Source organism: Scyliorhinus torazame, unplaced genomic scaffold (assembly GCF_047496885.1).
Source record: "Scyliorhinus torazame isolate Kashiwa2021f unplaced genomic scaffold, sScyTor2.1 scaffold_972, whole genome shotgun sequence".
Lineage (NCBI taxonomy): Eukaryota > Metazoa > Chordata > Chondrichthyes > Carcharhiniformes > Scyliorhinidae > Scyliorhinus > Scyliorhinus torazame.
The window spans coordinates 3205-73537 of record NW_027308699.1 but is presented as its reverse complement, the minus strand read 5'-3'; the positions used below and the strand labels follow the sequence as shown (position 1 = coordinate 73537).

General features: G+C 53.2%; 1 protein-coding gene across 2 annotated transcripts; it reads right to left on the bottom strand.

The window, feature by feature from the left end:
• Window positions 1–24229: 24229 nt before the first annotated feature.
• On the bottom strand, window positions 24230–65913 carry LOC140406882 (uncharacterized). 2 transcript variants are annotated; one of them, XM_072494746.1, is made up of 3 exons: window positions 65809–65913; window positions 39882–40019; window positions 24230–29208 (listed from the first exon to the last, which is right to left on the bottom strand). In XM_072494746.1, the coding sequence occupies exons 2-3, from the start codon at window positions 39979–39981 to the stop codon at window positions 26270–26272; spliced, it is 3039 nt and encodes a 1012-aa protein (XP_072350847.1). In that variant the 5' UTR covers window positions 39982–40019; window positions 65809–65913; the 3' UTR covers window positions 24230–26269. The 2 variants fall into 2 exon arrangements, with proteins under 2 accessions (XP_072350847.1, XP_072350848.1); XM_072494747.1 differs by lacking the exon at window positions 39882–40019 and having other exon boundaries at window positions 65809–65897.
• Window positions 65914–70333: the final 4420 nt, after the last annotated feature.

Genomic DNA, 70333 nt, shown 5'->3' with positions numbered 1-70333 from the left:
CCTCCCTCTCCCTCACTCCCCCCTCCCTCACTCCCCTCCCTCACTCCCCCCTCCCTCACTCCCCCTCCCTCACTCCCTCCCTCCCCCCTCCCCTCCCTCACTCCCCCCTCCCCCCTCCCCTCCCTCACTCCCCCCTCCCTCACTCCCTCTCTCTCACTCCCCTCTCCCTCACTCCCCCCTCCCTCACTCCCCCTCCCCTCCCTCACTCCCCCCTCCCTCACTCCCCCCCTCCCTCACTCCCCCCCCTCCCTCACTCCCTCTCCCTCAGTCCCCCCTCCCTCACTCTCCTCCCTCACTCCCCCTCCCTCACTCCCCCACCCTCACTCCCCCCTCCTCACTCCCCCACCCTCACTCCCCCTACCTCACTCCCCTCCCTCACTACCCCCTCTCTCACTCCCCTCCCTCACCCCCCCTCCCCTCCCTCACTCCCCCCTCCCTCACCCCCCCTCCCTCACTCCCCCCTCCCTCACCCCCCCTCCCTCACTCCCCCCTCCCTCACCCCCCCCTCCCTCACTCCCACCTCCCTCACTCCCCCCTCCCTCACTCCCCCCTCCTCACCCCCCTCCCCTCCCTCACTCCCCCCTCCCTCATCCCCCTCCCTCACTCCCCCTCCCTCACCCCCCCTCACTCCCCTCCCTCATCCCCCTCCCTCACAACCCCTCCCTCACTCCCCCCTCCCTCACTCCCCCCTCCCTCACTTCACTCCCCCTCCCTCACTCCCCCCTCTCTCACCCCTCCTCCCTCACTCCCCCCTCCCTCACTCCCTCTCCCTCACTCCCCTCCCTCACTCCCCCCTCCCTCACCCCCTCCCTCACTCCCTCATCCCCCTCCCTCACTCCCCCCTCTCTCACTCCCCTCCCTCACTCCCCCTCCCTCACTCCCTCTCCGTCACTCCCCTCCCTCACTCCCCCCTCCCTCACCCCCCTCCCTCACTCCCCTCCCTCACTCCCCCCTCCCTCACCCCCCTCCCTCACTCCCCCCTCCCTCACCCCCCTCACCCCCCTCCCCTCCCTCACTCTCCCCTCCTCACTCCCTCTCCCTCACTCCCCTCCCTCACTCCCCCACCTCACTCCCTCTCCCTCACTCCCCCTCCCTCACTCTCCCCTCCCTCTTCCCCTCACCCCCCTCCCTCACTCCCCCCTCCCTCACCCCCCTCCCTCACTCCCCCTCACTCACTCCCCCCTCACTCTCTCCCTCACCCCCTCTCCCTCACTCCTCCCTCAACCCACCAGCCCTCACCCCCCCATCCCTCACCTCCCCTATCTCTCCTCCTCATTGCGTGTGTCTTGTCTCCTCCCCCCCAATCCCCACTTTCCCTCGTTGCTGTTGTCTCCGAACAGATTTTGTAACAGTCTGACGAATGGCCCCCCCATGCTTTGTGAGAGCTCTCGTCCGACCCTCGGATGGTGAACTTATTCCAGCTCACTATTTCCCATACTCTATTATTTAAAGTTCAGATATGAAACTTATGATGGGAGGCACAGTGGTTAGCACTGCTGCTTCACTGCACCAGGGACCCGGGTTTGATTCCCATCTGAGGTGACTGTGTTCACCCCGTGTCTGCGTGGGTTTCCTCCGGTGCTCCGGTTTCCTACCATAGTCCAAAGATGTGCAGGTTGGGTGGATTGGCCGTGTTAAATTGTCCCTTAGAGTCCAAAGATGTACAAGTTAGGTGGATTGGCTGTGTTAAATTGTCGCTTAGTGTCCAAAGATGTGCAGGTTAGGTGGATTGGCTGTGTTAAATTGTCCCTTAGTGTCCAAAGATGTGCAGGTTAGGTGGATTGGCCGTGTTAAATTGTCCCTTAGAGTCCAAAGATGTACAAGTTAGGTGGATTGGCTGTGTTAAATTGTCGCTTAGTGTCCAAAGATGTGCAGGTTAGGTGGATTGGCTGTGTTAAATTGTCCCTTAGTGTCCAAAGATGTGCAGGTTAGGTGGATTGGCCGTGTTAAATTGTCCCTTAGTGTCCAAAGATGTGCAGGTTAGGTGGATTGGCCATGTTAAACTGTCCCTTAGTGTCCAAAGATGTGCAGGTTAGGTGGATTGATCGTGTTAAATTGTCTCTTAGTGTCCAAAGATGTACAGGTTGGGGGATTGGCCGTGTTAAATTGTCCCTTAGTGTCCAAAGATGTGCAGGTTAGGTGGATTGGCCGTGTTAAATTGTCCCTTAGTGTCCAAAGATGTGCAGGTTAGGTGGATTGGCCGTGTTAAATTGTCCCTTCGTGTCCAAAGATGTGCAGGTTAGGTGGATTGGCCGTGTTAAATTGTCCCTTAGAGTCAAAAGGGTCTCAGCTGAGAGCAAAAACCAATGAAATCTGAGTGAGGACATAAACAAGAGATAAGGATTTACTTAAGAATATGATCGTATGATCAATTTTTCAGAAAAATTCCAGAATTCTTGAAGTATCTGTAGAAGTACACTTTGGGCAGCACGGTAGCACAGTGGTTAGCACTGTGGCTTCACAGCACCAGAGTCCCAGGTTCGATTCCCCGCTGGGTCACTGTCTGTGCGGAGTCTGCACGTCCTTCCCGTGTCTGCGTGGGTTTCCTCCTGGTGCTCCGGTTTCCTCCCGCAGTCCAAAGATGTACAGGTTAGGTGGATTGGCCGTGTTAAATTGTCCCTTCGTGTCCAAAGATGTGCAGGTTAGGTGGATTGGCCGTGTTAAATTGTCCCTTAGTGTCCAAAGATGTACAGGTTAGGTGGATTGGCCGTGTTAAATTGTCCCTTAGTGTCCAAAGATGTGCAGGTTAGGTGGATTGGCCATGATAAATTGCCCTTAGTGACCAAAGATGTACAGGTTGGGTGGATTGGCCGTGTTAAATTGTCCCTTAGTGTCCAAAGATGTGCAGGTTAGGTGGATTGGCCGTGTTAAATTGTCCCTTAGTGTCCAAAGATGTGCAGGTTAGGTGGATTGGCCGTGTTAAATTGTCCCTTAGTGTCCAAAGATGTGCAGGTTAGGTGGATTGGCCGTGTTAAATTGTCCCTTAGTGTCCAAAGATGTACAGGTTGGGTGGATTGGCCGTGTTAAATTGTCCCTTAGTGTCCAAAGATGTACAGGTTGGGTGGATTGGCCGTGTTAAATTGTCCCTTAGTGTCCAAAGATGTACAGGTTGGGTGGATTGGCCATGATAAATTGCCCTTAGTGACCAAAAAGGTTAGGAGGGGTTATTGGGTTACGGGGATAGGGTGGAAGTGAGGGCTTAAGTGGGTCGGTACAGACTCGATGGGCCGAATGGCCTCCTTCTGCACTGTATGTTCTATGTTCTAAATGACTTTAATTTGAAAGTATTTTCTTTACCTATTTCTTATGTTAATGTTTGAATGATTTTTCACTGTCTTCTGACAAGTTTATGTGTTATTTTGATCTAAGTTCTGATTCAGTTCTTAGGCAAGTGTATTAAGTAGATTCTTAGTAATAAAGTGTGTTTTGAACACCTCTGTCAACCGGACTGAGTACCTTATTTTCGGAAGAAAAATAAGAGATTTTACAATTTGGCGAGCCAACGCCAGGAGAGTAACGGGAGAAGATACCGAACGCCTAATCGGCGTATCGGCGGTGGGATGACGGATTGGCAGAACGAGGTAAGAGACCTACAGAGTGAAATGGGTGACTTCGTTCCCTCTATTGCGAACCGGACGTGTATGGAGAAAGAAATTAGGCATATCTACAAATCCCTTTTTAACGGAATCGCCGGAATCCGATAGCGATTCTGAAGTAGAAATTATAAGGGAAATGCTTCAGAAACACGAAAGCCCCAAGTGTCAAGAAGCAGGAGGTATACGGCTAGCCCCTTTCAAATCAAAGCGGTATAAATCAGAGTGAGTAGAAACAGTCTCTGTGGAAGGGGAATAGGAGGATCACTCGAGCACAATATGCTCAATGGACGGTCCATAAACCGGCTGATCCAGATGGAATTGACCGGTGGTCTAAAGAATTACCCAATCCGAGAAAAAGGTGGAATGGGATCATGGAAAGTGCTGAAAGATTGCGACAGATTTATAACCTCCTCCCGCAGGACGAAGTTCAGGATCTGACACTAATAACCCCGAAACGAGAAAGTGACCAACTCTTCAGCGAGCTTAAAGGAGCATTAGAGGAGGAAGAGCAGCGAATGGACGATGGCTGGCTCCTAATTAAACAATGGTTGTTAAGATATAACCCGCCAGAAATTGACTGGACAAAGGTTACTGCTTGTCTGCAGAAGAGGTCAGGAAGTGTCAGAATAGGAAGATTGAGGAAAGTATGGATAGAGCACTGAGGAATGGAGTTGCCAGGGGGATTGGAGTCTTGGGACTACAGCACTCGCAAACCGGTAAAGTCTGCATTTATTGCTGGTTTAGGAACAGATGCGTCCAATGCATTGAAATTGGTGCTTCCTGATTGGTCTAGAGCAGCAACATCGTATTCAGCGTTAGGAAATCGATGTGCTCAAATCGATCGAGATTGGGATACTAAGATACACGTTTTCCAAACAGAGGCACAACCTAAAGGAGTATTAGGCCAATCAGTAAACAATGCTTTGTCTAATTCAAATGTTTAACCCAAATCAAAATTTACAAGAGGAAAATGCAATATTTGTGGAAAGGAAGGACATTGGGTTAGGTCATGTCGAGCTAGATTATAAGGACGACATGGCCAGGATGTTGTCTACGGGCCCCAATCGACGCCCCGTATATTACACCATCTGGGGGAATGCATTTCCCAGCACCGTATGTGCCTCCAAATCCTGCTCCCGTTTCCAATTCCACACCTAGACTTTACCCACAATCTCCACCAGCCCAGTCCCAGGAAGCTTCAGCTGCATGGGAAGAATTTAAGAAATTATCACCACAACATAGAGCAGTGTTGCTCATTGTGTCTCTACTTAATTTGCTCTGTTTTATAACCTTTGCTCTAGAGTCGCCAGGTATCTTTATGATACCACCATGAGGTTCAAGTTCAAGTGCTGATCAATAACTCAATACACCAGTTAGCAAGTTTCAAATCAAAACACATTTATTATACACGGTCAATCACTATTCACGTATAAAACTCTACTTACTAGACTATCTCTAACACTAAAAGGCCTATACTTAGCTTTGGAACTGGCCCACCAGTTCAGGAGAACAAATGGCCTTCCGTTCGATTCTGAGTCTGCAGGATTCAAAGCTGGTATAGACTGGTAGCTCGGAGCGCCTATCTCGTAGCGAGCATTGACTGGAGACTTACTTGGTTGGTGCAGCTACTAGGCAGGTCACTGTCAAGGGTTGTTTCGAGCTGCTGAGAGACCCTGCCAAGAAGGACAAATTGAACTTGGGGACTCTATTTTATAGACCCCAGGGGCCGCCCTTTTGGGTGGACCCCCTATCTGGTTCCAAGTGATTGGACTGAGTTCTGATCACTTGGATCGATTTCTCCAATGCTGGATCTGTTCCCTGATCGCTGGGCGGTCCCTAAGTGTTCTTTGGCCTTCCTTTGTCTTGGCTCCTGCTGGCGCCGAGGAGTCTGGCTTGGCTTTGTTTGTCTTAACTGTTTCCAATTGTTCCCGGGGATTGCTCATCAGTATGTAGATGGTTGTTAGTTTCAGTGCTGTCTGGGTTCCTGCAAGTTCTGATTACAGGAAACTTTGCGCCTGCTTGTTTTTCCTGCGTTTGACTGAATTTCCCTGCATTCTTAGCGGATCTCCATTTTAAAGTCGGGAAGTGGCCAACTCAGGTGGCTACAGCAGCACTGTTGGGGGTGTCAAAATATTAGAAACACCCACCATCAGCCCCTCCGCCCCGGCCTCTCTTCATGCTCCATTTGAAAATAGAAGAGATGGATTGTATATATTAATGAGGGTGGGCGGTATAGAAGTGGACTGTCTCTTCGATACGGGAGCAGAGTTTTAGAACATAGAAAAATACAGCACAGAACAGGCCCTTCGGCCCACGATGTTGTGCCGAACCTTTGTCCTAGATTAATCATAGATTATCATAGAATTTACAGTGCAGAAGGAGGCCATTCGGCCCTTTGAGTCTGCACCGGCTCTTGGAAAGAGCACCCTACCCAAGGTCAACACCTCCACCCAACACAAGGGCAATTTTGGACACTAAGGGCAATTTATCATGGCCAATCCACCTAACCTGCACATCTTTGGACTGTGGGAAGAAACCGGAGCACCCGGAGGAAACCCACGCGCACACGGGGAGGATGTGCAGACTCCGCACAGACAGTGACCCAAGCCGGAATTGAACCTGGGACCCTGGAGCTGTGAAGCAATTGTGCTATCCACAATGCTACCGTGCTGCCCTTAAGAACAAATAAATCTACACTATATCATTTTACCGTAATCCATGTACCTATCCAATAGCTGCTTGAAGGTCCCTAATGTTTCTGACTCAACTACTTCCACAGGCAGTGCATTCCATGCCCCCATTACTCTGGGTAAAGAACCTACCTCTGACATCCCCCCTATATCTTCCACCATTCACCTTAAATTTATGCCCCCTTGTAATGGTTTGTTCCACCCGGGGAAAAAGTCTCTGACTGTCTACTCTATCTATTCCCCTGATCATCTTATAAACCTCTATCAAGTCGCCCCTCATCCTTCTCCGTTCTAATGAGAAAAGGCCTAGCACCCTCAACCTTTCCTCATAAGACCTACTCTCCATTCCAGTCAACATCCTGGTAAATCTCCTTTGCACCTTTTCCAAAGCTTCCACATCCTTCCTAAAATGAGGCGACCAGAACTGTACACAGTACTCCAAATGTGGCCTTACCAAAGTTTTGTACAGCTGCATCATCACCTCACGGCTCTTAAATTCAATCCCTCTGTTAATGAACGCGAGCACACCATAGGCCTTCTTCACAGCTCTATCCACTTGAGTGGCAACTTTCAAAGATGTATGAACATAGACCCCAAGATCTCTCTGCTCCTCCACATTGCCAAGAACTCTACCGTTAACCCTGTATTCCTCATTCACATTTGTCCTTCCAAAATGGACAACCTCACACTTTTCAGGGTTAAACTCCATCTGCGACTTCTCAGCCCAGCTCTGCATCCTATCTATGTCTCTTTGCAGCCGACAACAGCACTCCTTACTATCCACAACTCCACCAATCTTCGTATCGTCTGCAAATTTACTGACCCACCCTTCAACTCCCTCATCCAAGTCATTAATGAAAATCACAAACAGCAAAGGACCCAGAACTGATCCCTGCGGTATGCCACTGGTAACTGGGATCCAGGCTGAATATTTGCCATCCACCACCACTCTCTGACTTCTATCGGTTAGCCAGTTCGTTATCCAACTGACCAAATTTCCCATGCCTCCTTACTTTCTGCAGATGCCTACCATGGGGAACCTTATCAAATGCCTTACTAAAATCCATGTACACTACATCCACTGCTTTACCTTCATCCACATGCTTGATCACCTCCTCAAAGAATTCAATAAGACTTGTAAGGCAAGATCTACCCCTCACAAATCCGTGCTGACTATCCCTAATCAAGCAGTGTCTTTCCAGATGCTCAGAAATCCTATCCTTCAGTACCCTTTCCATTACTTTGCTTACCACCGAAGTAAGGCTAACTGGCCTGTAATTCCCAGGGTTATCCCTAGTCCCTTTTTTGAACAGGGGCACGACATTCGCCACTCTCCAATCCCCTGGTACCACCCCTGTTGACAGTGAGGACGAAAAGATCATTGCCAACGGCTCTGCAATTTCATCTCTTGCTTCCGATAGAATCCTTGGATATATCCCGTCAGGCCCGGGGGACTTGTCTATCCTCAAGCTTTTCAAAATGCCCAACACATCTTCCTTCCTAACAAGTATTTCCTCGAGCTTACCAGTCTGTTTCACACTGTCCTCTCAATATGGCCCCTCTCATTTGTAAATACAGAAGAAAAGTACTCGTTCAAGACCTCTCCTATCTCTTCAGACTCAATACACAATCTCCCGCTACTGTCCTTGATCGGACCTACCCTCGCTCTAGTCATTCTCATATTTCTCACATATGTGTAAAAAGCCTTGGGGTTTTCCTTGATCCTACCCACCAAAGATTGTTCATGCCCTCTCTTAGCTCTCCTAATCCCTTTCTTCAGTTCCCTCCTGGCTATCTTGTATCCCTCCAACGCCCTGTCTGAACCTTGTTTCCTTAGCCTTACATAAGTCTCCTTTTTCCTCTTAACAAGACATTCAACCTCTCTTGTCAACCATGGTTCCCTCACTCGACCAACTCTTCCCTGCCTGACAGGGACATACATATCAAGGACACATAGTACCTGTTACATAGAACATAGAACAATACAGCGCAGTACAGGCCCTTCGGCCCACGATGTTGCACCGAAACAAAAGCCATCTAACCTACACTATGCCATTATCATCCATATGTTTATCCAATAAACTTTTAAATGCCCTCAATGTTGGCGAGTTCACTACTGTAGCAGGTAGGGCATTCCACGGCCTCACTACTCTTTGCGTAAAGAACCTACCTCTGACCTCTGTCCTATATCTATTACCCCTCAGTGTAAAGTTATGTCCCCTCGTGCCAGCCATATCCATCCGCGGGAGAAGGCTCTCACTGTCCACCCTATCCAACCCCCTGATCATTTTGTATGCCTCTATTAAGTCTCCTCTTAACCTTCTTCTCTCCAACGAAAACAACCTCAAGTCCATCAGCCTTTTCTCATAAGATTTTCCCTCCATACCAGGCAACATCCTGGTAAATCTCCTCTGCACCCGCTCCAAAGCCTCCACGTCCTTCCTATAATGCGGTGACCAGAACTGTACGCAATACTCCAAATGCGGCCGTACCAGAGTTCTGTACAGCTGCAACATGACCTCCCGACTCCGGAACTCAATCCCTCTACCAATAAAGGCCAACACTCCATAGGCCTTCTTCACAACCCTATCAACCTGGGTGGCAACTTTCACGGATCTATGTACATGGACACCTAGATCCCTCTGCTCATCCACACTTTCAAGAACTTTACCATTAGCCAAATATTCCGCATTCCTGTTATTCCTTCCAAAGTGAATCACCTCACACTTCTCTACATTAAACTCCATTTGCCACCTCTCAGCCCAGCTCTGCAGCTTATCTATATCCCTCTGTAACCTGCTACATCCTTCCACACTATCGACAACACCACCGACTTTAGTATCGTCTGCAAATTTACTCACCCACCCTTCTGCGCCTTCCTCTAGGTCATTGATAAAAATGACAAACAGCAACGGCCCCAGAACAGATCCTTATGGTACTCCACTTGTGACTGTACTCCATTCTGAACATTTCCCATCAACCACCACCCTCTGTCTTCTTTCAGCTAGCCAATTTCTGATCCACATCTCTAAATCACCCTCAATCCCCAGCCTCCGTATTTTTTGCAATAGCCTACCGTGGGGAACCTTATCAAAAGCTTTGCTGAAATCCATATACACCACATCAACTGCTCTACCCTCGTCTACCTGTTCAGTCACCTTCTCAAAGAACTCAATAAGGTTTGTGAGGCATGACCTACCCTTCACAAAGCCATGCTGACTATCCCTGATCATATTATTCCTATCTAGATTATTATAAATCTTGTCTCTTATTATCCCCTCCAAGATTTTACTCACTACAGACGTGAGGCTCACCGGTCTATAGTTGCCGGGGTTGTCTCTGCTCCCCTTTTTGAACAAAGGGACCACATTTGCTGTCCTCCAGTCCTCTGGCACTATTCCTGTAGCCAATGATGACATAAAAATCAAAGCCAAAGGTCCAGCAATCTCTTCCCTGGCCTCCCAGAGAATCCTAGGATAAATCCCATCAGATCCCGGGGACTTATCTATTTTCAGCCTGTCCAGAATTGCCAACACCTCTTCCCTACGTACCTCAATGCCATCTATTCTATTAGCCTGGGGCTCAGCATTCTCCTCTACAACATTACCTTTTTCTTGAGTGAATACTGACGAAAAATATTCATTTAGTATCTCGCCTATCTCTTCAGACTCCACACACAATTTCCCATCCCTGTCCTTGACTGGTCCTACTCTTTCCCTAGTCATTCGCTTATTCCTGACATACCTATGGAAAGCTTTTGGGTTTTCCTTGATCCTTCCTGCCAAATACTTCTCATGTCCCCTCCTTGCTCGTCTTAGCTCTCTCTTTAGATCCTTCCTCGCTACCTTGTAACTATCCATCGCCCCAACCAAAACTTCACACTTCATCTTCACATAGGCCTCCTTCTTCCTCTTAACAAGAGATTCCACTTCCTTGGTAAACCACGGTTCCCTCGCTCGACGCCTTCCTCCCTGTCTGACCGGTACATACTTATCAAGAACACGCAGTAGCTGATCCTTGAACAAGCCCCACTTATCCAGTGTGCCCAACACTTGCAGCCTACTTCTCCACCTTATCCCCCCCAAGTCACGTCTAATGGCATCATAATTGCCCTTCCCCCAGCTATAACTCTTGCCCTGCGGTGTATACGTATCCCTTTCCATCATTAACGTAAACGTCACCGAATTGTGGTCACTGTCCCCAAAGTGCTCTCCTACCTCCAAATCCAACACCTGGCCTGGTTCATTACGCAAAACCAAATCCAACGTGGCCTCACCTCTTGTTGGCCTGTCAACATATTGTTTCAGGAAACCCTCCTGCACACACTGTACAAAAAACGACCCATCTATTGTACTCGAACTATATCTTTTCCAGTCAATATTTGGAAAGTTAAAGTCTCCCATAATAACTACCCTGTTACTTTCGCTCATATCCAGAATCATCTTCGCCATCCTTTCCTCTACATCCCTAGAACTATTAGGAGGCCTATAAAAAACTCCCAACAGGGTGACCTCTCCTCTCCTGTTTCTAACTTCAGCCCATACTACCTCGGAAGAAGAGTCCCCATCTAGCATCCTCTCCGCCACCGTAATACTGCTCTTGACTAGCAGCGCCACACCTCCCCCTCTTTTGCCTCCTTCTCTGAGCTTACTAAAACACCTAAACCCCGGAACCTGCAACATCCATTCCTGTCCCTGCTCTATCCATGTCTCCGAAATGGCCACAACATCGAAGTCCCAGGTACCAACCCACGCTGCCAGTTCCCCTACCTTGTTTCGTATACTCCTGGCATTGAAGTAGACACACTTCAAACCACCTACCTGAACACTGGCCCCCTCCTGCGACGTCAAATCTGTGCTCCTGACCTCTATACTCTCATTCTCCCTTACCCTAAAACTACAATCCAGGTTCCCATGCCCCTGCTGCATTAGTTTAAACCCCCCCAAAGAGCACTAACAAATCTCCCCCCCAGGATATTTGTGCCCCTCAGGTTCAGATGTAGACCATCCTGTCTGTAGAGGTCCCACCTTCCCCAGAAAGAGCCCCAGTTATCCAGAAATCTGAATCCCTCCCGCCTGCACCATCCCTGTAGCCACGTGTTTAAATGCTCTCTCTCCCTATTCCTCATCTCACTATCACGTGGCACGGGCAACAACCCAGAGATAACAACTCTGTTTGTTCTAGTTCTGAGCTTCCATCCTAGCTCCCTGAAAGCCTGCCTGACATCCTTGTCCCCTTTCCTACCTATGTCGTTGGTGCCAATGTGGACCACGACTTGGGGCTGCTCCCCCTCCCCCCTAAGGACCCGGAAAACACTATCCGAGACATCACGTACCCTTGCACCTGGGAGGCAACATACCAAACGTGAGTCTCTCACGCTCCCACAATATCTCCTATCTGTGCCCCTGACTATAGAGTCCCCAATTACTAATGCTCTGCTCCTCTCCCCCCTTCCCTTCTGAGCAACAGGGACAGACTCCGTGCCAGAGGTCCGTACCCCATGGCTTACCCCTCGTCCCCCCCACAAGTATCCAAAGCGGTATACTTGTTTCTCAGGGGAACGACCGCAGGGGATCCCTGCACTGACTGTTTTTTCCCAGTCCCTCTTACAGTTACCCACCTATCTCCAATCTTTGGTGTAACTAATTCCCTGAAGCTGCTATCTATGACCCCCTCTGTCTCCCGAATGATCCGAAGTTCTTCCAACTCCAGCTCCAGTTCCCTAACTCGGTCTTGGAGGAGCTGGAGATGGCAGCACTTCCTGCAGGTAAAATCAGCAGGGACACTAACTGCATCCCTCACCTCAAACATCCTGCAGGAGGAACATTGCACTCCCTTCCCTGCCATTCCTCTAACTTTCTACCAAGATCTGGCTAACAACTAAATTAAATTTTTATAAAAAATAATAATAATATAATAAAATATGGTACTTACCTCAGACCAATGGGTTTTATTATTCGGTTAGAGGAGGAGGGCGGGTGGGAGACACTACACGTGTAGTGTCTCGGGTTTCCTCTCCACCAGAATTTATTGGTGAGGGTCTTCCCAGACGTCCGCGGGTCGACTTCCTGTTCCCTCCTAAAAAACTAATTTAAAAAAAAAGAAAAATTCTCAGCTCCTGCTGAAATTGACTAACCAGCCAGCTCCACTCCCGCCGAAATCGACTGGCCTGCCCCTGCAAAGACAAGTGCTTTTAAAGGTTGACTTACCTCCCAGCAACCTCCTTCCGCAATGCTCCCGCTGAAACTGACTCACCAGCTGTTCTCACGCCGAAATCGACTGGCCTGCCCCTCCCAGCAACCTCCTTCCGCAATGCTCCCGCTGAAACTGACTCACCAGCTGTTCTCCCTCCGAAATCGACTGGCCTGCCCCTGCAAAGCCAAGTGCTTTTAAAGGTTGACTTACCTCCCAGCAACCACTTCCGCACTGCCCCCGCTGAAATTGACTCACCAGCTGTTCTCTCGCCGAAATCGACTGGCCTGCCCCTGCAAAGACAAGTGCTTTTAAAGGTTGACTTACCTCCCAGCAACCTCCTTCCGCAATGCTCCCGCTGAAACTGACTCACCAGCTGTTCTCACGCCGCCGAAATTGTTCTTTGAACAAGTTCCACATTTCACTTGTGTCCTTCCCTGACAGCCTATGTTCCCAACTTATGCACTTCAATTCTTGTCTGACAACATCGTATTTACCCTTCCCCCAATTGTAAACCTTGCCCTGTTGCACGCACCTATCCCTCTCCATTACTAAAGTGAAAGTCACAGAATTGTGGTCACTATCTCCAAAATGCTCCCCCACTAACAAATCTATCACTTGCCCTTGTTCATTACCAAGTACCAAATCCAATATTGCCTCTCCTCTGGTCGGACAATCTACATACTGTGTTAGAAAAGCTTCCTGGACACACTGCACAAACACCACCCCATCCAAACTATTTGATCTAAAGAGTTTCCACTCAATGTTTGGGAAGTTGAAGTCACCCATGACTACTACCCTGTGACTTCTGCACCTTTCCAAAATCTGTTTCCCAATCTGTTCCTCCACATCTCTACTATTGGGGGGCCTATAGAAAACTCCTAACAAGGTGACTGCTCCTTTCCTATTTCTGACTTCAACCCATACTACCTCAGTAGGCAGATACTCCTCAAACTTTCTACAGCTGTTATACTATCTCTAATTAACAATGCCACCCCCCCCCCCACCTCTTTTATCACCTTCCCTAATCTTATTGAAACATCTATAACCAGTGACCTCCAACAACCATTTCTGCCCCTCTTCTATCCAAGTTTCCGTGATGGCCACCACATCGTAGTCCCAAGTACCAATCCATGCCTTAAGTTCACCCACCTTATTCCTGATGCTTCTTGCGTTGAAGTATACACACTTCAATCCATCTCCGTGCCTGCAAGTACTCTCCTTTGTCAGTGTTCCCTTCCCCACTGCCTCACTACACGCTTTGGCGTCCTGAATATCGGCTACCTTAGTTGCTGGACTACAAATCCGGTTCCCATTCCCTGCCAAATTAGTTTAAACCCTCCCGAAGAGTACTAGAAAACCTCCCTCCCAGGATATTGGTGCCCCTCTGGTTCAGATGCAAACCGTCCTGCTTGTACAGGTCCCACCTTCCCCAGAATGCGCTCCAATTATCCAAATACCTGAAGCCCTCCCCCCTACACCATTCCTGCAGCCACGTGTTCAGCTGCACTCTCTCCCTATTCCGAGCCTCGCTATCACGTGGCACCGGCAACAAACCAGAGATGACAACTCTGTCTGTCTTGGCTTTTAACTTCCAGCCTAACTCCCTAAACTTGTTTATTACCTCCACACCCCTTTTCCTACCTACGTCGTTGGTACCAATGTGCACCACGACTTCTGGCTGCTCCCCCTCCCCCTTAAGGATCCTGAAGACACGATCTGAGACATCCCTGGCCCTGGCACCCGGGAGGCAACATGCCTTCCGGGAGTCTCGCTCGCGACCACAGAATCACCTATCTATTCCCCTAACCATTGAATCTCCTACAACTATTGCTTTTCTATTCTCCCCCCTTCCCTTCTGAGCCCCAGAGCCAGACTCAGTGCCAGAGACCTGGCCGCTAGGGCCTTCCCCCGGTAGGTCATCCCCCCCAACAGCATCCAAAACGGTATACTTGTTTTGAAGGGGAACGGCCACGAGGGATCCCTGCACTGTCTGCCTGTTTGTTTTCTTTCCCCTGACTGTAACCCAGCTATTCGTGTCCTGTACCTTGGGTGTGGTTACCTCCCTGTAACTCTTCTCTACCACTCCCTCTGCCTCCCGGATGATCCGAAGTTCATCCAGCTTCAGCTCCAGTTCCCTAACACGGTCTTTGAGGAGCTGGAGTTGGGTGCACCCCGCAGGTATAGTCAGTGGGGACACCGGTGGTATCCCTCACCACCCACATCCTACAGGAGGAGCATGCAACTGGCCTCCATCCCCTCTTACCTTACAGAATATAGCTGCCCTGTGGACCAACTGGATCTCCGCCCTCCGACTCTGCTCCCAGTCAGCTGCACTCTCTGTAAACTCCTGGCTCTCTTCTCACTCTTTGCGGAAATGTAGGAAACAAAATGAAAGGAGCACCTTACTCCCTCCTCACCTAACTCCCTCAGTCACCAAACTCTCACTATAGCACTCAAATGCACCAAATTCAGCACTCCCTCAGTCACCAAACTCTCACTATAGCACTCAAATGCACCCAAATTCAGCACTCAGTGCAAACCGTTTTCCGTTCGAATTTGGAAAAGCATTTGCTCTGGATTACAAACACACTGTGGCTCATGGTGTTGGGGGACATCTACTGACTATTAAAATAATTAAACCTCTATCGATAGAATTTGGTCCTCATGAATTAACTTCTCCAGTTTGGTTAGGTCGAGTGGATCAGGCCATTCTGGGTTTGGATATTCTATCCCAACTGAATTCTTCCCGAAGCTTTGAAAATGGGAAAGGAACATGGGCAATCAGACCATTCAGGAAAGATCAGCTTTACGAACACCTGATTTGGGCGAAAGATAAGAATGATTGTGGATTATTACATATGGAACCAGCATCATTCACTGGTCCCACTGCACCGTGTACCAAACAATACCCCATTAACCCGTCCTCAATTGAAGGGATTTTACACATAGTAAAACAGCTGGAAGAAAGGGGGATGTTAATTAAAACACACAGTTCATCAAACAGTCCAGTTTGGCCTGTAAAATGGTTCATGGCGTCTGACCATTTGCTACCAAACAACAAATCAGTGTATTGATAAGAGAGCCCCTCTGGTGACCGACCCTTCAACTATCTTCAATGCTTTAACACCAGAACGTGAATGGTTTTCAGTTATCGATTTGGCTAATGGCTTCTGGTCAATACCAATAGCACAGGAGGTACAACCTCGGTTTGTCTTTACTATTCAACAGTAATAGTCCTCCTGGACAAGATTACCACAGGGTTTTCACTACAGCCCTACCCTATTCCATCTGGCTTTACAAAACCATCTGAGGGAATTACCTGAGTTGCCCTCGACCATTATCCAGTATGTCGATGACATTTTGTTCGCCACTATTAAGGAACAAGATCATGAGAAAGATTTGCTTGTTCTGCTGAATCCTCTCAGTCGCCATAAACCCAAGATGGCCAAAGCACAAATTGCTCAACGTGAAGTCATCTATTTTGGTCAGAACATTTCAAAAGGCAAAAGAGAACTGACTCAATATGGAACAGAGGCAATTCAAATCGCAAAGAAACCCACCACTTTTGAAGAACTGAGATTAAGCCTGATAAAGGAAGAACCATGTCAGACTCCAGACCTAATTCTACTTACAGATGGGCCCTCTTTCGTAGAAAAGGGTATTCGAATGGCAGGATGGGCAGTCACTGTTATGGCAAAGGGTAGGCTGTCCTCAGAGACATCAGCCCAACAAGCTGAGTTGAGGGGCCGTAGCTGAAGCATGTCAGGTGGCAAAAGATCAGACAGCCAACATCCAAACGGATTCAAGCTATGGCTTTGGAGCGGCTCATAATTTTGGTCAAATATGGAAGAAAAGAGGGTTCCTTGCTGCTATTGGGACAACTATTCCAAACGGAAACAAGGTGCAAAACCTACTCGAAGCTTTAAAGTTGCCAAAAGAAGTAGCCATTTTTGAAATGTAAACGCCCATACCACAGAAGACACCCTAGAGGCACGGGGAAATGCCCTCGCAGACCCAGCAGCAAAAGAAGCTGCCTCACTATGCAATTCTGCAGAAGAAATCTGTCGACTAGGAGTGCACAATCTGTTGCAGGATTTCTGTAAAATGCAGAGAGAGTCCATGGGAAGAAGAATGGACCTGGATGGAAACAGGTATCAATTTCTATGAAGATGGTATTCGGAGAGAAGCTGAAACTAATAAACCCATTGCGCCATGGTGACTAATGCCCTATTTAGCCCAGCAAATCCATTCATGGCGGCACCTAGCTGCTCAACAGATGGTGGCCCCATCAAAGGAGGGTGCGTTTGAGGATTTAAGAAACGTGCTCAGGTAGTAACAGATCATTGCGTCATTTGTCAAAAGAACAATTGGTGACCTATAACATCCATGCCTCAGTTAAAAGCCCCTGCCCGACCGGAACATTCCGGCACAGACAAGTTGATTAGGCAGCACGGTAACACAGTAGTTAGCACAGTTGCTTCACAGCTCCAGGGTCCCAGGTTCGATTCCCCGCTGGGTCACTGTCTGTGCGGAGTCTGCATGTTCTCCCCGTGTGTGCGTGGGTTTCCTCCGGGTGCTCCGGTTTCCTCCCACAGTCCAAAGACGTGCAGGTTAGGTAGATTGGCCATGATAAATTGCCCTTAGTGACCAAAGATGTACAGGTTGGGTGGATTGGCCATGATAAATTGCCCTTAGTGTCCAAAAAAGGTTAGGTGGGTTGTGGGGGTTGGGTGGAGGCGTGGGCTTGGGTGGGGTGCTCTTTCCAAGGGCCGGTGCAGACTCGATGGGCTGAATGGCCTCCTTCTGCACTGTAAATTCTATGATTGTCCCACAGGTCCCCGAGACGACGGTGCCGGCCCATCCTGTCTGCCCCCTCTCCTGACTCCAAAGAGAACCCCTCGGAGGAGAGCTCCGAGGATGCAACTGCTATAATCGTGACACAGCTGTCATCCCCACCCTCCACCAGTGCAGATACACACACCTCGGTGGGAAATGTTAGTGGCTTTGTTAGCACCACACTGCTGCTGATGTACATCTGGTGGAGGCAGGAACCCCCAGGTGAGGCAGCAGTCGGAGGGCTGCTGGCTCCCAGGACCCAGCCGAGTCCCAGCCTGACGCTGAGCCTGTGGATCAGAGTTACCCTGATAGGGACAATAGTGACCTAAAACATCCATGCCTCAGTTAAAAGCCCCTGCCCGACCGGACCATGTCCCGCTTTCTGGTGGGAATGGCCGAGGCGCTGCAGAGCATAGGCCGGTCACTGAGGCCGTGTTCAAGTCACTGAGGAGCTCGCCAAGGGCTTCGACATGATGGTGCGGACTATGGGGACCCACCAGAATGCGATCAGAATGCTAGGCAATGACTCCAATATGCTACAGGCCTGCCCACTCAAGGAAACCCACTTGGCATGTGTCAAGTGCTCGCTTCACCACGATTGCCAATTCCCGATTAGCGATCGCCTTCAGCCGCGCAACCAGAGGCCTCAGTAGTCCGTGGGGGTTATGGGTGATCGGTGTGCCAGATGGGCAGAGACAGGGGTTGTCCCCGGAATGGGGTTGGGATTGGGGGGTTAGCATGGTGGTGCTGGGAGCGATTTCCCCCCCCCAGTGCCTCCCCCACACTCCCCCCCTGCGGAGGGTCCCTCATCCCTCCTGTCGAGGGTTCCCCATCCTCGCCGAGCACTGGGGTGGCAAGCGCAGCGCCCCCGGGCTCTTTGCCTGTGAGCAAAGATGGCTACTCACCTCCTCGGCTCCCCACAGAAGCCCTTCCGCCAGGGTCACATTTTCCAAACGGAGCACGAATCGGTGCCAGCGTGAGCACTTGCTGGGGAGGCCGGTGTTGCTCGTTTTAGCCTTAGTTTATTAGCTCTAATTCTGTCACCTTTGCTCATGAGTCGCCAGGTATCTTTCTGATACCACCACGTGGTTCAGGTTTAAGTAATGATTAATAATGCAGCACACCGCTTAGTAAAAGTTAAATCAATGCTCATTTATTATATACAGCAATAAATACTTATACAATAATCCTACTTCTAGACTACTACCTACCACTAAAGGCCAATACTTAACTTTGGAAATGGCCCACCAGGTCAGGGAAACGAATGGTCTTTCGAATTGGGTCTGAGCCTGCGGGATTCAAAGCTGGCACAAGTCGATAGTCAGGAGCGCCTATCTGGTAGCGATCACTGGAGTAACACTTACAGTTTTCTTGTCGAAGGTTGCGAGCAGGAAGAGAAGGGTCGATCTGAACTTGGCCCCTATTCTTATAGTCCCTAGGGGCTTCCCGCCTCTCGGGGCGGACCTTGACCCTGGTTCCAAGTGATTGGACTTGGTCCCAATCACTTGGTTCGATATGCTCCAATAATGGGGTGATTTCTTGATCGGGGGGTGGTCGTCTACCTTCCTTTGTGTCAGTCCCTGCTGGCGCCGACAGGTCTGGGTCGACTTTATGTTGCTAATGTGTAGTAATTGTTCCCGGGGATGGCTGATTACTATGCAGATGGCTGGGTTGTTGTGATGTTGATGGCTGCAGGTATCGGTCTGGGCCGACTTCCCCAGAGCCGAATACACTGTTTTGCCTGCAGCTGTCCGTTTGAGTCCTGTTGGCTGATTTTCCCATCAGCCTCTTCCGTTCGCCATTTTAGATCGGGGTTTGACCATTCTAATCGGGAATCAGCCATTTTAGGTGGCTACACCGGTGAATGACGGGAGGCTATTGGATGAGGGCTGGCTCTCGTTTATTGTATGGAAATGGGGCTGAAGTGATAATCGGCAGATATTTCTACTACATCTTCGGCAGCAACCCGGCCAGGAGATGCCCTCTGGGGCCGGCTATTAGCCTGGGTGACACCGGGGAACTGCGTCCGCTGCCGGTCACCATCATCGCCAGTGACCCCGAGTGTAACCAGCATCACGAGCAACAAAGCTTGTTCCGGGGAGAAGGTGGCAGGGTGCATCTGGAAATGACCCTCCCCCCCCCCCCCCCCCCCCCGGGGGCCGGAACGTCTCTGGCACCATACAAATGCAGCGTCCAAACTCTTGCTGCATTCGTATAGCGCCTTTCAATTCTCCACAAAGTCCATTATAGCCAATAAAGTACCCTTTTTAAGAGGGCACGTTCATACCGTTTCTTTACTCTTAAAGTAATTGTGGACGAATCAGTGGGAAAATTATTGGAAAGAATTGGGAGACAAATAAATCATCATCGAAAAGGCACAGATTTATTAAGGGACGCATCATCACCTAACTTGATGGATTTTTCTTTTGGAGGAGGTAACAAGTGGGGTGGTGTGTTTGATGTAGTCCACATGGGTTTTAGCAAGGCTCTTGACAAGGTGCCACATGGCAGGCTGGTCAGAAATATTTTTTTTAAAAAGAAACTCAACACCATCCAGGACAAAGCCCACTTGATTGGCACCACAAACATTCACTCCCTCCCCCACCGACGCACAGTGGGAGCCGTGTGTACCATGTACAAGATGCACTGCAGCAACTCACCAAGGTTCCTTAGGCAGCGACTTCCAAACCCACACCCACCTCCATCTAGAAGGACAAGAGCAGCAGATACCTGGGAACCCCCCCCCAACCTGGAGGCTCCCCTCCGAGTCACTCACCACCCCGACTGGGAAATATATCGGCCGTTCCTTCACTGTCGCCGGGGCAACATCCTGGAACTCCCTCCCTAACAGCACAGTGGGTGTACCTACATCTAGGGAACTGCAGCGGTTCTAGAAGGCAGCTCCCCCCACCTTCTGAAGGGCAACAGGGAGGGACAATAAATGCTGGGCCTAACCAGTAACGAGCATTCTGTAAATATATATTCTAAAAACATTTTTAGATCACCTTCAATCTTGGGGTTCTCAGACCCTGGTTCTCTACTAGATTTTATCTTGACAAAATCATTCTCGTAGAGATAATTTAACCAGTATCAGCAGAATCAGATTCACTGCCATTGTCAATTGATATGTGATCAATGCCTTGTCATGAGTGTCCCTTTAAGAAAGGTTTTTGTCTTATCACATGGCTTCTGTGGACTACAGACAAAGAGAAAGAAGTGTTTTGGCCTGTCTCTCTCTATTTTCATTTTAAAAACTGTTCCAGATGTAAACAGATTTGTGACTGCCTGCTTTGGTAACTTAAACGCTATATTCAGGGTAAGCCAGTCTCACTCAAGTGAGAATGCAGAGTGCTGGGCCATGCCCTTGAATAGGGGGTGATGGTTTCATTGGATTTTGTTTTTGAATTGGAACAGTTAAGGGGGAATTCATTCATTATACATGGATTACTGTAGCTGGGTGGTGTCTTTATGTTTGTAATTGATAAAAATTCTTGCTGTGTGTTTATTTTTTATATATGTTTTTAAAAATAAATTTAGAGCACCCAATTCATTTTTTCCAATTAAGGGCAATTCAGCGGGGCCAATCCACCTCCCCGGCACATCTTTGGGTTGTGGGGGCAAAACCCACGCACACACGGGGAGAATGTGCAAACTCCACATGGACAGTAACCCAGAGCCGGGATCGAACCCGGGACCTTGGCGCCGTGAGGTAGCGGTGCAAACCACTGTGCTGCCCTATATATATATATTAACTAGAATAAAGCCTGTTTTGGTGAAAGTATCTAGGAAGCCTGTTGAATCACACCTGAAGGGAACGCTCTTGTGTCCATCCTAGCCAAATTCAACATAAAGGTTGTAGGTAAGGTGGACTTCAGAATATATTTTGGAGTTTCTAAACCCTGGTCCATGACAGTCTGTCACCCTTTCTTTCTTTGAGTCATTTAATGCCCAATGAGATTTCCTAATTCCCACCTGACTCTTATGTGCTGTTTGCAGTATTTCCCTCGGACTCTCCCGTACCAGCCTCCCCGAACAGGCGGCGGAATGTGGTGACTAGGGGCTTTTCACAGTAATTTCATTGAAGCCTACTTGTGACGATAAGTGATTATTATTATTAATCATGGATGAAGCTACAACTTTTACTCCTGCCAAATCATTCCCCAAAAGGCCTATTCCGTCCACTGGTAACTCCTTAATCACCCTGACAACTACTGAACCTGACACTAAATCACACTACAACTGTACTTTGTACAATGGAACTGAAATATAATCTCCACTGATCCCATTCACTAATACCTTAGCTTTTATTGAACTGTCTGGAGGGAAAACCAAATCCTTCTCCGGTAGTACAGTAGCCCTTGTGTCCCTTCAGGTTGTTATGGGTTTCGGTATCTCAGTTGAGGAAAATGGGGTAATCATCCCCTTTGGACACAAACCCTGCATATTTCTCATCTGCCTCATTCCTCACCCTGCTCCCACAGCAGTGTTTACCTCGGGACTCCTCAGTCCAGTGAAAGCTACAGTCTGCACCGCATTCTCCACTTTTATTCCCTTCTCGACTCCCATGGGCTTTCCTTCTAACTTCCAACACACTGAACGAACATGTCCCACCTTGTTACAAGGGTGATACCACGGCTTTGGAGTCTCACTTCCACCCTCAGTACCTTCCTTCCTGGTCTGAGGCGGGGATCTCGGAGCATTCCCAACCATCCATTCTTTACCGTGGCTACTGCTGCCCTCTCACTCTCCCACTTCCTATCCTTTTCCAAAGTATGGGGGTGATGGAACAAAGGTTTAAATTCATGGACTCGCTCAGAATCGTCAGCCATAATTGCTGTCTGTCTGGCAGTCTTCACCTTCTGGTCTTCAACATGGGCTCTTATTATCGAAGGTAGGAAATTCTTAAACTCCTTTCAGAGAATTGAAGTTTGAATTTTTTTTCCCAATTCAGGAGCAACTTAGCGTGCCCAATTCACCTACCCTCCACATCTTTGGGGCTATCGTGCTAATTTCCCGAAGAGAATGATCTCTCTCAGAGCCTCATGGGTAGTTGCAACTCCCAATTCTCGGACTCGTCTATCTAAATTGTTCTGCTTACCCCTTTCGAATTCAACATACGCCTGTGCTCATGTCTCCTTAACTTCTGAAAAGGTTTGCCAATTCATACCTGCCCAGACTAGCCTTTTTTTACCGTGTCATAATCCTGAGACACCCATTCCGACAGGGAAGCATAAATTTCCTGGGCTGGATTATCCGTCGGCGGGATCGTCCGCGGATTTCCCGACAGCGTGGGGGGTGCCCACAATGGGAAACCCCATTGGCCGGCTGGTGAGACGGAGAATCCCGCTGCTGGTGGGGCGCGGCGCTCCAGAAAACCTAAGCGGTGGGACGAAGAATCACGTCCCTGTGTGCGTCCCATCAACTTATTCCGCAGGGGTAATGATCATATTCCCCTTGGACACTCTGTTTGGGTTGCCATTTTCCCAAAAGCCCCAATAAATGTTTCTACCTCATTCTCATCATATTTTGGGAGGGTCTGTATGTTTTGGGAGGGCCTGTATATTTTGGGAGGGCCTGTATATTTTGGGAGGGCCTGTATATTTTGGGATGGCCTGTATGTTTTGGGAGGGCCTGTATGTTTTGGGAGGGCCTGTATGATTTGGGAGGGCCTGTATATTTTGGGTGGGCCTGTATATTTTGGGAGGGCCTGTATATTTTGGGAGGGCCTGTATATTTTGGGATGGCCTGTATATTTTGGGATGGCCTGTATATTTTGGGATGGCCTGTATATTTTGGGAGGGTCTGTATGTTTTGGGCTGGCCTCTATATTTTGGGTGGGCCTGTATATTTTGGGATGGCCTGTATGTTTTGGGTGGGCCTGTATGTTTTGGGAGGGCCTGTATGTTTTGGGAGGGCCTGTGTATTTTGGGTGGGCCTGTATATTTTGGTATGGCCTGTATATTTTGGGATGGCCTGTATGTTTTGGGTGGGCCTGTATGTTTTGGGCGGGCCTGTATGTTTTGGGAGGGCCTGTGTATTTTGGTATGGCCTGTATATTTTGGGAGGGCCTGTATATTTTGGGAAGGCCTGTATATTTTGGGAGGGCCTGTATATTTTGGGAGGGCCTGTATGTTTTGGGAGGGCCTGTATGTTTTGGGAGGGCCTGTATGTTTTGGGAGGGCCTGTATGTTTTGGGAGGGCCTGTATAAATTTAGACTTGTCGCCACTGGATTCGGGGACTAAGCTGCCCTCTACGTTCTGGCAGCTCCCCTCATTTTCAGTGCCTTTAGCTGGAACGCTGCCTCTTCAGCTTCTTCCTCTCTCTCTAATTCCACCCTCCTCATTTCCATCTCCATTCCTCTTTTCCTCCATCTCCATTTCTTTTTCTATTCTCTTTCATTGACTTTCATGCTCAAACTGCAGCTGAATTCTCGCCCGCTCAATTTCCCCACCAGAAAGTCTCCTTGATGCTGTTCTACTTTGTGGCCCCTCTTGCATTCCTGGCATCTCTTTCAAATATGAACGCTGAGCGATCGCGTGTTATCTCCGCTTTACTAACTCTAGCTGGTTACCTCTATTCCTACTTCCCCAGCCAATTCAACCAGCTTGTCTTTTCAAAGGTCTTTTTATAAACCAGAGACAGTCATCCACCTGAAGAAAACCCCTTCGCAGCTTCCAGAGCCATCCTGTTGTATTGTCTGCTGTTTATTTCTTTGAACCGTGACCCAAACTTCACCCTCTACCGTTCCAAAACTGAGCCCTCAAATGATGTGACCACCCTGGGCTTGTGTGCGGTCCATTCCAGCTCCACTTGCCCCGGGGTCACACACAAGTGAATTAACCAATAATTCTCAGAAAAATACCCGACGTCTTCGGCCCTTGGCTGGCCAATAATTACAGTCACCAGGTTCGTAAGTTTGAACAATGTTAGTTTATTTATCGCAAGAACTATAATGGAATATGCAGCAAATAGAACTGGTTAACTTTGATCTAATTGCTAAATCCCTACTTTAACTTGCTCCCCTCCCCCACCCTCTACAAGACAGACAGACAAACGGGACGAAAGGGCAACGAAAATCTGAAGTAAAATGAAAAGAGCGTCTTAGTTTCAGCTGGGTGTTCCCTACACCTCACTCTTCTTCAAACTTTGCTTTCAGTTCAAGGTTTTTACTGCAGATTCATTCAGGTCTCTGTAGTTTCAGGAATACAGCACTAACAGACTTTCTGGAGAGAGAGAGGGGGAGTCCTGGTCTATGGTTGCTGCCAGTAATGGTTTTCCTGCAGATTAATTCATTCAGGTTCTCTGCAGTTCTAAGGATACAGCACCCATAGCCGTCTGGAGGGAAGAGAGAGCGAGAGCGAGTCCTTGTTCTTGTGTTTCCAGGAGTCCGGCTCCTTCCGTCTCTGAAAACAACTCCTCTGGGATAGGATCCAATCACCACCTGTTACGGGCAATGTTCGGACGTTTGGGCCAATTCACTCTCCCCGTCCCACCACCCCCGCCAATCCATCAAATCCATCTCACTCCTGCTGCTGAAAAGTCTGAAGCTCCTGTTCGTTGTCCCTGCTGCTTGACTTAAAGATACATGCCCATTAATCACCCACAGATAAAAATAATAACGGCAAAATAAAAGAAAGGGGAGATATGGGAATAAACAGGAAGAACCCTTACACACCAACGCCTCCGTTTTGGTATGAACCAATTTCTATTAATAACCCCACAGTAAACATATGACAAGAATAACTCAAAGGGTTAATTTATTTGCGCGCACACAAAGCTCGGGAAGGGGTATCACAATGTAGCCCCCCCCCCCCCCCCCACCCAGTGCCTGCATTCAATAAAAGAGAAATAGAGAAAGGAAAGATTTACAGGGCAAAGACCACAGAGAAAATAATTATTGTTGTACTTGAGTCTAGAATCAAAGTCCAAAGGTGTATTCTTTCACAGAGATCAGCAGGCAGAAAACTGATGCTGGATAACTTCATGAAGAGTTAACTCCCACGATGAGATAAGCACGCAGAGATGAACCAATCTTGTAGACGACGGTATAGAAGTTCAAGTAGAGAGAGTGGAAGGTTGCAGGGCTCTTTGTCCTGGCAGATGAGTAGATGCGAGTTGGCCAGGCTCGGCTCTTAAATGCAGGAGGCCTTTGTACATGAATTTAGTCTCTGTAGCCGGCAAGGCCCGTTAGGGTCTCTTCAGAGACAACGAGGCGTAAACTCCCTGGAGAGTGCAAAATAACTCCTTTTGTTCAGGGTCATAGGCATTGCCTCAGCCAAGGATGCTTGTCCAGTTTTTAAAAATTAGCCACGAGGAAATCGAAAGTGTGAGCTTTTAGTCCATTTCCAATATTCACTAATAAATCCACTGGAGAATTCATAACAATTTCATTATCCGGAGGGCACAGTCAGAAGTCTCACAACACCAGGTTAAAGTCCAACAGGTTTGTTTCGAATCACTAGCTTTCGGAGCGCTGCTCCTTCCTCAGGTGAACTAGCTTTCGGAGTGACCTCAGGTGAATCCTGTTCACCTGAGGAAGGAGCATAGCTCCGAAAGCTAGTGATTCGAAACAAACCTGTCGGACTTTAACCTGGTGTTGTGAGACTTCTTACTGTGCCCACCCAGTCCAACGCCGGCATCTCCACATCATGTTTACCCAGAGAGTGGGGAGAATGTGGAACTCTCTCCTAATGGGAGTGGTTGAGGGAAATGGTGTTGATGTATTTAAGGGGAAGTTGGATAAATACACGAGAGTGTAAGGAACAGAAGGGTGTGTTGATGGGGTGGGGAGGGGGGCAAAGAGGGTGTGAGGACGCTTATGCAGAGCAGAATCGATTAGATTAACCCCTCAGTCCGCGTCACTCGATATATTACAGCCAATTGTACACATGTCCCTGTAATTTAACCCCCTCTGGGTCTGAAATACCCTTCTCCCTGTTGTTAATTCCTGTCTACCCCTGAGGCTTCGAGCGGTTCAGCTCCGTCAGGAAGCTCCTGAAGCTGTCGCTGTTCATAGCCCAAAATGTACTCCTCATCCTGACTCGCCACGCCTCGCCTCCAACTGAGGGCCCGTCCTCCGCACTCCCTCCGCCCCTAGCCCCCGACTCCTCTCCCCCCTCGCCTCGCCCCTCAGCTGTGAGCTCCGGGAGGCAGCGGTTGGCAGCGAATAGGCCGGACAGGTTGAAGCAGTAGTGGATCGGGAAGCCCTCTCCGTCTCTGGGGAAGGGAATCTGGGAATTCTGAAGCGCCCTCGCAATGGCAGGAGACTTCTCGTCACAAGACGTGATCAGGAGCTGGAGCTTTGCTCCAGAATTCACAGTCATCAGTCTACTGATTTCACCCTGCAGAGAAACTGCTGACGATTCGACCAGGGCGCACACAAAGTCAGAATTCAGATTGCTGTTTTGGAATTGATCAATCTCATCGGTCATTTTGTGAATTGACATAGGTAGTACGGAAAAGACTTGGTCAGGATTATGAAATATTGCTGGATTTAGAATTATAATGGAGAGAGAGAATGGGACCCGGAACCCCTCCTGGTGATGGATTTTGAATATCATCCCCAGACCGTGGTCCCACTTCCTCAAATCCTCCGTTAACTGGAACCGGAACTCGTCTTCCCAGTCCACTCCCAGGATGTAATTTATCAGACCATCGACAAAATCACTTATTCCCGATACCTCATTCCCAATGAGAGAGATTGATCTGTGATTGGCCGAGGGCCCAGATGTCCCAAAGGTGAACTTTCTGTAAATCGAATCAGCGTCCTCCCTCGCCAGCGGGAGCTGGTACACCGCCGGCCTGCCAGCCCTCACCAGCTTGCTCTCTCGGCGGAGTCTCTCTGCCAACTGAGCTGGGGTCTTCTCCCTCGGAGTCACGGTCATCACCTCCTGACTCGGATCGCTGCGGCCCGCTGCCCCGCAGTCAGCGGTCACTCGGAACCTATAGGGAGTGCCGATGCTCAGACTGTCCAGAGTGTACACACAGCTCGGACCCTCCGTCCTTAGCCCACTCCATGGGCCCTCCTGGCTCTCCCCTCTCTGATACTCAATAAAGTAATGCCCAATGCTCACACCATCACCAACCAGGGCTGGAGGGGCCCAGCTGACGGTTAGAGAAGTGGGCAGAATGTCGGAGAGTGAAACCTGACCAGGTGAAGTGGCAGGAAGGGTGAGGACCCTGTCAGTCGGATCACTGAGCAGGCCTATCCATGGCTTGTACACTGGTGCCAACCTGAACTGGTAGTGTGTGTGTGGATGTAGCCCTGACACGGTGAATGTCTCAGTGCCAGCCAGTGCATCCTGCCAGTGCCAATCCCTGTCCTCCACAGCCCTGTAGCCCACCTTGAACACCAGCACTGGCCCAGTGTAGTCCACAGGGGCCTTGAGCTGGAGAGTTACACTGGAACCACTGACTTCGCAGATCACCGGGATGTCAGGTTTCTGCAGTGTAAGTTCCTTCTTGACCAGAATGCCCTGTTCGTACAGGAAAACCGAGGCTCCAGGACAACTCTTGTCATCCACTGAGGCGATTGCGATCTTACTGATTTCTGAATCACAGGATTTGTAGAAATCTATGAATTGCTGGAACTGACTTGCCGATTCCCTCATCCGATGTGACACAGATTCGACATTGAACCAGGCCTGGCTCGGCTGAATTGTGTCGCCCTGCGATGTACGGCCTGGTTCTGTCCCTGACCGGGGGCTCCTGAGGTGATTGGAGAGCTCCTGGAGATAGGTATCCGTCTCTCCCAATGAGGTGAACGCAAAGCAGACAAGGGATTGGATCATTGGGTCGTTCAACACCTTACCCAACTGTCTGTAGGTCAGAACGTCCACTCCCAACATGGCCAAGTATCCCTGGACCGTGTCTGCTTCCTCCTCCCTCTGCTCCAGCCAAGTGTTCAGACAGGAGTAGCTGAATGGCGATTGGTCTTTCTGTATCAACATGTCCGCCAGGACGGATTCCTCCTTCCCCAGGCCCCGGATGGACGGCAGGATTTCTGACAGCTCTTTCCGAAACACCGTCTGCTTTTCCAGGCAACTTGCCTTGAAGGATTCGACCTTTCCCTGCAACTCGGAGAATGCTCTGTGCGCCGGGCTTTTGATCAGATCGTTGCACCTCATCGCGATGTCCCGGGACTGATCGAAGATCATCTGGCAGCGATTGACCAGCTCGACACTGATCTCCCGCTCGAGCTGGGCCGCCCTCGAGTCCAACCTCTCCAGAGGGTACAACCAGGCTGTCAGGGGCACTGCCTTCTCTCCCTGTTCACCCAGTAACTTGGGCAGCGACGCGTAAAGCTCAACAGCTTCCTGGTAACTCTCAGGGTTTCTGTCGAGGAAGAAATCTCCATGAAACGTGCAGCTGAAGGACTCAACGGTTTTCTTCTCCGCGTCGGAGAGCTTCAAGGAGCCCTTCCCCTCGATCTGGAAAGTGGGGATTTTCTTAACCATGACGTGTAGGGTGCCCTCGACTTCCTGCACATTGTCGCCGGACGAATAGTCTCGGTCAAACACAAGGAAGGCCTGAGCACCGTACAACACGCCCGTGACAACGTGAGTAGCTGCGTCCTGCTCAAAGACACTTTGGTAGGTGATATGCTGGGGGCCCAGTTGGCTCATGGTCAGCTCCTCGAAGCGCGTTGTCGCTCGGTACTGAAGGGTGAGGCGGGCCTGCTCCGTGGATTTTTTCACGTCATTCAGATATTTGGCAGAGCCACTCACCTCCACCAGCCCCCCCAGAAAGCTGGCCGACAGCGAGGCTTCAACGCCCAAGGCAGAAGACTTGTCCTGGATGGAGTCGCTGGAAATCAGCTTAAAGTCGGTGCTGGGTTTCGGCTGCACATCAATGTTTTTCTGCAGTTCAGCCAGATCCCATAACGTGACACCTGCAACAAAAAGATGGACAACAGAATTAATCGTCAGTACTGAGTGAGAGCCGCACTGTAAGAGGGTCAGTACTGAGTGAGAGCTGCACTGTCAGAGGGTCAGTACTGAGGGAGTGCTGCACTGTCAGAGGGTCAGTATTGAGGGAGTGCCGCACTGTAAGAGGGTCAGTACTGAGTGAGAGCTGCACTGTCAGAGGGTCAGTACTGAGGGAGTGCCGCACTGTCAGAGGGTCAGTACTGAGGGAGTGCTGCACTGTCAGAGGGCCAGGACTGAGGGAGTGCTGCACTGTCAGAGGGTCAGTACTGAGGGAGTGCCGCACTGTCAGAGTGTCAGTACTGAGGGAGTGCCGCACTGTCAGAGGGTCAGTACTGAGTGAGAGCTGCACTGTCAGAGGGCCAGGACTGAGGGAGTGCTGCACTGTCAGAGTGTCAGTACTGAGGGAGTGCTGCACTGTCAGAGGGTCAGTACTGAGGGAGTGCCGCACTGTCAGAGGGTCAGTACTGAGGGAGTGCTGCACTGTCAGAGGGTCAGTACTGAGGGAGTGCTGCACTGACAGAGGGTCAGTCCTGAGGGAGTGCCGCACTGACAGAGGGTCAGTACTGAGGGAGTTCCGCACTGTCAGAGGGTCAGTACTGAGGGAGTGCCGCACTGTCAGAGTGTCAGTACTGGGGGAGTGCCGCACTGTCAGAGGGTCAGTGCTGAGGGAGTGCTGCACTGTCAGAGGGTCCGTACTGGGGAGCGCTGCACTGTCAGAGGGTCAGTACTGAGGGAGTGCTGCACTGTCAGAGGGTCAGTATGGGGGAGCGCTGCGCTGTCAGAGGGTCAGTACTGAGGGAGTGCTGCACTGTCAGAGGGCCAGTACTGGGGGAGTGCCGCACTGTCAGAGGGTCAGTGCTGAGGGAGTGCTGCAGTGTCAGAGGGTCCGTACTGGGGGAGCGCTGCACTGTCAGAGGGTCAGTACTGAGGGAGTGCTGCACTGTCAGAGGGTCAGTACTGGGGGAGCGCTGCACTGTCAGAGGGTCAGTACTGAGGGAGCGCTGCACTGTCAGAGGGTCAGTACTGAGGGAGTGCTGCACTGTCAGAGGGTCAGTCCTGAGGGAGTGCGGCATTGTCAGAGGGTCAGTACTGAGGGAGTGCTGCACTGTCAGAGGGTCAGTACTGAGGGAGTGCCGCACTGTCAGAGGGTCAGTACTGAGGGAGCGCCACACTGTCAGAGGGTCAGGACTGAGGGAGTGCCGCACTGTCATAGGGTCAGTACTGAGGGAGCGCTGCACTGTCAGAGGGTCAGTACTGAGGGAGCGCCACACTGTCAGAGGGTCAGTACTGAGGGAGCGCCACACTGTCAGAGGGTCAGGACTGAGGGAGTGCCGCACTGTCAGAGGGTCAGTATGAGGGAGCGCCACACTGTCAGAGGGTCAGTACTGAGGGAGTGCTGCACTGTCAGAGGGTCAGTACTGAGGGAGTGCCGCACTGTCAGAGGGTCAGTACTGAGGGAGTGCCACACTGTCAGAGGGTCAGTACTGAGGGAGTGCCGCACTGTCAGAGGGTCAGTACTGAGGGAGCGCCACACTGTCAGAGGGTCAGTACTGAGGGAGCGCCACACTGTCAGAGGGTCAGGACTGAGGGAGCGCCGCACTGTCAGAGGGTCAGTACTGAGGGAGCACCGCACTGTCAGAGGGTCAGTACTGAGGGAGTGCCGCACTGTCAGAGGGTCAGTACTGAGGGAGTGCCGCACTGTCAGAGGGTCAGTACTGAGGGAGCACCGCACTGTCAGAGGGTCAGTACTGAGGGAGTGCCGCACTGTCAGAGGGTCAGTACTGAGGGAGTGCCGCACTGTCAGAGGGTCAGTACTGAGGGAGTGCCGCACTGTCAGAGGGTCAGTACTGAGGGAGTGCTGCACTGTCAGAGGGCCAGTACTGGGGGAGTGCCGCACTGTCAGAGGGTCAGTGCTGAGGGAGTGCTGCACTGTAAGAGGGCCAGTACTGGGGGAGTGCCGCACTGTCAGAGGGTCAGTGCTGAGGGAGTGCTGCAGTGTCAGAGTGTCAGTACTGAGGGAGTGCTGCACTGTCAGAGGGTCAGTACTGAGGGAGTGCCGCACTGTCAGAGGGTCAGTACTGAGGGAGTGCTGCACTGTCAGAGGGTCAGTACTGAGGGAGTGCTGCACTGACAGAGGGTCAGTCCTGAGGGAGTGCCGCACTGACAGAGGGTCAGTACTGAGGGAGTTCCGCACTGTCAGAGGGTCAGTACTGAGGGAGTGCCGCACTGTCAGAGTGTCAGTACTGAGGGAGTGCTGCACTGTCAGAGGGTCAGTACTGAGGGAGTGCCGCACTGTCAGAGGGTCAGTACTGAGGGAGTGCTGCACTGTCAGAGGGTCAGTACTGAGTGAGTGCTGTACTGTCAGAGGGTCAGTACTGAGGGAGTGCTGCACTGTCAGTGGGTCAGTACTGAGGGAGTGCTGCACTGTCAGAGGGTCAGTACTGAGGGAGTGCTGCACTGTCAGAGGGTCAGTACTGAGGGGGTGCTGCACTGTCAGAGAGTCAGTACTGAGGGAGTGCTGCACTGTCAGGGTCAGTACTGAGGGAGTGCTGCACTGTCAGAGGGACAGTACTGAGGGAGTGCTGCACTGTCAGAGGGTCAGTACTGAGGGAGTGCTGCACTGTCAGAGGGTCAGTACTGAGGGAGCGCCGCACTGTCAGAGGGACAGTACTGAGGGAGTGCTGCACTGCCAGAGGGTCAGTGCTGAGGGAGTGCTGCACTGTCAGAGGGTCAGTACTGAGGGAGTGCTGCACTGTCAGAGGTTCAGTACTGAGGGAGTGCTGCACTGTCAAAGGGTCAGTACTGCGGGAGAGCCGCACTCTCAGGCGGTCAGTACTGAGGGAGTGCCGCACTGTCAGAGGGCCAGGACTGAGGGAGTGCTGCACTGTCAGAGTGTCAGTACTGAGGGAGTGCCGCACTGTCAGAGGGTCAGTACTGAGGGAGTGCCGCACTGTCAGAGGGTCAGTACGGAGGGAGTGCTGCACTGTCAGAGGGTCAGTACTGAGGGAAGGACGCACTGTCAGAGGCTCAGTACGGAGGGAGTGCTGCACTGTCAGGGTCAGTACTGAGGGAGTGCTGCACTGTCAGAGGGTCAGTACTGAGGGAGTGCTGCACTGTCAGAGGGTCAGTATTGAGGGAGAGCCGCACTGTCAGAGGGTCAGTACTGAGGGAGTGCTGCACTGTCAGAGGGTCAGTACTGAGGGAGTGCTGCACTGTCAGAGGGTCAGTACTGGGGAGCGCGGCGCTGTCAGAGGGTCAGTACTGAGGGAGTGCTGCACTGTCAGAGGGTCAGTACTGAGGGAGTACTGCACTGTCAGAGGGTCAGTACTGAGGGAGTGCCGCACTGTCAGAGGGTCAGTACTGAGGGAGTGCTGCACTGTCAGAGGGTCAGTACTGAGGGAGTGCTGCACTGTCAGAGGGTCAGTACTGAGGGAGTGCTGCACTGTCAGAGGGCCAGTACTGGGGGAGCGCTGCGCTGTCAGAGGGTCAGTACTGAGGGAGTGCTGCACTGTCAGAGGGCCAGTACTGGGGGAGTGCCGCACTGTCAGAGGGTCAGTGCTGAGGGAGTGCTGCAGTGTCAGAGGGTCCGTACTGGGGGAGCGCTGCACTGTCAGAGGGTCAGTACTGAGGGAGTGCTGCACTGTCAGAGGGTCAGTACTGGGGGAGCGCTGCACTTTCAGAGGGTCAGTACTGAGGGAGCGCTGCACTGTCAGAGGGTCAGTACTGAGGGAGTGCTGCACTGTCAGAGGGTCAGTCCTGAGGGAGTGCGGCATTGTCAGAGGGTCAGTACTGAGGGAGTGCTGCACTGTCAGAGGGTCAGTACTGAGGGAGTGCCGCACTGTCAGAGGGTCAGTACTGAGGGAGCGCCACACTGTCAGAGGGTCAGGACTGAGGGAGTGCCGCACTGTCATAGGGTCAGTACTGAGGGAGCGCTGCACTGTCAGAGGGTCAGTACTGAGGGAGCGCCACGCTGTCAGAGGGTCAGTACTGAGGGAGCGCCACACTGTCAGAGGGTCAGGACTGAGGGAGTGCCGCACTGTCAGAGGGTCAGTCCTGAGGGAGTGCGGCATTGTCAGAGGGTCAGTACTGAGGGAGTGCTGCACTGTCAGAGGGTCAGTACTGAGGGAGCGCCACGCTGTCAGAGGGTCAGTACTGAGGGAGCGCCACACTGTCAGAGGGTCAGGACTGAGGGAGTGCCGCACTGTCAGAGGGTCAGTATGAGGGAGCGCCACACTGTCAGAGGGTCAGTACTGAGGGAGTGCCGCACTGTCAGAGGGTCAGTACTGAGGGAGCGCCACACTGTCAGAGGGTCAGTACTGAGGGAGCGCCACACTGTCAGAGGGTCAGGACTGAGGGAGCGCCGCACTGTCAGAGGGTCAGTACTGAGGGAGCACCGCACTGTCAGAGGGTCAGTACTGAGGGAGTGCCGCACTGTCAGAGGGTCAGTACTGAGGGAGTGCCGCACTGTCAGAGGGTCAGTACTGAGGGAGTGCTGCATTGTCAGAGGGTCAGTACTGAGGGAGTGCCGCACTGTCAGAGGGTCAGTACTGAGGGAGCACCGCACTGTCAGAGGGTCAGTACTGAGGGAGTGCCGCACTGTCAGAGGGTCAGTACTGAGGGAGTGCCGCACTGTCAGAGGGTCAGTACTGAGGGAGTGCCGCACTGTCAGAGGGTCAGTACTGAGGGAGTGCTGCACTGTCAGAGGGCCAGTACTGGGGGAGTGCCGCACTGTCAGAGGGTCAGTGCTGAGGGAGTGCTGCACTGTCAGAGGGTCCGTACTGGGGGAGCGCTGCACTGTCAGAGGGTCAGTACTGAGGGAGTGCTGCACTGTCAGAGGGTCAGTACTGGGGGAGCGCTGCGCTGTCAGAGGGTCAGTACTGAGGGAGTGCTGCACTGTCAGAGGGTCAGTACTGGGGGAGCGCTGCACTGTCAGAGAGTCAGTACTGAGGGAGTGCCGCACTGTCAGAGGGTCAGTACTGAGGGAGTGCTGCACTGTCAGAGGGCCAGTACTGGGGGAGTGCCGCACTGTCAGAGGGTCAGTGCTGAGGGAGTGCTGCAGTGTCAGAGGGTCCGTACTGGGGGAGCGCTGCACTGTCAGAGGGTCAGTACTGAGGGAGTGCTGCACTGTCAGAGGGTCAGTACTGGGGGAGCGCTGCACTGTCAGAGGGTCAGTACTGAGGGAGCGCTGCACTGTCAGACGGTCAGTACTGAGGGAGTGCTGCACTGTCAGAGGGTCAGTCCTGAGGGAGTGCGGCATTGTCAGAGGGTCAGTACTGAGGGAGTGCTGCACTGTCAGAGGGTCAGTACTGAGGGAGTGCCGCACTGTCACAGGGTCATTACTGAGGGAGCGCCACACTGTCAGAGGGTCAGGACTGAGGGAGTGCCGCACTGTCATAGGGTCAGTACTGAGGGAGCGCTGCACTGTCAGAGGGTCAGGACTGAGGGAGTGCCGCACTGTCAGAGGGTCAGTACTGAGGGAGCGCCACACTGTCAGAGGGTCAGTACTGAGGGAGTGCTGCACTGTCAGAGGGTCAGTACTGAGGGAGTGCCGCACTGTCAGAGGGTCAGTACTGAGGGAGTGCTGCACTGTCAGAGGGTCAGTACTGAGGGAGTGCCGCACTGTCAGAGTGTCAGTACTGAGGGAGCGCCACACTGTCAGAGGGTCAGTACTGAGGGAGCGCCACACTGTCAGAGGGTCAGTACTGAGGGAGTGCCGCACTGTCAGAGGGTCAGTACTGAGGGAGTGCTGCACTGTCAGAGGGTCTGTACTGAGGGAGTGCCGCACTGTCAAAGGGTCAGTACTGAGGGAGCGCCACACTGTCAGAGGGTCAGTACTGAGGGAGCGCCACACTGTCAGAGGGTCAGGACTGAGGGAGTGCCGCACTGTCAGAGGGTCAGTACTGAGGGAGCACCGCACTGTCAGAGGGTCAGTACTGAGGGAGTGCCGCACTGTCAGAGGGTCAGTACTGAGGGAGTGCCGCACTGTCAGAGGGTCAGTACTGAGGGAGTGCTGCATTGTCAGAGGGTCAGTACTGAGGGAGTGCCGCACTGTCAGAGGGTCAGTACTGAGGGAGCACCGCACTGTCAGAGGGTCAGTACTGAGGGAGTGCCGCACTGTCAGAGGGTCAGTACTGAGGGAGTGCCGCACTGTCAGAGGGTCAGTATTGAGGGAGTGCTGCACTGTCAGAGGGTCAGTACTGAGGGAGTGCCGCACTGTCAGAGGGTCAGTACTGAGGGAGTGCCGCACTGTCAGAGGGTCAGTATTGAGGGAGTGCTGCACTGTCAGAGGGTCAGTATTGAGGGAGTGCCGCACTGTCAGAGGGTCAGTACTGAGGGAGTGCTGCACTGTCAGAGGGTCAGTATTGAGGGAGAACAAAGAACAAAGAACAAAGAAATGTACAGCACAGGAACAGGCCCTTCGGCCCTCCAAGCCCGTGCCGACCATACTGCCCGACTAAACTACAATCTTCTACACTTCCTGGGTCCGTATCCTTCTATTCCCATCCTATTCATATATTTGTCAAGATGCCCCTTAAATGTCCCTATCGTCCCTGCCTCCACTACCTCCTCCGGTAGTGAGTTCCAGGCACCCACTACCCTCTGCGTAAAAAACTTGCCTCGTACATCTACTCTAAACTTTGCCCCTCTCACCTTAAACCTATGCCCCCTAGTAATTGACCCCTCTACCCTGGGGAAAAGCCTCTGACTATCCACTCTGTCTATGCCCCTCATAATTTTGTATACCTCTATCAGGTCGCCCCTCAACCTCCTTCGTTCCAGTGAGAACAAACCGAGTTTATTCAATTGCTCCTCATAGCTTATGCCCTCCATACCAGGCAACATTCTGGTAAATCTCTTCTGCACCCTCTCTAAAGCCTCCACATCCTTCTGGTAGTGTGGCGACCAGAATTGAACACTATACTCCAAGTGTGGCCTAACTAAGGTTCTATACAGCTGCAACATGACTTGCCAATTCTTATACTCAATGCCCCGGCCAATGAAGGCAAGCATGCCGTATGCCTTCTTGACTACCTTCTCCACCTGTGTAGCCCCTTTCAGTGATCTGTGGACCTGTACTCCTAGATCTCTTTGACTTTCAATACTCTTGAGGGTTCTACCATTCACTGTATATTCCCTACCTGCATTAGCCCTTCCAAAATGCATTACCTCACATTTGTCCAGGTTAAACTCCATCTGCCATCTCTCCGCCCAAGTCTCCAGACAATCTAAATCCTGCTGTATCCTCAGACAGTCCTCATCGCTATCCGCAATTCCACCAACCTTTGTGTCGTCTGCAAACTTACTAATCAGACCAGTTACATTTTCCTCCAAATCATTTATATATACTACAAAGAGCAAAGGTCCCAGCACTGATCCCTGTGGAACACCACTGGTCACAGCCCTCCAATTAGAAAAGCATCCCTCCATTGCTACCCTCTGCCTTCTATGGCCTAGCCAGTTCTGTATCCACCTTGCCAGTTCACCCCTGATCCCGTGTGACTTCACCTTTTGTACTAGTCTACCATGAGGGACCTTGTCAAAGGCCTTACTGAAGTCCATATAGACAACATCTACTGCCCTACCTGCATCAATCATCTTAGTGACCTCCTCGAAAAACTCGATCAAGTTAGTGAGACACGACGTCCCCTTCACAAAACCGTGCTGCCTCTCACTAATACGTCCATTTGCTTCCAAATGGGAGTAGATCCTGTCTCGAAGAATTCTCTCCAGTAATTTCCCTACCACTGAAGTAAGGCTCACCGGCCTGTAGTTCCCGGGATTATCCCTGCCACCCTTCTTAAACAGAGGAACAACATTGGCTATTCTCCAGTCCTCCGGGACATCCCCTGAAGACAGCGAGGATCCAAAGATTTCTGTCAAGGCCTCAGCAATTTCCTCTCCAGCCTCCTTCAGTATTCTGGGGTAGATCCCATCCGGCCCTGGGGACTTATCTACCTTAATATTTTTTAAGACACCCAACACCTCATCTTTTTGGATCACAATGTGACCCAGGCTATCTACACCCCCTTCTCCAGACTCAACATCTACCAATTCCTTCTCTTTGGTGAATACTGATGCAAAGTATTCATTTAGTACCTCGCCCATTTCCTCTGGCTCCACACATAGATTCCCTTGCCTATCCTTCAGTGGGCCAACCCTTTCCCTGGCTACCCTCTTGCTTTTTATGTAAGTGTAAAAAGCCTTGGGATTTTCCTTAACCCTATTTGCCAATGACTTTTCATGACCCCTTCTAGCCCTCCTGACTCCCTGCTTAAGTTCCTTCCTACTTTCCTTATATGCCACACAGGCTTCGTCTGTTCCCAGCCTTTTAGCCCTGACAAATGCCTCCTTTTTCTTTTTGACGAGGCCTACAATATCATTCGTCATCCAAGGTTCCCGAAAATTGCCGTATTTGTCTTTCTTCCTCACAGGAACATGCCTGTCCTGTATTCCTATCAACTGACACTTGAAAGCCTCCCACATGTCAGATGTTGATTTGCCCTCAAACATCCGCCCCCAATCTATGCTCTTCAGTTCCCGCCTAATATTGTTATAATTAGCCTTCCCCCAATTTAGCACATTCATCCTCGGACCACTCTTATCCTTGTCCACCAGTACTTTAAAACTTACTGAATTGTGGTCACTGTTACCGAAATGCTCCCCTACTGAAACATCTACCACCTGGCCGGGCTCATTCCCCAATACCAGGTCCAGTACCGCCTCTTCCCTAGTTGGACTGTTTACATATTGTTTTAAGAAGCCCTCCTGGATGCTCCTTACAAACTCTGCCCCGTCTAAGCCCCTGGCACTAAGTGAGTCCCAGTCAATATTGGGGAAGTTGAAGTCTCCCATCACCACAACCCTGTTGTTTTTACTCTTTTCCAAAATCTGTCTACCTATCTGCTCCTCTATCTCCCGCTGGCTGTTGGGAGGCCTGTAGTATACCCCCAACATTGTGACTGCACCCTTCTTATTCCTGATCTCTACCCATATAGCCTCACTGCCCTCTGAGGTGTCCTCTCGCTGTATAGCTGTGATACTCTCCTGAACAAGTAGCGCAACTCCGCCTCCCCTTTTACATCCCCCTCTATCCCGCCTGAAACATCTAAATCCTGGAACGTTTAGCTGCCAATCCTGCCCTTCCCTCAACCAGGTCTCTGTAATGGCAACAACATCATAGTTCCAAGTACTAATCCAAGCTCTAAGTTCATCTGCCTTACCCGTAATGCTCCTTGCATTAAAACATATGCACTTCAGGCCACCAGACCCGCTGTGTTCAGCAACTTCTCCCCGTCTGCTCTGCCTCAGAGCCACACTGTCCATATTCCCTAGTTCTCCCTCAACGCTCTCACCTTCTGACCTATTGCTCCCGTGCCCACCCCCCTGCCATACTAGTTTAAACCCTCCCGTGTGACACTAGTCAGTGCTGCACTGTCAGAGGGTCAGTACTGAGGGAGTGCTGCACTGTCAGAGGGTCAGTACTGAGGGAGTGCTGCACTGTCAGTGGGTCAGTACTGAGGGAGTGCCGCACTGTCAGAGGGTCAGTACTGAGGGAGTGCTGCACTGTCAGAGGGTCAGTATTGAGGGAGTGCTGCACTGTCAGAGGGTCAGTACTGAGGGAGTGCCGCACTGTCAGAGGGTCAGTACTGAGGGAGTGCTGCACTGTCAGAGGGTCAGTATTGAGGGAGTGCTGCACTGTCAGAGGGTCAGTACTGAGGGAGTGCCGCACTGTCAGAGGGTCAGTACTGAGGGAGTGCCGCACTGTCAGAGGGTCAGTATTGAGGGAGTGCTGCACTGTCAGAGGGTCAGTACTGAGGGAGTGCCGCACTGTCAGAGGGTCAGTATTGAGGGAGTGCTGCACTGTCAGAGGGTCAGTACTGAGGGAGTGCCGCACTGTCAGTGGGTCAGTACTGAGGGAGTGCCGCACTGTCAGAGGGTCAGTACTGAGGGAGTGCTGCACTGTCAGAGGGTCAGTACTGAGGGAGTGCCGCACTGTCAGAGGGTCAGTACTGAGGGAGTGCTGCACTGTCAGAGGGTCAGTATTGAGGGAGTGCTGCACTGTCAGAGGGTCAGTACTGAGGGAGTGCCGCACTGTCAGAGGGTCAGTACTGAGGGAGTGCCGCACTGTCAGAGGGTCAGTATTGAGGGAGTGCTGCACTGTCAGAGGGTCAGTACTGAGGGAGTGCCGCACTGTCAGAGGGTCAGTATTGAGGGAGTGCTGCACTGTCAGAGGGTCAGTACTGAGGGAGTGCCGCACTGTCAGAGGGTCAGTATTGAGGGAGTGCTGCACTGTCAGAGGGTCAGTACTGAGGGAGTGCTGCACTGTCAGAGGGTCAGTACTGAGGGAGTGCCGCACTGTCAGAGCGTCTGTACTGAGGGAGTGCCGCACTGTCAGAGAGTCAGTACTGAGGGAGTGACGCACTGTCAGAGGGTCAGTACTGAGGGAGTGCCGCACTGTCAGAGAGTCAGTACTGAGGGAGTGCTGCACTGTCAGAGGGTCAGTACTGGGGAGCGCTGCACTGTTGAAGTATTTATATCCGAGATACTATTGGGATTTCTCTCCTGGGCGATGATTGGATAATATATATTTGAACTGAACTGTAATGGGATTAAATCCGTGTCGAGCTGCCCTTACCGGGGATGATGGTGTCGCTGCGTCTATCGTACAGCATCCCAATCCGGAGCGGTCTCCCAAGAGTTGGTATTTGGAAAAGGCCGAGCCCTCCACCAGCCATTGTTCCCGGTTTGTTCTCGCCCTCGACGGGATAGATCTCTGATGTGATGACAAACATGGAATGGTTACAGCACCGAAGGAGGCCATTCTGTCCCACGTTTCCATGCTAGCTCTCTGCAGGCGTTGTCCCTCCTGCTCCTCGCCTTCCTCCCCACAGCCCCGCGGATATTTTCTCCACAGCCCATTCTCCAATTCTCTTTCAGAAGCCTCGATCGAGACTCAGATCCCAGTCACGGTTGCCCAATGAATACATTTTGTCCCCAGCTTGACCTCGCTCCAACCAATCAGCAAGAATCTGACTGTATTTTCCATTCAGTTTGAGGGAGGGAAGAGAGGCTCCATGACTAGTTGGAATGAAAATAAGAACAGCTGTGAGGACATGAAATTGGAGCTCGCTGAAGTGAAGTTGGAAATATACTGAACGGTTGTTCAGTGGCAGACATTTCAAGGGATATTTCAGAATATGCAGAATAGATACATTCCAGGGTCAGTATTGATGGAGTCATGGGCACTCCCTCAGCATCCAGGATGATTCTTCTCCAGTTCGTGCGTTCTGAGGCAAGCGATTCCCACGTGTCATTGGGGATGTTGTATATATTTAGGGGGACATTCAGAGTCCTTGTAGAGCGTCCTCTGCCCTCTTAGACATCGCTTGCCGTTGCAGAGCTTAGATGGATCACTTGTTTCAGGACTCTCGTGTCGGGCCTGCGGTCAATGTGACCCGCATTTCACAGTTGGTCGAGGATGACCAGTGCTTCGATACTGGGGATGTTTATCGCGGGAGACGACACTCACGTTGATACGCCTGTCCTGTCAGTGGATTTGCCGGATGTTACACAGGCAGCGTTGGTGATACCTCTTCAAGGATTTGAGATGTCTGCTATACTGTCAGAGGGTCAGTACTGAGGGAGAGCTGCACTGTCAGAGGGTCAGTACTGAGGGAGTGCTGCACTGTCAGAAGGTCAGTACTGAGGGAGTGCCGCACTGTCAGAGGGTCAGTACTGAGGGAGTGCCGCACTGTCAGAGGGTCTGTACTGAGGGAGTGCCACACTGTCAGAGGGTCAGTACTGAGGGAGTGCTGCACTGTCAGAGGGTCAGTACTGAGAGAGTGCCGCACTGTCAGAGGGTCAGTACTGAGGGAGTGCCGCAGTGTTAGAGGGTCAGTAATGAGGGAGTGCCGCACTGTCAGAGGGTCAGTACTGAGGGGGTGCCGCACTGTCAGAGGGTCAGTACTGAGGGAGTGCCGCACTGTCAGAGGGTCAGTACTGAGGGAGTGCCGCACTGTCAGAGGGTCAGTACTGAGGGAGTGCTGCACTGTCAGAGGGTCAGTACTGAGGGAGTGCTGCACTGTCAGAGGGTCAGTACTGAGGGAGTGCCGCACTGTCAGAGGGTCAGTACTGAGGGAGTGCCGCAGTGTTAGAGGGTCAGTAATGAGGGAGTGCCGCACTGTCAGAGGGTGAGTACTGAGGGGGTGCCGCACTGTCAGAGGGTCAGTACTGAGGGAGTGCCGCACTGTCAGAGGGTCAGTACTGAGGGAGTGCCGCACTGTCAGAGGGTCAGTACTGAGGGAGTGCTGCACTGTCAGAGGGTCAGTACTGAGGGAGTGCTGCACTGTCAGAGGGTCAGTACTGAGTGAGTGACGCACTGTCAGAGGTTCAGTACTGAGTGAGTGCCACACTGTCAGAGGATCAGTACTGGGGGAGCGCTGCACTGTCAGAGGGTCAGTACTGAGGGAGTGCCGCACTGTCAGAGGGTCAGTACTGAGGGAGTGCTGCACTGTCAGAGGGTCAGTACTGAGGGAGTGCTGCACTGTCAGAGAGTCAGTACTGAGGGAGTGCCGCACTGTCAGAGGGTCAGTACTGAGGGAGTGCTGCACTGTCAGAGGGTCAGTACTGAGGGAGTGCTGCACTGTCAGAGAGTCAGTACTGAGGGAGTGCCGCACTGTCAGAGGGTCAGCACTGAGGGAGTGCTGCACTGTCAGAGGATCAGTACTGGGGGAGCGCTGCACTGTCAGAGGGTCAGTACTGAGGGAGTGCTGCACTGTCAGATGGTCAGTACTGAGGGAGTGCTGCACTGTCAGAGGGTCAGTACTGAGTGAGTGACGCACTGTCAGAGGGTCAGTACTGAGTGAGTGCCACACTGTCAGAGGATCAGTACTGGGGGAGCGCTGCACTGTCAGAGGGTCAGTACTGAGGGAGTGCCGCACTGTCAGAGAGTCAGTACTGAGGGAGTGCCGCACTGTCAGAGGGTCAGTACTGAGGGAGTGCTGCACTGTCAGAGGATCAGTACTGGGGGAGCGCTGCACTGTCAGAGGGTCAGTACTGAGGGAGTGCCGCACTGTCAGAGGGTCAGTACTGAGGGAGTGCTGCACTGTCAGAGAGTCAGTACTGAGGGAGTGCCGCACTGTCAGAGGGTCAGTACTGAGGGAGTGCTGCACTGTCAGAGGATCAGTACTGGGGGAGCGCTGCACTGTCAGAGGGTCAGTACTGAGGGAGTGCTGCACTGTCAGATGGTCAGTACTGAGGGAGTGCTGCACTGTTAGAGGGTCAGTACTGAGGGAGTGCTGCACTGTCAGAGGGTCAGTACTGAGGGATTACCGCACTGTCAGAGGGTCAGTACTGAGGGAGTGCCGCACTGTCAGAGGGTCAGTACTGAGGGAGCGCCGCACTGTCAGAGGGTCAGTACTGAGGGAGTGCCGCACTGTCAGAGGGTCAGTACTGAGGGAGTGCCGCACTGTCACAGTGTCAGTACTGAGGGAGTGCCGCACTGGCAGATGGTCAGTACTGAGGGAGCCCCGCACTGTCAGAGGGTCAGTACTGAGGGAGTGCCGCACTGTCAGAGGGTCAGTACTGAGGGAGTGCCGCACTGTCAGAGGGACAGTACTGAGAGAGTGCTGCACTGTCAGAGGGTCAGTACTGAGGGAGCGCTGCACCATCAGAGGGTCAGTACTGAGGGAGTGCCGCACTGTCAGAGGGTCAGTACTGAGGGAGTGCCGCACTGGCAGATGGTCAGTACTGGGGGAGTGCTGCACTGTCAGAGGGTCAGTACTGAGGGAGTGCCGCACTGTCAGAGGGTCAGTACTGAGGGAGTGCTGCACTGTCAGAGGGTCACTACTGACGGAGTGCCGCACTGTCAGAGGGTCAGTACTGAGGGAGTGCTGCACTGTTAGAGGGTCAGTACTGAGGGAGTGCTGCACTGTCAGTGGGTCAGTACTGAGGGAGTGCCACACTGTCAGAGGGTCAGTACTGAGGAAGTGCTGCACTGTCAGAGGGTCACTACTGAGGGAGTGCCGCACTGTCAGAGGGTCAGTACTGAGGGAGTGCTGCACTGTCAGAGGGTCAGTACTGAGGGAGTGCTGCACCGTCAGAGGTTCAGTACTGAGGGAGTGCCACACTGTCAGAGGGTCAGTACTGAGGAAGTGCTGCACTGTCAGAGGGTCAGTACTGAGGGAGTGCCGCACTGTCGGAGGGTCAGTACTGAGGGAGTGCCGCACTGTCAGAGGGTCAGTACTGAGGGAGTGCTGCACTGTCAGAGGGTCAGTACTGAGGGAGTGCTGCACTGTCAGAGGGTCAGTACTGAGTGAGTGACGCACTGTCAGAGGGTCAGTACTGAGTGAGTGCCACACTGTCAGAGGATCAGTACTGGGGGAGCGCTGCACTGTCAGAGGGTCAGTACTGAGGGAGTGCCGCACTGTCAGAGGGTCAGTACTGAGGGAGAGCCGCACTGTCAGAGGGGCAGTACTGAGGGAGTGCCGCACGGTCAGAGGGTCAGTACTGAGGGAGTGCTGCACTGTCAGAGGATCAGTACTGGGGGAGCGCTGCACTGTCAGAGGGTCAGTACTGAGGGAGTGCTGCACTGTCAGATGGTCAGTACTGAGGGAGTGCTGCACTGTTAGAGGGTCAGTACTGAGGGAGTGCAGCACTGTCAGAGGGTCAGTACTGAGGGAGTGCCGCACTGTCAGAGGGTCAGTACTGAGGGAGTGCTGCACTGTCAGAGGGTCAGTACTGAGGGAGTACTGCACTGTCAGAGGGTCAGTACTGAGGGAGTGCTGCGCTGTCAGAGGGTCAGTACTGAGGGAGTGCTGCACTGTCAGAGGGTCAGTACTGAGGGAGTGCCGCACTGTCAGAGGGTCAGTACTGAGGGAGTGCCGCACTGTCAGAGGGTCAGTACTGAGGGAGTGCCGCACTGTCAGAGGGTCTGTACTGAGGGAGTGCTGCACTGGCAGAGGGTCAGTACTGAGGGAGTGCCGCACTGTCAGAGGGTCAGTACTGAGGGAGTGCTGCACTGTCAGAGGGTCAGTACTGAGTGAGTGACGCACTGTCAGAGGGTCAGTACTGAGTGAGTGCCACACTGTCAGAGGATCAGTACTGGGGGAGCGCTGCACTGTCAGAGGGTCAGTACTGAGGGAGTGCCGCACTGTCAGAGGGTCAGTACTGAGGGAGTGCTGCACTGTCAGAGAGTCAGTACTGAGGGAGTGCCGCACTGTCAGAGGGTCAGTACTGAGGGAGTGCCGCACTGTCAGAGGGTCAGTACTGAGGGAGTGCTGCACTGTCAGAGGGTCAGTACTGAGGGAGTGCCGCACTGTCGGAGGGTCAGTACTGAGGGAGTGCTGCACTGTCAGAGGGTCAGTACTGAGGGAGTGCTGCACTGTCAGAGGGTCAGTACTGAGGGAGTGCTGCACTGTCAGAGGGTCAGTACTGAGGGAGTGCCGCACTGTCAGAGGGTCAGTACTGAGGGAGTGCCGCAGTGTTAGAGGGTCAGTAATGAGGGAGTGCCGCACTGTCAGAGGGTGAGTACTGAGGGGGTGCCGCACTGTCAGAGGGTCAGTACTGAGGGAGTGCCGCACTGTCAGAGGGTCAGTACTGAGGAAGTGCCGCACTGTCAGAGGGTCAGTACTGAGGGTGTGCTGCACTGTCAGAGGGTCAGTACTGAGGGAGTGCTGCACTGTCAGAGGGTCAGTACTGAGTGAGTGACGCACTGTCAGAGGGTCAGTACTGAGTGAGTGCCACACTGTCAGAGGATCAGTACTGGGGGAGCGCTGCACTGTCAGAGGGTCAGTACTGAGGGAGTGCCGCACTGTCAGAGGGTCAGTACTGAGGGAGTGCTGCACTGTCAGAGGGTCAGTACTGAGGGAGTGCTGCACTGTCAGAGAGTCAGTACTGAGGGAGTGCCGCACTGTCAGAGGGTCAGTACTGAGGGAGTGCTGCACTGTCAGAGAGTCAGTACTGAGGGAGTGCCGCACTGTCAGAGGATCAGCACTGAGGGAGTGCTGCACTGTCAGAGGATCAGTACTGGGGGAGCGCTGCACTGTCAGAGGGTCAGTACTGAGGGAGTGCTGCACTGTCAGAGGGTCAGTACTGAGGGAGTGCCGCACTGTCAGAGGGCCAGTACTGAGTGAGTGCCACACTGTCAGAGGATCAGTACTGGGGGAGCGCTGCACTGTCAGAGGGTCAGTATTGAGGGAGTGCCGCACTGTCAGAGGGTCAGTACTGAGGGAGTGCTGCACTGTCAGAGAGTCAGTACTGAGGGAGTGCCGCACTGTCAGAGGGTCAGTACTGAGGGAGTGCTGCACTGTCAGAGGATCAGTACTGGGGGAGCGCTGCACTGTCAGAGGGTCAGTACTGAGGGAGTGCTGCACTGTCAGATGGTCAGTACTGAGGGAGTGCTGCACTGTTAGAGGGTCAGTACTGAGGGAGTGCTGCACTGTCAGAGGGTCAGTACTGAGGGATTACCGCACTGTCAGAGGGTCAGTACTGAGGGAGTGCCGCACTGTCAGAGGGTCAGTACTGAGGGAGCGCCGCACTGTCAGAGGGTCAGTACTGAGGGAGTGCCGCACTGTCAGAGGGTCAGTACTGAGGGAGTGCTGCACTGTCACAGTGTCAGTACTGAGGGAGTGCCGCACTGGCAGATGGTCAGTACTGAGGGAGCCCCGCACTGTCAGAGGGTCAGTACTGAGGGAGTGCCGCACTGTCAGAGGGTCAGTACTGAGGGAGTGCCGCACTGTCAGAGGGACAGTACTGAGGGAGCGCCGCACTGTCAGAGGGTCAGTACTGAGGGAGTGCCGCACTGGCAGATGGTCAGTACTGGGGGAGTGCTGCACTGTCAGAGGGTCAGTACTGAGGGAGTGCCGCACTGTCAGGGGGTCAGTACTGAGGGAGTGCTGCACTGTCAGAGGGTCACTACTGACGGAGTGCCGCACTGTCAGAGGGTCAGTACTGAGGGAGTGCTGCACTGTCAGAGGGTCAGTACTGAGGGAGTGCTGCACTGTCAGTGGGTCAGTACTGAGGGAGTGCCACACTGTCAGAGGGTCAGTACTGAGGAAGTGCTGCACTGTCAGAGGGTCACTACTGAGGGAGTGCCGCACTGTCAGAGGGTCAGTACTGAGTGAGTGACGCACTGTCAGAGGGTCAGTACTGAGTGAGTGCCACACTGTCAGAGGATCAGTACTGGGGGAGCGCTGCACTGTCAGAGGGTCAGTACTGAGGGAGTGCCGCACTGTCAGAGGGTCAGTACTGAAGGAGTGCTGCACTGTCAGAGAGTCAGTACTGAGGGAGTGCCGCACTGTCAGAGGGTCAGTACTGAGGGAGTGCAGCACTGTCAGAGGGTCAGTACTGAGGGAGTGCCGCACTGGCAGAGGGTCAGTACTGAGGGAGTGCTGCACTGTCAGAGGGTCAGTACTGAGGGAGTACTGCACTGTCAGAGGGTCAGTACTGAGGGAGTGCTGCGCTGTCAGAGGGTCAGTACTGAGGGAGTGCTGCACTGTCAGAGGGTCAGTACTGAGGGAGTGCCGCAGTGTCAGAGGGTCAGTACTGAGGGAGTGCCGCACTGTCAGAGGGTCAGTACTGAGGGAGTGCCGCACTGTCAGAGGGTCTGTACTGAGGGAGTGCTGCACTGGCAGAGGGTCAGTACTGAGGGAGTGCTGCACGGTCAGAGGGTCAGTAGTGAGGGAGTGCCGCACTGTGAGAGGGTCAGTACTGAGGGAGTGCTGCACTGTCAGAGGGTCAGTACTGAGGGAGTGCCGCACTGTCAGAGGGTCAGTACTGAGGGAGTGCTGCACTGTCAGAGGGTCAGTACTGAGGGAGTGCCGCACTGTCGGAGGGTCAGGACTGAGGGAGTGCTGCACTGTCAGAGGGTCAGTACTGAGGGAGTGCTGCACTGTCAGAGGGTCAGTACTGAGGGAGTGCTGCACTGTCAGAGGGTCAGTACTGAGGGAGTGCCGCACTGTCAGAGGGTCAGTACTGAGGGAGTGCCGCAGTGTTAGAGGGTCAGTAATGAGGGAGTGCCGCACTGTCAGAGGGTGAGTACTGAGGGGGTGCAGCACTGTCAGAGGGTCAGTACTGAGGGAGTGCCGCACTGTCAGAGGGTCAGTACTGAGGGAGTGCTGCACTGTCAGATGGTCAGTACTGAGGGAGTGCTGCACTGTCAGAGGGTCAGTACTGAGTGAGTGACGCACTGTCAGAGGGTCAGTACTGAGTGAGTGCCACACTGTCAGAGGATCAGTACTGGGGGAGCGCTGCACTGTCAGAGGGTCAGTACTGAGGGAGTGCCGCACTGTCAGAGGGTCAGTACTGAGGGAGTGCTGCACTGTCAGAGAGTCAGTACTGAGGGAGTGCCGCACTGTCAGAGGGTCAGTACTGAGGGAGTGCTGCACTGTCAGAGGATCAGTACTGGGGGAGCGCTGCACTGTCAGAGGGTCAGTACTGAGGGAGTGCTGCACTGTCAGATGGTCAGTACTGAGGGAGTGCTGCACTGTTAGAGGGTCAGTACTGAGGGAGTGCTGCACTGTCAGAGGGTCAGTACTGAGGGATTACCGCACTGTCAGAGGGTCAGTACTGAGGGAGTGCCGCACTGTCAGAGGGTCAGTACTGAGGGAGCGCCGCACTGTCAGAGGGTCAGTACTGAGGGAGTGCCGCACTGTCAGAGGGTCAGTACTGAGGGAGTGCCGCACTGTCACAGTGTCAGTACTGAGGGAGTGCCGCACTGGCAGATGGTCAGTACTGAGGGAGCCCCGCACTGTCAGAGGGTCAGTACTGAGGGAGTGCCGCACTGTCAGAGGGTCAGTACTGAGGGAGTGCCGCACTGTCAGAGGGACAGTACTGAGGGAGCGCCGCACTGTCAGAGGGTCAGTACTGAGGGAGTGCCGCACTGGCAGATGGTCAGTACTGGGGGAGTGCTGCACTGTCAGAGGGTCAGTACTGAGGGAGTGCCGCACTGTCAGAGGGTCAGTACTGAGGGAGTGCTGCACTGTCAGAGGGTCACTACTGACGGAGTGCCGCACTGTCAGAGGGTCAGTACTGAGGGAGTGCTGCACTGTCAGAGGGTCAGTACTGAGGGAGTGCTGCACTGTCAGTGGGTCAGTACTGAGGGAGTGCCACACTGTCAGAGGGTCAGTACTGAGGAAGTGCTGCACTGTCAGAGGGTCACTACTGAGGGAGTGCCGCACTGTCAGAGGGTCAGTACTGAGGGAGTGCTGCACTGTCAGAGGGTCAGTACTGAGGGAGTGCTGCACTGTCAGAGGTTCAGTACTGAGGGAGTGCCACACTGTCAGAGGGTCAGTACTGAGGAAGTACTGCACTGTCAGAGGGTCAGTACTGAGGGAGTGCTGCACTGTCAGAGGGCCAGTACTGAGGGAGTGCCGCACTTTCGGAGGGTCAGTACTGAGGGAGTGCCGCACTGTCAGAGGGTCAGTACTGAGGGAGTGCTGCACTGTCAGAGGGTCAGTACTGAGGGAGTGCTGCACTGTCAGAGGGTCAGTACTGAGTGAGTGACGCACTGTCAGAGGGTCAGTACTGAGTGAGTGCCACACTGTCAGAGGATCAGTACTGGGGGAGCGCTGCACTGTCAGAGGGTCAGTACTGAGGGTGTGCCGCACTGTCAGAGGGTCAGTACTGAGGGAGTGCTGCACTGTCAGAGAGTCAGTACTGAGGGAGTGCCGCACTGTCAGAGGGTCAGTACTGAGGGAGTGCTGCACTGTCAGAGGATCAGTACTGGGGGAGCGCTGCACTGTCAGAGGTTCAGTACTGAGGGAGTGCCACACTGTCAGAGGGTCAGTACTGAGGAAGTGCTGCACTGTCAGAGGGTCAGTACTGAGGGAGTGCTGCACTGTCAGAGGGCCAGTACTGAGGGAGTGCCGCACTGTCGGAGGGTCAGTACTGAGGGAGTGCCGCACTGTCAGAGGGTCAGTACTGAGGGAGTGCTGCACTGTCAGAGGGTCAGTACTGAGGGAGTGCTGCACTGTCAGAGGGTCAGTACTGAGTGAGTGACGCACTGTCAGAGGGTCAGTACTGAGTGAGTGCCACACTGTCAGAGGATCAGTACTGGGGGAGCGCTGCACTGTCAGAGGGTCAGTACTGAGGGTGTGCCGCACTGTCAGAGGGTCAGTACTGAGGGAGTGCTGCACTGTCAGAGAGTCAGTACTGAGGGAGTGCCGCACTGTCAGAGGGTCAGTACTGAGGGAGTGCTGCACTGTCAGAGGATCAGTACTGGGGGAGCGCTGCACTGTCAGAGGGTCAGTACTGAGGGAGTGCTGCACTGTCAGAGGGTCAGTACTGAGGGAGTGCCGCACTGTCAGAGGGTCAGTACTGAGGGAGTGCCGCACTGTCAGAGGGTCAGTACTGGGGGAGTGCTGCACTGTCAGATGGTCAGTAATGAGGGAGTGCTGCACTGTTAGAGGGTCAGTACTGAGGGAGTGCAGCACTGTCAGAGGGTCAGTACTGAGGGAGTGCCGCACTGTCAGAGGGTCAGTACTGAGGGAGTGCTGCACTGTCAGAGGGTCAGTACTGAGGGAGTACTGCACTGTCAGAGGGTGAGTACTGAGGGAGTGCTGCGCTGTCAGAGGGTCAGTACTGAGGGAGTGCTGCACTGTCAGAGGGTCAGTACTGAGGGAGTGCCGCACTGTCAGAGGGTCAGTACTGAGGGAGTGCCGCACTGTCAGAGGGTCAGTACTGAGGGAGTGCCGCACTGTCAGAGGGTCTGTACTGAGGGAGTGCTGCACTGGCAGAGGGTCAGTACTGAGGGAGTGCTGCACGGTCAGAGGGTCAGTAGTGAGGGAGTGCTGCACTGGCAGAGGGTCAGTACTGAGGGAGAGCTGCACTGTCAGAGGGTCAGTACTGAGGGAGTGCTGCACTGTCAGAGGGTCAGTACTGAGGGAGTGCCGCACTGTCAGATGGTCAGTACTGAGGGAGTGCTGCACTGTCAGAGGGTCAGTGCTGAGGGAGTGCCGCACTGTCAGAGGGTCAGTACTGAGGGAGTGCTACACTGTCAGAGGGTCAGTACTGAGGGAGTGTTGCACTGTCAGAGGGTCAGTAGTGAGGGAGTGCTGCACTGTCAGAGGGTCAGTACTGAGGGAGTGCCGCACTGTCAGAGGGTCAGTACTGAGGAAGTGCTGCACTGTCAGAGAGTCAGTACTGAGGGAGTGCTGCACTGTCAGAGGGTCAGCACTGAGGGAGTGCTGCACTGTCAGAGGGTCAGTACTGAGGGAGTGCTGCGCTGTCAGAGGGTCAGTACTGAGGGAGTGCCGGACTGTCAGAGGGTCAGTACTGAGTGAGTGCCGCTCTGTCAGAGGGTCAGTACTGAGGGAGTGCTGTACTGTCAGAGGGTCAGTACTGAGGGAGTGCCGGGCTGTCACAGGGTCAGTACTGAGGGAGTGCCGCCCTGTCAGAGGGTCAGTACTGAGGGAGTGCTGCACAGTCAGAGGGTCAGTACTGAGGGAGTGCTGCACTGTCAGCGGGTCAGTACTGAGGGAGTGCTGCACTGTCAGAGGGACAGTACTGAGGGAGCGCCGCACTGTCAGAGGGTCAGTACTGAGGGAGTGCTGCACTGTCAGAGGGTCAGTACTGAGGGAGTGCTGCACTGTCAGAGGGTCAGTACTGAGGGAGTGCCGCACTGTCGGAGGGTCAGTACTGAGGGAGTGCCGCACTGTCAGAGGGTCAGTACTGAGGGAGTGCTGCACTGTCAGAGGGTCAGTACTGAGGGAGCGCCGCACTGTCAGAGGGACAGTACTGAGGGAGCGCCGCACTGTCAGAGGGTCAGTACTGAGGGAGTGCCGCACTGTCAGAGGGTCAGTACTGAGGGAGTGCTGCACTGTCAGACGGTCAGTACTGAGGGAGTGCTGCACTGTCAGAGGGTCAGTACTGAGGGAGTACTGCACTGTCAGAGGGTCAGTACTGAGGGAGTGCCGCACTGTCAGAGGGTCAGTACTGAATGAGAGATGCACTGTCAGAGGGTCAGTACTGAGGGAGTGCTGCACTGTCAGAGCGTTAGTACTGAGGGAGTGCCGCACTGTCAGAGGGTCAGTACTGAGGGAGTGCTGCACTGTCAGAGGGTCAGTACAGAGGGAGTGCCGCACTGTCAGAGGGTCAGTACTGAGGGAAAGCTGCACTGTCAGAGGGTCAGTACTGAGGGAGTGCCGCACTGTCAGAGGGTCAGTACTGAGGGAGTGCTGCACTGTCAGAGGGTCAGTACTGAGGGGGTGCCGCACTGTCAGAGGGTCAGTACTGAGGGAGTGCTGCACTGTCAGAGGGTCAGTACTGAGGGGGTGCCGCACTGTCAGAGGGTCAGTACTGAGGGGGTGCCGCACTGTCAGAGGGTCAGTACTGAGGGAGTGCCGCAGTGTTAGAGGGTCAGTACTGAGGGAGAGCTGCCTGTCAGAGGGTCAGTACTGGGGGAGTGCTGCACTGTCAAAGAGTCAGTAGTGAGGGAGTGCCGCACTGTCAGAGGGTCAGTACTGAGGGAGTGCTGCACTGTCAGAGGGTCAGTACTGAGGGAGTGCCGCACTGTCGGAGGGTCAGTACTGAGGGAGTGCCGCACTGTCAGAGGGTCAGTACTGAGGGAGTGCTGCACTGTCAGAGGGTCAGTACTGAGGGAGCGCCGCACTGTCAGAGGGTCAGTACTGAGGGAGTGCTGCGCTGTCAGAGGGTCAGTACTGAGGGAGTGCTGCGCTGTCAGAGGGTCAGTACTGAGGGAGTGCTGCACTGTCAGAGGGTCAGTACTGAGGGAGAGCCACTCTCAGAGGGTCAGTACTGAGGGAGTGCCGCACTGTCAGAGGGTCAGTACTGAGGGAGTGCCGCACTGTCAGAGGGTCAGTACTGAGGGAGTGCTGCACTGTCAGAGGGTCAGTACTGAGGGAGTGCCGCACTGTCGGAGGGTCAGTACTGAGGGAGTGCTGCACTGTCAGAGGATCAGTACTGGGGGAGCGCTGCACTGTCAGAGGGTCAGTACTGAGGGAGTGCTGCACTGCCAGATGGTCAGTACTGAGTGAGTGCCGCACTGTCAGAGGGTCAGTACTGAGGGAGTGCTGCACTGTTAGAGTGTCAGTACTGAGGGAGTGCCGCACTGTCAGAGGGTCAGTACTGAGGGAGTGCCGCACTGTCAGAGGGTCAGTACTGAGGGAGTGCCGCACTGTCAGAGGGTCTGTACTGAGGGAGTGCTGCACTGGCAGAGGGTCAGTACTGAGGGAGTGCTGCACGGTCAGAGGGTCAGTAGTGAGGGAGTGCTGCACTGGCAGAGGGTCAGTACTGAGGGAGAGCTGCACTGTCAGAGGGTCAGTACTGAGGGAGTGCTGCACTGTCAGAGGGTCAGTACTGAGGGAGTGCCGCACTGTCAGATGGTCAGTACTGAGGGAGTGCTGCACTGTCAGAGGGTCAGTGCTGAGGGAGTGCCGCACTGTCAGAGGGTCAGTACTGAGGGAGTGCTGCACTGTCAGAGGGTCAGTACTGAGGGAATGTTGCACTGTCAGAGGGTCAGTAGTGAGGGAGTGCTGCACTGTCAGAGGGTCAGTACTGAGGGAGTGCCGCACTGTCAGAGAGTCAGTACTGAGGGAGTGCTGCACTGTCAGAGGGTCAGCACTGAGGGAGTGCTGCACTGTCAGAGGGTCAGTACTGAGGGAGTGCTGCGCTGTCAGAGGGTCAGTACTGAGGGAGTGCCGGACTGTCAGAGGGTCAGTACTGAGTGAGTGCCGCTCTGTCAGAGGGTCAGTACTGAGTGAGTGCCGCTCTGTCAGAGGGTCAGTACTGAGGGAGTGCTGCACTGTCAGAGGGTCAGTACTGAGGGAGTGCCGGGCTGTCACAGGGTCAGTACTGAGGGAGTGCCGCCCTGTCAGAGGGTCAGTACTGAGGGAGTGCTGCACTGTCAGAGGGTCAGTACTGAGGGAGTGCTGCATTGTCAGAGGGTCAGTACTGAGGGAGTGCCGCACTGTCAGAGGGTCAGTACTGAGGGAGTGCCGCACTGTCAGAGGGTCAGTACTGAGGGAGTGCTGCACTGTCAGCGGGTCAGTACTGAGGGAGTGCTGCACTGTCAGAGGGACAGTACTGAGGGAGCGCCGCACTGTCAGAGGGTCAGTACTGAGGGAGTGCTGCACTGTCAGAGGGTCAGTACTGAGGGAGTGCTGCACTGTCAGAGGGTCAGTACTGAGGGAGTGCCGCACTGTCGGAGGGTCAGTACTGAGGGAGTGCCGCACTGTCAGAGGGTCAGTACTGAGGGAGTGCTGCACTGTCAGAGGGTCAGTACTGAGGGAGTGCCGCACTGTCAGAGGGTCAGTACTGAGGGAGTGCTGCACTGTCAGAGGGTCAGTACTGAGGGAGTGCCACACTGTCAGAGGGTCAGTACTGAGGGAGTGCCGCACTGTCAGAGGGACAGTACTGAGGGAGCGCCGCATGTCAGAGGGTCAGTACTGAGGGAGTGCCGCACTGTCAGAGGGTCAGTACTGAGGGAGTGCCGCACTGTCAGAGGGTCAGTACTGAGGGAGTGCTGCACTGTCAGAGGGTCAGTACTGAGGGAGTGCAGCACTGTCAGAGGGTCAGTACTGAGGGAGCGCCGCATGTCAGAGGGTCAGTACTGAGGGAGTGCCGCACTGTCAGAGGGTCAGTACTGAGGGAGCGCCGCATGTCAGAGGGTCAGTACTGAGGGAGTGCCGCACTGTCAGAGGGTCAGTACTGAGGGAGTGCCGCACTGTCAGAGGGTCAGTACTGAGGGAGTGCTGCACTGTCAGAGGGTCAGTACTGAGGGAGTGCTGCACTGTCAGACGGTCAGTACTGAGGGAGTGCTGCACTGTCAGAGGGTCAGTACTGAGGGAGTACTGCACTGTCAGAGGGTCAGTACTGAGGGAGTGCCGCACTGTCAGAGGGTCAGTACTGAATGAGAGATGCACTGTCAGAGGGTCAGTACTGAGGGAGTGCTGCACTGTCAGAGGGTTAGTACTGAGGGATTGCCGCACTGTCAGAGGGTCAGTACAGAGGGAGTGCCGCACTGTCAGAGGGTCAGTACTGAGGGAAAGCTGCACTGTCAGAGGGTCAGTACTGAGGGAGCGCCGCACTGTCAGAGGGTCAGTACTGAGGGAGTGCTGCACTGTCAGAGGGTCAGTACTGAGGGGGTGCCGCACTGTCAGAGGGTCAGTGCTGAGGGAGTGCCGCAGTGTTAGAGGGTCAGTACTGAGGGAGAGCTGCCTGTCAGAGGGTCAGTACTGAGGGAGTGCTGCACTATCAAAGAGTCAGTACTGAGGGAGTGCCGCACTGTCAGAGGGTCAGTACTGAGGGAGTGCTGCACTGTCAGAGGGTCAGTACTGAGGGAGTGCCGCACTGTCGGAGGGTCAGTACTGAGGGAGTGCCGCACTGTCAGAGGGTCAGTACTGAGGGAGTGCTGCACTGTCAGAGGGTCAGTACTGAGGGAGCGCCGCACTGTCAGAGGGTCAGTACTGAGGGAGTGCTGCGCTGTCAGAGGGTCAGTACTGAGGGAGTGCTGCGCTGTCAGAGGGTCAGTACTGAGGGATTGCTGCACTGTCAGAGGGTCAGTACTGAGGGAGTGTCGCACTGTCAGAGGGTCAGTACTGAGGGAGTGCTGCACTGTCAGAGGGTCTGTGCTGAGGGAGTGCTGCACTGGCAGAGGGTCAGTACTGAGGGAGTGCTGCACTGTCAGAGGGTCAGTAGTGAGGGAGTGCTGCACTGGCAGAGGGTCAGTACTGAGGGAGTGCTGCACTGTCAGAGGGTCAGTACTGAGGGAGTGCCGCACTGTCAGAGGGTCAGCACTGAGGGAGTGCTGCACTGTCAGAGGGTCAGTACTGAGGGAGTGCCGCACTGTCAGAGGGTCAGTACTGAATGAGAGATGCACTGTCAGAGGGTCAGTACTGAGGGAGTGCTGCACTGTCAGAGGGTTAGTACTGAGGGAGTGCCGCACTGTCAGAGGGTCAGTACTGAGGGAGTGCTGCACTGTCAGAGGGTCAGTACTGAGGGAGTGCCGCACTGTCAGAGGGTCAGTACAGAGGGAGTGCCGCACTGTCAGAGGGTCAGTACTGAGGGAAAGCTGCACTGTCAGAGGGTCAGTACTGAGGGAGCGCCGCACTGTCAGAGGGTCAGTACTGAGGGAGTGCTGCACTGTCAGAGGGTCAGTACTGAGGGGGTGCCGCACTGTCAGAGGGTCAGTGCTGAGGGAGTGCCGCAGTGTTAGAGGGTCAGTACTGAGGGAGAGCTGCCTGTCAGAGGGTCAGTACTGAGGGAGTGCTGCACTATCAAAGAGTCAGTACTGAGGGAGTGCCGCACTGTCAGAGGGTCAGTACTGAGGGAGTGCTGCACTGTCAGAGGGTCAGTACTGAGGGAGTGCCGCACTGTCGGAGGGTCAGTACTGAGGGAGTGCCGCACTGTCAGAGGGTCAGTACTGAGGGAGTGCTGCACTGTCAGAGGGTCAGTACTGAGGGAGCGCCGCACTGTCAGAGGGTCAGTACTGAGGGAGTGCTGCGCTGTCAGAGGGTCAGTACTGAGGGAGTGCTGCGCTGTCAGAGGGTCAGTACTGAGGGAGTGCCGCACTGTCAGAGGGTCAGTACTGAGGGAGTGCCGCAGTGTTAGAGGGTCAGTAATGAGGGAGTGCCGCACTGTCAGAGGGTGAGTACTGAGGGGGTGCAGCACTGTCAGAGGGTCAGTACTGAGGGAGTGCCGCACTGTCAGAGGGTCAGTACTGAGGGAGTGCTGCACTGTCAGATGGTCAGTACTGAGGGAGTGCTGCACTGTCAGAGGGTCAGTACTGAGTGAGTGACGCACTGTCAGAGGGTCAGTACTGAGTGAGTGCCACACTGTCAGAGGATCAGTACTGGGGGAGCGCTGCACTGTCAGAGGGTCAGTACTGAGGGAGTGCCGCACTGTCAGAGGGTCAGTACTGAGGGAGTGCTGCACTGTCAGAGAGTCAGTACTGAGGGAGTGCCGCACTGTCAGAGGGTCAGTACTGAGGGAGTGCTGCACTGTCAGAGGATCAGTACTGGGGGAGCGCTGCACTGTCAGAGGGTCAGTACTGAGGGAGTGCTGCACTGTCAGATGGTCAGTACTGAGGGAGTGCTGCACTGTTAGAGGGTCAGTACTGAGGGAGTGCTGCACTGTCAGAGGGTCAGTACTGAGGGATTACCGCACTGTCAGAGGGTCAGTACTGAGGGAGTGCCGCACTGTCAGAGGGTCAGTACTGAGGGAGCGCCGCACTGTCAGAGGGTCAGTACTGAGGGAGTGCCGCACTGTCAGAGGGTCAGTACTGAGGGAGTGCCGCACTGTCACAGTGTCAGTACTGAGGGAGTGCCGCACTGGCAGATGGTCAGTACTGAGGGAGCCCCGCACTGTCAGAGGGTCAGTACTGAGGGAGTGCCGCACTGTCAGAGGGTCAGTACTGAGGGAGTGCCGCACTGTCAGAGGGACAGTACTGAGGGAGCGCCGCACTGTCAGAGGGTCAGTACTGAGGGAGTGCCGCACTGGCAGATGGTCAGTACTGGGGGAGTGCTGCACTGTCAGAGGGTCAGTACTGAGGGAGTGCCGCACTGTCAGAGGGTCAGTACTGAGGGAGTGCTGCACTGTCAGAGGGTCACTACTGACGGAGTGCCGCACTGTCAGAGGGTCAGTACTGAGGGAGTGCTGCACTGTCAGAGGGTCAGTACTGAGGGAGTGCTGCACTGTCAGTGGGTCAGTACTGAGGGAGTGCCACACTGTCAGAGGGTCAGTACTGAGGAAGTGCTGCACTGTCAGAGGGTCACTACTGAGGGAGTGCCGCACTGTCAGAGGGTCAGTACTGAGGGAGTGCTGCACTGTCAGAGGGTCAGTACTGAGGGAGTGCTGCACTGTCAGAGGTTCAGTACTGAGGGAGTGCCACACTGTCAGAGGGTCAGTACTGAGGAAGTACTGCACTGTCAGAGGGTCAGTACTGAGGGAGTGCTGCACTGTCAGAGGGCCAGTACTGAGGGAGTGCCGCACTTTCGGAGGGTCAGTACTGAGGGAGTGCCGCACTGTCAGAGGGTCAGTACTGAGGGAGTGCTGCACTGTCAGAGGGTCAGTACTGAGGGAGTGCTGCACTGTCAGAGGGTCAGTACTGAGTGAGTGACGCACTGTCAGAGGGTCAGTACTGAGTGAGTGCCACACTGTCAGAGGATCAGTACTGGGGGAGCGCTGCACTGTCAGAGGGTCAGTACTGAGGGTGTGCCGCACTGTCAGAGGGTCAGTACTGAGGGAGTGCTGCACTGTCAGAGAGTCAGTACTGAGGGAGTGCCGCACTGTCAGAGGGTCAGTACTGAGGGAGTGCTGCACTGTCAGAGGATCAGTACTGGGGGAGCGCTGCACTGTCAGAGGTTCAGTACTGAGGGAGTGCCACACTGTCAGAGGGTCAGTACTGAGGAAGTGCTGCACTGTCAGAGGGTCAGTACTGAGGGAGTGCTGCACTGTCAGAGGGCCAGTACTGAGGGAGTGCCGCACTGTCGGAGGGTCAGTACTGAGGGAGTGCCGCACTGTCAGAGGGTCAGTACTGAGGGAGTGCTGCACTGTCAGAGGGTCAGTACTGAGGGAGTGCTGCACTGTCAGAGGGTCAGTACTGAGTGAGTGACGCACTGTCAGAGGGTCAGTACTGAGTGAGTGCCACACTGTCAGAGGATCAGTACTGGGGGAGCGCTGCACTGTCAGAGGGTCAGTACTGAGGGTGTGCCGCACTGTCAGAGGGTCAGTACTGAGGGAGTGCTGCACTGTCAGAGAGTCAGTACTGAGGGAGTGCCGCACTGTCAGAGGGTCAGTACTGAGGGAGTGCTGCACTGTCAGAGGATCAGTACTGGGGGAGCGCTGCACTGTCAGAGGGTCAGTACTGAGGGAGTGCTGCACTGTCAGAGGGTCAGTACTGAGGGAGTGCCGCACTGTCAGAGGGTCAGTACTGAGGGAGTGCCGCACTGTCAGAGGGTCAGTACTGGGGGAGTGCTGCACTGTCAGATGGTCAGTAATGAGGGAGTGCTGCACTGTTAGAGGGTCAGTACTGAGGGAGTGCAGCACTGTCAGAGGGTCAGTACTGAGGGAGTGCCGCACTGTCAGAGGGTCAGTACTGAGGGAGTGCTGCACTGTCAGAGGGTCAGTACTGAGGGAGTACTGCACTGTCAGAGGGTGAGTACTGAGGGAGTGCTGCGCTGTCAGAGGGTCAGTACTGAGGGAGTGCTGCACTGTCAGAGGGTCAGTACTGAGGGAGTGCCGCACTGTCAGAGGGTCAGTACTGAGGGAGTGCCGCACTGTCAGAGGGTCAGTACTGAGGGAGTGCCGCACTGTCAGAGGGTCTGTACTGAGGGAGTGCTGCACTGGCAGAGGGTCAGTACTGAGGGAGTGCTGCACGGTCAGAGGGTCAGTAGTGAGGGAGTGCTGCACTGGCAGAGGGTCAGTACTGAGGGAGAGCTGCACTGTCAGAGGGTCAGTACTGAGGGAGTGCTGCACTGTCAGAGGGTCAGTACTGAGGGAGTGCCGCACTGTCAGATGGTCAGTACTGAGGGAGTGCTGCACTGTCAGAGGGTCAGTGCTGAGGGAGTGCCGCACTGTCAGAGGGTCAGTACTGAGGGAGTGCTACACTGTCAGAGGGTCAGTACTGAGGGAGTGTTGCACTGTCAGAGGGTCAGTAGTGAGGGAGTGCTGCACTGTCAGAGGGTCAGTACTGAGGGAGTGCCGCACTGTCAGAGGGTCAGTACTGAGGAAGTGCTGCACTGTCAGAGAGTCAGTACTGAGGGAGTGCTGCACTGTCAGAGGGTCAGCACTGAGGGAGTGCTGCACTGTCAGAGGGTCAGTACTGAGGGAGTGCTGCGCTGTCAGAGGGTCAGTACTGAGGGAGTGCCGGACTGTCAGAGGGTCAGTACTGAGTGAGTGCCGCTCTGTCAGAGGGTCAGTACTGAGGGAGTGCGGTACTGTCAGAGGGTCAGTACTGAGGGAGTGCCGGGCTGTCACAGGGTCAGTACTGAGGGAGTGCCGCCCTGTCAGAGGGTCAGTACTGAGGGAGTGCTGCACAGTCAGAGGGTCAGTACTGAGGGAGTGCTGCACTGTCAGCGGGTCAGTACTGAGGGAGTGCTGCACTGTCAGAGGGACAGTACTGAGGGAGCGCCGCACTGTCAGAGGGTCAGTACTGAGGGAGTGCTGCACTGTCAGAGGGTCAGTACTGAGGGAGTGCTGCACTGTCAGAGGGTCAGTACTGAGGGAGTGCCGCACTGTCGGAGGGTCAGTACTGAGGGAGTGCCGCACTGTCAGAGGGTCAGTACTGAGGGAGTGCTGCACTGTCAGAGGGTCAGTACTGAGGGAGCGCCGCACTGTCAGAGGGACAGTACTGAGGGAGCGCCGCACTGTCAGAGGGTCAGTACTGAGGGAGTGCCGCACTGTCAGAGGGTCAGTACTGAGGGAGTGCTGCACTGTCAGACGGTCAGTACTGAGGGAGTGCTGCACTGTCAGAGGGTCAGTACTGAGGGAGTACTGCACTGTCAGAGGGTCAGTACTGAGGGAGTGCCGCACTGTCAGAGGGTCAGTACTGAATGAGAGATGCACTGTCAGAGGGTCAGTACTGAGGGAGTGCTGCACTGTCAGAGCGTTAGTACTGAGGGAGTGCCGCACTGTCAGAGGGTCAGTACTGAGGGAGTGCTGCACTGTCAGAGGGTCAGTACAGAGGGAGTGCCGCACTGTCAGAGGGTCAGTACTGAGGGAAAGCTGCACTGTCAGAGGGTCAGTACTGAGGGAGTGCCGCACTGTCAGAGGGTCAGTACTGAGGGAGTGCTGCACTGTCAGAGGGTCAGTACTGAGGGGGTGCCGCACTGTCAGAGGGTCAGTACTGAGGGAGTGCTGCACTGTCAGAGGGTCAGTACTGAGGGGGTGCCGCACTGTCAGAGGGTCAGTACTGAGGGGGTGCCGCACTGTCAGAGGGTCAGTACTGAGGGAGTGCCGCAGTGTTAGAGGGTCAGTACTGAGGGAGAGCTGCCTGTCAGAGGGTCAGTACTGGGGGAGTGCTGCACTGTCAAAGAGTCAGTAGTGAGGGAGTGCCGCACTGTCAGAGGGTCAGTACTGAGGGAGTGCTGCACTGTCAGAGGGTCAGTACTGAGGGAGTGCCGCACTGTCGGAGGGTCAGTACTGAGGGAGTGCCGCACTGTCAGAGGGTCAGTACTGAGGGAGTGCTGCACTGTCAGAGGGTCAGTACTGAGGGAGCGCCGCACTGTCAGAGGGTCAGTACTGAGGGAGTGCTGCGCTGTCAGAGGGTCAGTACTGAGGGAGTGCTGCGCTGTCAGAGGGTCAGTACTGAGGGAGTGCTGCACTGTCAGAGGGTCAGTACTGAGGGAGAGCCACTCTCAGAGGGTCAGTACTGAGGGAGTGCCGCACTGTCAGAGGGTCAGTACTGAGGGAGTGCCGCACTGTCAGAGGGTCAGTACTGAGGGAGTGCTGCACTGTCAGAGGGTCAGTACTGAGGGAGTGCCGCACTGTCGGAGGGTCAGTACTGAGGGAGTGCTGCACTGTCAGAGGATCAGTACTGGGGGAGCGCTGCACTGTCAGAGGGTCAGTACTGAGGGAGTGCTGCACTGCCAGATGGTCAGTACTGAGTGAGTGCCGCACTGTCAGAGGGTCAGTACTGAGGGAGTGCTGCACTGTTAGAGTGTCAGTACTGAGGGAGTGCCGCACTGTCAGAGGGTCAGTACTGAGGGAGTGCCGCACTGTCAGAGGGTCAGTACTGAGGGAGTGCCGCACTGTCAGAGGGTCTGTACTGAGGGAGTGCTGCACTGGCAGAGGGTCAGTACTGAGGGAGTGCTGCACGGTCAGAGGGTCAGTAGTGAGGGAGTGCTGCACTGGCAGAGGGTCAGTACTGAGGGAGAGCTGCACTGTCAGAGGGTCAGTACTGAGGGAGTGCTGCACTGTCAGAGGGTCAGTACTGAGGGAGTGCCGCACTGTCAGATGGTCAGTACTGAGGGAGTGCTGCACTGTCAGAGGGTCAGTGCTGAGGGAGTGCCGCACTGTCAGAGGGTCAGTACTGAGGGAGTGCTGCACTGTCAGAGGGTCAGTACTGAGGGAATGTTGCACTGTCAGAGGGTCAGTAGTGAGGGAGTGCCGCACTGTCAGAGAGTCAGTACTGAGGGAGTGCTGCACTGTCAGAGGGTCAGCACTGAGGGAGTGCTGCACTGTCAGAGGGTCAGTACTGAGGGAGTGCTGCGCTGTCAGAGGGTCAGTACTGAGGGAGTGCCGGACTGTCAGAGGGTCAGTACTGAGTGAGTGCCGCTCTGTCAGAGGGTCAGTACTGAGTGAGTGCCGCTCTGTCAGAGGGTCAGTACTGAGGGAGTGCTGCACTGTCAGAGGGTCAGTACTGAGGGAGTGCCGGGCTGTCACAGGGTCAGTACTGAGGGAGTGCCGCCCTGTCAGAGGGTCAGTACTGAGGGAGTGCTGCACTGTCAGAGGGTCAGTACTGAGGGAGTGCTGCATTGTCAGAGGGTCAGTACTGAGGGAGTGCCGCACTGTCAGAGGGTCAGTACTGAGGGAGTGCCGCACTGTCAGAGGGTCAGTACTGAGGGAGTGCTGCACTGTCAGCGGGTCAGTACTGAGGGAGTGCTGCACTGTCAGAGGGACAGTACTGAGGGAGCGCCGCACTGTCAGAGGGTCAGTACTGAGGGAGTGCTGCACTGTCAGAGGGTCAGTACTGAGGGAGTGCTGCACTGTCAGAGGGTCAGTACTGAGGGAGTGCCGCACTGTCGGAGGGTCAGTACTGAGGGAGTGCCGCACTGTCAGAGGGTCAGTACTGAGGGAGTGCTGCACTGTCAGAGGGTCAGTACTGAGGGAGCGCCGCACTGTCAGAGGGACAGTACTGAGGGAGCGCCGCATGTCAGAGGGTCAGTACTGAGGGAGTGCCGCACTGTCAGAGGGTCAGTACTGAGGGAGTGCCGCACTGTCAGAGGGTCAGTACTGAGGGAGTGCTGCACTGTCAGAGGGTCAGTACTGAGGGAGTGCAGCACTGTCAGAGGGTCAGTACTGAGGGAGCGCCGCATGTCAGAGGGTCAGTACTGAGGGAGTGCCGCACTGTCAGAGGGTCAGTACTGAGGGAGCGCCGCATGTCAGAGGGTCAGTACTGAGGGAGTGCCGCACTGTCAGAGGGTCAGTACTGAGGGAGTGCCGCACTGTCAGAGGGTCAGTACTGAGGGAGTGCTGCACTGTCAGAGGGTCAGTACTGAGGGAGTGCTGCACTGTCAGACGGTCAGTACTGAGGGAGTGCTGCACTGTCAGAGGGTCAGTACTGAGGGAGTACTGCACTGTCAGAGGGTCAGTACTGAGGGAGTGCCGCACTGTCAGAGGGTCAGTACTGAATGAGAGATGCACTGTCAGAGGGTCAGTACTGAGGGAGTGCTGCACTGTCAGAGGGTTAGTACTGAGGGATTGCCGCACTGTCAGAGGGTCAGTACAGAGGGAGTGCCGCACTGTCAGAGGGTCAGTACTGAGGGAAAGCTGCACTGTCAGAGGGTCAGTACTGAGGGAGCGCCGCACTGTCAGAGGGTCAGTACTGAGGGAGTGCTGCACTGTCAGAGGGTCAGTACTGAGGGGGTGCCGCACTGTCAGAGGGTCAGTGCTGAGGGAGTGCCGCAGTGTTAGAGGGTCAGTACTGAGGGAGAGCTGCCTGTCAGAGGGTCAGTACTGAGGGAGTGCTGCACTATCAAAGAGTCAGTACTGAGGGAGTGCCGCACTGTCAGAGGGTCAGTACTGAGGGAGTGCTGCACTGTCAGAGGGTCAGTACTGAGGGAGTGCCGCACTGTCGGAGGGTCAGTACTGAGGGAGTGCCGCACTGTCAGAGGGTCAGTACTGAGGGAGTGCTGCACTGTCAGAGGGTCAGTACTGAGGGAGCGCCGCACTGTCAGAGGGTCAGTACTGAGGGAGTGCTGCGCTGTCAGAGGGTCAGTACTGAGGGAGTGCTGCGCTGTCAGAGGGTCAGTACTGAGGGATTGCTGCACTGTCAGAGGGTCAGTACTGAGGGAGTGTCGCACTGTCAGAGGGTCAGTACTGAGGGAGTGCTGCACTGTCAGAGGGTCTGTGCTGAGGGAGTGCTGCACTGGCAGAGGGTCAGTACTGAGGGAGTGCTGCACTGTCAGAGGGTCAGTAGTGAGGGAGTGCTGCACTGGCAGAGGGTCAGTACTGAGGGAGTGCTGCACTGTCAGAGGGTCAGTACTGAGGGAGTGCCGCACTGTCAGAGGGTCAGCACTGAGGGAGTGCTGCACTGTCAGAGGGTCAGTACTGAGGGAGTGCCGCACTGTCAGAGGGTCAGTACTGAATGAGAGATGCACTGTCAGAGGGTCAGTACTGAGGGAGTGCTGCACTGTCAGAGGGTTAGTACTGAGGGAGTGCCGCACTGTCAGAGGGTCAGTACTGAGGGAGTGCTGCACTGTCAGAGGGTCAGTACTGAGGGAGTGCCGCACTGTCAGAGGGTCAGTACAGAGGGAGTGCCGCACTGTCAGAGGGTCAGTACTGAGGGAAAGCTGCACTGTCAGAGGGTCAGTACTGAGGGAGCGCCGCACTGTCAGAGGGTCAGTACTGAGGGAGTGCTGCACTGTCAGAGGGTCAGTACTGAGGGGGTGCCGCACTGTCAGAGGGTCAGTGCTGAGGGAGTGCCGCAGTGTTAGAGGGTCAGTACTGAGGGAGAGCTGCCTGTCAGAGGGTCAGTACTGAGGGAGTGCTGCACTATCAAAGAGTCAGTACTGAGGGAGTGCCGCACTGTCAGAGGGTCAGTACTGAGGGAGTGCTGCACTGTCAGAGGGTCAGTACTGAGGGAGTGCCGCACTGTCGGAGGGTCAGTACTGAGGGAGTGCCGCACTGTCAGAGGGTCAGTACTGAGGGAGTGCTGCACTGTCAGAGGGTCAGTACTGAGGGAGCGCCGCACTGTCAGAGGGTCAGTACTGAGGGAGTGCTGCGCTGTCAGAGGGTCAGTACTGAGGGAGTGCTGCGCTGTCAGAGGGTCAGTACTGAGGGAGTGCTGCACTGTCAGAGGGTCAGTACTGAGGGAGTGCCGCACTGTCAGTGGGTCAGTACTGAGGGAGTGCTGCACTGTCAGAGGGTCAGTACTGAGGGAGTGCCGCACTGTCAGTGGGTCAGTACTGAGGGAGTGCTGCACTGTCAGAGGGTCTGTGCTGAGGGAGTGCTGCACTGGCAGAGGGTCAGTACTGAGGGAGTGCTGCACTGGCAGAGGGTCAGTACTGAGGGAGTGCCGCACTGTCAGAGGGTCAGTACTGAGGGCGTGCTGCACTGTCAGAGGGTCAGTACTGAGGGAGTGCCACACTGTCAGAGGGTCAGTACTGAGGGAGTGCTGCACTGTCAGAGGGTCAGTACTGAGGGAGTGCCACACTGTCAGAGGGTCAGTACTGAGGGAGTGCTGCACTGTCAGAGGGTCGTTACTGAGGGAGTGCCGCACTGTCAGAGGGTCGTTACTGAGGGAGTGCCACACTGTCAGAGGGTCAGTACTGAGGGAGTGCTGCACTGTCAGAGGGTCAGTACTGAGGGAGTGCCACACTGTCTGAGGGACAGTACTCAGGGAGTGCTGCACTGTCAGAGGGTCAGTACTGATGGGGTGCCGCACTGTCAGAGGGTCAGTACTGAGGGAGTGCTGCACTGTCAGAGGGTCAGTACTGAGGGAGTGCCGCACTGTCAGAGGGTCAGTACTGAAGGAGTGTCGCACTGTCATAGGGTCAGTACTGAGGGAGTGCTGCACTGTCAGAGGATCAGTACTGAGGGAGTGCTGCACTGTCAGAGGGTCAGTACTGAGGGAGTGCTGCACTGTCAGAGGGTCAGTACTGAGGGAGTACCGCACTGTCAGAGGGTCAGTACTGAGGGAGAGCTGCACTGTCAGAGGGTCAGTACTACGGGAGTGCCGCACTGTCAGAGGGTCGTTACTGAAGGAGTGTCGCACTGTCATAGGGTCAGTACTGAGGGAGTGCTGCACTGTCAGAGGGTCAGTACTGAGGGAGTGCCGCACTGTCAGAGGGTCAGTACTGAGGGAGTGCCGCACTGTCAGAGGGTCAGTACGTTCCCTTATTTTGGGTCTTTAATCATCAGCCCCATACAGGCAGAAATACGAATGGAATCGTTTCCCTTTCTTTCCCCGGACGTTGCTTGTAACTGACTTTCTCCTGAATGGTGAGACAGGATTCCAGTGTCAGATACTGTGACAATTCCCCTTAGCCCCCTTCATGCCCAACTTGGGGAGCTCCTTGCCCACCGCACCCCTGACAGGAGTCTCTCTCCCCATTCTCAGACAAGCATCATTCCTCAATCCCCTCTCCCAGCCTCTCGTCCTGACCTCTTTAAGGAAGGATTGGAATGCACCCGCACAATACGCCCATCGTCACAGCCGAACAATCTAACTCTGTCCACTTTCCCCACTCAATGCTCAGCGCTTGCCAATTTGTAAAGATCGACGGACTGGAAGATTGCAAAGTTTCACTTTCCTGGCTCAGAGTCTCACGATATTTCTACATGTTTGGTTCTGCTACCTCGCCCTGCAGAGGAATCAGACATTACACGAGTGGAACAGCTCAGGGTTGACAAGGGATCGTTTCCCTCCCTGCGTATACTATTACCTGTTCACTGCGAGGGGTTCGTACAGCTGAGCTCAATGTCGGTTACCCTCCTTCTCACTCGGGCTGTGTGGGAGTTTATTCCGTGTTTGTCTCTGAATAAAAAACCTGTTCTCCCAGTGCCCTGTACTTTGTTCCTCTAAACCATGATGAGCTCATCAAACCACATGTCACTTGTAATCTCGAGGTTATCCAACTTTGGTTTCTGTATCTGAAGGTTGTTCCTCTCCTCTGTGGGACTCGCCAACTCCAGTTCAAACCCTCCCGTTAGGTAAAACACTCCACTCAATCTGACCAGAGTTTGGGAATGAGCTGACATTGATGGGAATGGGCGGGTGGGGCGGATATAACTTTCCTCTTTACTCCACCTACGTAACACCGCTCGACTTCACCCCCTCTCTACCTCTGCCTTATAAATGTAGCTGGTTCCAATTGACCTTCTCACCTCTGACTCGACAGGATAGATTCGCATTTTTCCCGAATGCAGACGGAACAACAATTTATACTTCTTGAGGAGAGAGTTCTGATTGTTTAGCAAGTGGGCGTTGCCATGGAGATTGTATCATAGAATCCCTACAATGCAGGAGGCAGCCACTTGGGCCATCCATTAACCATCCGAAAGAGCACCCTTCCCAGGTCCACCCTCCATCCCAGCCCCCACTATCCCCTTAACCATCTAACCTAACCTGCAGATCCCTGGATACTAAGGGGCAATTTAGCACGGCCAATCCTTCTAACCTGCACATCTTTACACTGGGGCGAGGAAACCGAAGCCCCCGGAGTAAAGGAACGCAGACACGGAGAGAAGATGCAGACTCCGCAGTTACCCGAGGCTGGAAACGAACCTGGGTCCCCAACGCTGTGAGGCAGCAGTGCTAACACACACATACATCAAGTATCGAATTTTACCTCCAGGTTATTCAAAGAAGTTATGGATAGCTTAGGAATAAAACAATTTAAATCAACTGCGTACGATCCAGCATCGCAGGGAGCGTTAGAAAGGTGGCATCAGACATTAAAGACAATGTTGAGGGCTTATTGTCAAGATTATCCAGTGGATTGGGAAAAAGGAATTCCATTCGTACTGTTTGCAATTAGGGATGCACCTAATGAGGATATTATATTTAGTCCTTTTGAACTAATCCTTGGTCATAGGTAAGAGGACCACTTAAATTGATTAAGGAAAAATTGGTAAGTGAGAAATTGGAAATTACACTATTGGATTACGTGTCAAATTTTAGGCAACGATTAAATAGAGCAGGTGAATTGGCTAGACAACATTTGAAAGGTACACATGTGATGAAACGGGTAGCGGACAAGAAATCCAAAGTTCGTAGTTTTGCCAGTGGGGATAAAGTTTTAGTGTTGGTACCAGTGGTAGGTGAGCCTTTAAAAGCTAGGTTTTGTGGACCGTATCAGATTGAAAGGAAATTAAGTGAGGTGAATCATGTGGTAAAAACACCAGATAGAAGGAAAACTCACCGAGTGTGTCATGTGAATATGCTTAAAAGGTAGTTTGAAAGGGAAGGAGAGAAAAAGGAGGCGGTTTTAATGATTCTAACTCAAAGTGACGAACCAAATCCAGATGACTGTGAATTTGACACACCTCAAATTAAATTGGAAAACGAGGATGTTCTTAAAAATTGGGATAAATTGTTGAGTTACCTTCCAGAGGAAAAATGATCTGACCTGAAAGAGTTATTGATATCACATGGGCAAGTTTGTGGAGATAAATTGGGAAGTACTAAAATGGCTATACATGATGTAGATGTGGGAAATGCTGTTCCAATCAAACAACTTCCATATAGACTTAACCCTTTAAAATTGGCACAGGTCAACAAAGAGATTGAGAGTATGCTTAAAAATGGCATAATTGAAGTGGGTTGCAGCCAATGGAGCTCACCCACAGTGATGGTACCTAAACCAGACAGTACCCAACGGTTGTGTGTGGACTATAGAAAGGTTAATGCAGTTACAGGAATGGACTCTTATCCTATCTCATGTTTGGAGGATTGCATTGAGAAAGTGGGACAATCAGCTTTTATTTCCAAAGTGGATTTACTTAAAGGTTACTGGCAGGTACCTTTATCCGAAAGGGCGAAGGAGATTTCAGCTTTTGTGACTCCAGATGGTATATACCAATTCAAAGATATGCCATTTGGCATGAAAAATGCCCCAGCCACATTTCAACGGTTAACTAACAAAGTTGTTTCTGGATTACCCAATTGTGCGGTCGACATCGACGATCTGGTAGTTTTCAGCCAGACATGGACAGAACATTTAAAACATCTGATAGAGTTATTCAATCGACTTCAGGAGGTGGGTTTGGTGATAAACCTAGCCAAAAGTGAATTTGGAAAAGCCCAAGTCACTTTCCTTGGCCATACAATCGGACAGGGTCGAATGGTCACACGGGATGTGAACCCAACAGTTATTGAGGAGTTTCCGATACCTTCAAGACGAAGGGAAATAATGCGATTTCTTGGCATGAGTGGATTTGATCGAACATTTGTGCAAATGTTTTGTAGCGTGATTGCTCCACTGATGGACTTGCTGAAGAAACGTCGAAAATTTCAATGGACAGCGGACTTTCAACAGGCATTTGACTGCCTGAAAGCTGTGATAACCAATGCTCCTGTGTCGGAGAATTACAAGGGACTCTGTGATCAGATTGAACTAAAGTATCTGACTTTAAAGAGAAATGCCGAGGCGTAGAGAAATGGACGGATCGTGCAAGGACCTTCTTCTTCAAAGGGACTGTCAATCCAGAAGGATTTCAATTGGAGGAAGAACATAAAAAAAGGACTATATTATTATACCTGTTTGCATGTGTTGTTTTTTGAAATAAAAAGTATATTCACTGTGTGCGTTTCTTAAAGGATAGTGAAAAGGTGAAAAATGAAACCATCTTGAAGTTGATGGGTTTATTTATTTTTCTTGGGAGGAGGTGTCATGAGAATGTTGCTTTAAGAAATGTTTGGCTGCTCATGTTACTGCAGTGATGTCAGAGTGTGGGTGGAGCTGGGCTGTCTGTCAGCTTTTTACTTTTGTTTTAGACTGTTTGCTACAGGGTGTGTTTTAGTTGCGTTTTCAGAGCTGGATAGCTGCAGTCACAGCCAGAAGGTGTATGAATCTCTCTCTGTAATCTAAAGACTGTAAATCGATCCTTTGGTGATTTAAAACTAATAACAGTCGTGACTTTAACCTGATGTGCTTCTGGTAAAAGGTGTTTTAAGTCTTATGGATGTTAAAAGGAAAGCTTAAAGGATTACATAGTGTTGTATTCTTTGGGGGTTGTATTTGAGTTAATGGCTGCTAAGATGTTCACTGTATGTTTTAAAAAGGTTAACTTGAGTTCATAGAATAAACATTGTTTTGCTTTAAAAAATACTTTTCCATTTCTGCTGTCCCACACCTGTAGAGTGGGCTGTGTGCTCCCCGCACCACAATCTAGTAAACGTTGTGGGTCAGGGGAACTCCATGATACTCTTTGGAGTTCTCGAAACCCTGGCCCATAGCACTATGAACAGCGACAGCTTCAGGAGCTTCCTGACGGAGCTGAACCGCTCGAAGCCTCAGGGGTAGACAGGAATTAACAACAGGGAGAAGGGTATTTCAGACCCAGAGGGGGTTAAATTACAGGGACATGTTGTGTACAATTGGCTGTAATATACCGAGTGACGCGGACTGAGGGGTTAATCTAATCGATTCTGCTCTGCATAAGCGTCCTCACACCCTCTTTGCCCCCCTCCCCACCCCATCAACACACCCTTCTGTTCCTTACACTCTCGTGTATTTATCCAACTTCCCCTTAAATACATCAACACCATTTCCCTCAACCACTCCCATTAGGAGAGAGTTCCACATTCTCCCCACTCTCTGGGTAAAGACATACTTCCTGAATTCCCCCAGTGGATTTATTAGTGAATATTGGAAATGGACAAGGAGCTCACACTATATATGGCCTATAAAATATAGAGAGATTTCCTCATGGTTCATTTTTAAAAACTGGACAAGGATCCTTTTAAAATGCCCATGATCCTGAACAAAAGGAGTTATTTTGCACTTTCCAGGGAGTTTATGCCTCGTTGTCTCTGAAGAGACCCTAACGGGCCTTGTCGGCTAGAGACTAAATTCACGTACAAAGGCCTCCTGCATTTAAGAGCCGAGTCTGGCCAACTCGCATCTACTCATCTGCCAGGACAAAGAGCCCTGCAACCTTCCACTCTATCTACTTGAACTTCTATACCGTCGTCTACAAGATTGGTTCATCTCTGTGTGCTTATCTCATCGTGGGAGTTAACTCTTCATGAAGTTATCCAGCATCAGTTTTCTGCCTGCTGATCTCTGTGAAAGAATACACCTTTGGACTTTGACTCTGGACTCAAGTACACCAATGCGATATTGCCGTCGGCGATCGGAGAATCCTGTCCATAGTCTTTGCACAAAACTTTAGCCGTGTTGCTAGCTGTAGCTATTCTGGCCGAAATGGCTTCTACCCATTTGGAAAATGTCCACTATTCCTGGG

Bases quoted from the DNA above. Each gene is read 5' to 3' on its own strand.
- LOC140406882 (XM_072494746.1), bottom strand. From the start codon at position 39,981: ATGGCTGGTGGAGGGCTCGGCCTTTTCCAAATACCAACTCTTGGGAGA. The intron at 29,209-39,881 runs GTAAGGGCAGCT...TTTTTGTTGCAG, and splicing joins CAGCGACACCATCATCCCCG to GTGTCACGTTATGGGATCTG.